The 72,089-nt window shown below is 38.6% G+C and overlaps 4 protein-coding genes and 1 long non-coding RNA gene across 7 annotated transcripts; 3 read left to right on the top strand and 2 right to left on the bottom strand.

Moving 5' to 3' along the window:
• The first annotated feature begins 19,431 nt into the window (after positions 1 to 19,431).
• On the top strand, positions 19,432 to 19,842 carry LOC133817402 (classical arabinogalactan protein 1-like). The gene has a single exon (XM_062249915.1). The coding sequence runs from the start codon at positions 19,432 to 19,434 to the stop codon at positions 19,840 to 19,842; it is 411 nt and encodes a 136-aa protein (XP_062105899.1).
• A 2,513-nt stretch (positions 19,843 to 22,355) lies between these two features.
• Positions 22,356 to 22,818, bottom strand: LOC133812985 (uncharacterized). The gene is made up of 2 exons (XR_009884050.1): positions 22,761 to 22,818; positions 22,356 to 22,651 (listed from the first exon to the last, which is right to left on the bottom strand). It is a non-coding gene; the product is annotated as an uncharacterized LOC133812985 (long non-coding RNA).
• A 1,505-nt stretch (positions 22,819 to 24,323) lies between these two features.
• LOC133817384 (zinc finger BED domain-containing protein DAYSLEEPER-like) lies at positions 24,324 to 25,142 on the bottom strand. The gene has a single exon (XM_062249891.1). It carries the CDS (start codon positions 25,140 to 25,142, stop codon positions 24,324 to 24,326), a length of 819 nt encoding a protein of 272 aa, XP_062105875.1.
• Positions 25,143 to 42,150: 17,008 nt separating this feature from the next.
• LOC133795256 (serine/arginine-rich-splicing factor SR34-like) lies at positions 42,151 to 46,815 on the top strand. Of its 3 annotated transcripts, none has more exons than XR_009875365.1 (14): positions 42,151 to 42,306; positions 42,602 to 42,693; positions 42,919 to 42,984; positions 43,060 to 43,134; positions 43,258 to 43,387; positions 43,466 to 43,512; positions 43,707 to 43,764; positions 44,056 to 44,105; positions 44,273 to 44,329; positions 44,451 to 44,578; positions 44,657 to 44,746; positions 45,134 to 45,200; positions 45,291 to 45,785; positions 46,154 to 46,242. XR_009875365.1 is itself a non-coding variant. In XM_062232715.1 (14 exons), exons 2-14 carry the CDS (start codon positions 42,607 to 42,609, stop codon positions 46,560 to 46,562), a joined length of 933 nt encoding a protein of 310 aa, XP_062088699.1. In that variant the 5' UTR covers positions 42,151 to 42,306; positions 42,602 to 42,606; the 3' UTR covers positions 46,563 to 46,815. The 3 variants fall into 3 exon arrangements, 1 of the variants encoding a protein (XP_062088699.1); XR_009875364.1 differs by having other exon boundaries at positions 45,118 to 45,200; XM_062232715.1 differs by lacking the exon at positions 45,134 to 45,200 and adding an exon at positions 46,559 to 46,815 and having other exon boundaries at positions 45,752 to 45,785; positions 46,154 to 46,260.
• A 15,174-nt stretch (positions 46,816 to 61,989) lies between these two features.
• On the top strand, positions 61,990 to 63,499 carry LOC133795250 (phytochrome A-associated F-box protein). The gene has a single exon (XM_062232706.1). It carries the CDS (start codon positions 62,360 to 62,362, stop codon positions 63,338 to 63,340), a length of 981 nt encoding a protein of 326 aa, XP_062088690.1. The 5' UTR covers positions 61,990 to 62,359; the 3' UTR covers positions 63,341 to 63,499.
• The last annotated feature ends 8,590 nt before the right edge of the window (positions 63,500 to 72,089 follow it).

The following is a 72,089-nucleotide window of genomic DNA, read 5'->3' as shown; positions in this document are numbered from 1 at the left end:
GAACCCCCAAGCCTTACCAATTCTTGAAACCACTCTAAGGCAAAAATCCCTAGGCAAGTCGCGACCTGGCCTAATGGGTCGCGACTTGCCCCCAAGTCAGAGAGGAGAACCCCAAGCCAAAGGGGAGGCAGGTCGCGACTTGGCTTACTGGGTTGCAGCGCACCCCCATCTCAGAGAGCATTCCAGAGCCAATTGGCCACACGCGTCATGGCACTCTAGAATTGGGTCGCGGCACGCCCCTTCGAGCCTAGAAATTCTGGGTTTTTCACATGCTTCTCCCAGCCAATTTTCCCCAGAAACTTCATCTTAACTAATCTCCCAATCCAGACTAAACTCAACTATGAACTCAAGGCTTAACTCACATACTTTAAACACACAATTCTTAACAATTATACTGAAACTATTGCCCCAAGTCAGCAAAAATTCATCCCTCAAAACCAGTCTAACTCTTCCCTAACAATCAAAATCCTTCAGCAAGTTCAATGATGAGAGCTTACCTCAATTAGCTGCTAAATCCTTAGACTTCCCAGCCAAGAGTCAGCCTAGGTCTCAGTTGATTTTCCTTTCATCAAGAACCATTCAAACTCAAGAGAGTAGAAGAAGAAATCATATATGAGGAGAGGGAGAGAGAGAGAGAGTCTAGAGCCTTCCTAGTAAGTTCAGTGAGTTATGAGTACCCTTAGTACCTAGCCAACCTTACTCCTAATCCACACAATGACCAAAATGCCCTCCCTTGTAATACTAACCATTTAATTGCTTTAGGGGTAAAATGGTTATTTCGTCCCCAGTTCCCGCTAATTCCTCAAGTGTTCCTACTATTTACCCCTTAACCCCGTCATGTCTAACTAATTACCAATTACTTATTCAATATCAAATAAATCCCAAAACATTCTCTAAACTCCCAAAAATACCTCTAGGCTCCCTCGAGCCGGGTATTAAACCCCGTTGTGACTATTTCGCTAATCCGCTCACTAGGACCGTCTCGAGCCATATACTGCAAATATATCCACATAATAATGTGGTCTCAACAATTTATCACATATAATTACATTTATGCCCTCAATGGGCCAAAATTACAAATATGCCCTAATAAGCTATAAAGGGCCCACATGCATATCTAATACTCATAAACATGCATATAATATATTCATATAGTCATACTAATCATGCATGCCACATAATCATGCATTTAACCATTTAAACATATATATAAACCAATTATGCCCTCCCGACACGCTAATCAAGGTCCTAAGCCTTATTAGCAATTTTGGGTCGTTACACTTATAGTTTTTCAAAATAAAAACTATATAGTTAAATAATTAATTAATTCATAATTAATCAATTACCCATAACTATCACATAATAATATCCTTTTCACTAGAAAATTAATTACTTTGCAATTAAGTCATTCTCTCTACAAATCTTTCTTTTGACATCCTTACCCTTAACAGTGTAGGACAGAGGTGAACTAAGGACCATGGACCTATTATACGAATCTCCAATAAACCAGATTGTTAATTAAACTCTTTAATCAAATAATCTTATTTATTAATTCCATGATTACTCCACTATAAATATGAGTTAGATTTGACATTCTCATTCCCACCAAACCAAACCCTATACCAAACACCCCCTAAGTATTTATAGAATTATATTTACAAAGTTTTCTCTTATAGTCCATTGATATAATCAATAAATGTAGTTTTGTCCTCCATTTATTAGTTCGTTAATTAGAGCTGGTCAAAATTATAGTTTTACCCTTATGACTACCTTTTGATCCTTAAGTACTATTAATTCACTAGCGAATAATTAATCTATAATAAAATTATAGATTTGAGCTCAATAACTATTTAGTTACAGAATTAACCCTTAAAGGAACCAAAATTAGATCTGTTAGGAAAGTATTGATTCCATTATTATAATTCATGTTCTCAGCCATTCATGATATTGAATCTCCAAAATAAAAGTCATTAGCCTCATTATACTAAGAAACATTAACGAGTGAATCAAAAAATCCAATAAACACAAACAAAAGTTCATGAATACTCAGGATTTAGACTGATCTATAAATGATCATCTATTATGATAAGAATCAAATCTTTATGTCAAACAGCAAGTTTATAAAAATAATTAATTCTTATCGGTCATGTCATATTGTGACACTCAGAATCCCGTGATCCGTAAGGGGAAAGACCGGGTAAGTTGTGCCATCCCACACCGCCTGGGGAAGGTCAAGTGTGATGATTCTAAGACTGTGTAGGTATGGGACTACACAGTTGAAGAGGGCTTAAATGGATTGATGGGTACTACCTATATCAACAAAATGCATCTTCTTTTCGGTAGCCCATCACTTGAGAACTCCAAAGTTAAGCGTGCTTGACCTAGGGTAATCTAGGGATGGGTGACCTCATGGGAAGTTTTCCTAGGAAGCATGTGAGTGAGGACAAAGCACGCTGAAAAGACTCGTGTTGCTTTGTAGGGCCAGTCGTCATTCAAGAAAGCAGCCATAGTGACGTGGGGCGTCACACATATATAATCTTTATTATATACATCACATTTACTAAGATGTCTATCCACATCAGTAATCCGAATCTAGATCACTTGCATCCCATATGCTTAGTAAACAACACTAGTAACCATTCACAAACATCATCTTAATTCTCTCGTACTAATACAAGATCATGTTATCATGAATTAATAAGACCATCTCCAATGCAAGATGTAAATTTTGTGCCAAATTTAGCACAAAAAATGAGTTAATGCTATATTTGGCCCAATATTTATAATTGTGCTTCAATGCACAAGATGCAAATTAACATAGAAAAAGTCAATAATTCATTTAATATTTATTGACAACATACAAAAATTAATTTTTTTTATTATTTTTTATTATCCAAATTATGTACTCCAAGAAATTTTTCATTAAAAAAATAAATAAAAATGATATATGGTTGGTTATTAATTATCAACTACTCAATTATAATAATTAGTAACAATATGGTAAATGAAAAAGTAGCATTTGTTGATGTGCCAAATTTGGCCCATGCTATATTTTGTGCCAAATTTGGCACAATTTTTAGCATGTTCCAAATTTGGCACACTTTTTGGAACACCATTAGAGTTATACTTTTTTAATATGTGCTAAATATAGCATTGTACCAGCTTTTTGACACTTCATTAGAGATGCTCTAAGGAATTTTCTTGATATTATCATATAATTAATTCAAACAATAATGATAACATTCAAATATAATAAAATTATACTTTTATTTAAATCAATAAAATATCTTTACATGCTTTTAAGACATTAATCCTAACAACATGCCTAAAAAGTTTGGGAGCACTTTGGAGGTGTTTAAAGTCACTTTTGAGAAGTTTGAGCTGCTCTTCTTACATTGTGTCATCTCCTTGTAGGTGATGTAATGCAGCAGGCGATGCATCACCTGGCAGGCGACATGACGTCTATGGACAGGTAATGCGTCGCCTGTCTGGTTAGTACAATATAGTTTTTTAAGCTCCCAATAATGTGTTTAAAATCTCCAATCCTATTTGTTAGACTTAATGATGACACATACACTATAAAAGAGGTCTTTTAGAGTTATGAAGTCTTGATCACACTTTTCAACTCTTTCTCTAACCCATCTCTCTCTCTCTAGCTTTCTGACAACACCCATTTTCTCCAAGAAACTCACTGAGAATTACTTGACTTGTGTGAGTTTCAAATGCTTGTTTAACCTTACTTCTCATTCTATCTTGGTGAAGCTTCAAGCAACTTTGGAAAGACTTGGAATAGAGATTTTGGACAGGAATACTCCTCATGTGTAAGCCTTTTGATATTCCATCAAGTTTGAAAAATCAATAGTTCAATTCAAAGGTTGCATCTCTCTAAAACCCTAACTATCTAAGATAAGCTATTTTGATTTCGTTTTTGAGTTTCCCATTATATTTTGTGTTTTTACCTTTAATAGTTCTATTGTATTTTATGTGAGGATTCCATTTATAAATAATTTCACTCTCCAGTTTACATAATTGTCTAGATCCTGCTTCAATCTTTGAATTTTAAGGATTTGCCTTTATACTATGTATGTGATTCTTGATTAGTCTCTACGGTTTGTGTTATTGAGTAAATTCCTATTATTCATTGTTAATTCATAGTGTGTAAGCCATAAATTCCCAACACCTTTCATCAACATTTCTTGGCAGTCGTAGGTACCTAGATGTTAAGTGTCAGGTAATTGCCTATGTGGCTGCCTCTAATTGATTTAGGTGGATATATTTTTTTATTTATAAAATTAATTTAAATATTTAAATAATTTTTTTTTAAATCTAATAAAAAATTAAAATTAAAAAATCATTAATTAACATCCCTAAAACGAAAATCTAATTAAAAATAAAACAAAAATCTAATTAAAATTAAAAAAATCCTTAACCATTTCTTTTTCCAAAGAATAAAAATATGTTCAAAAAATTAAAAATAAAATCAACCCTAAACCATTCTTCTTCCCATTTTCTTCTTCTTCTTCTTCTTCTTCTTCTCTTTATTCTAAGGCGACGAGGCCTTCCTGCTTCAGATCTACAACATGGCCTGGACGGGCAGGAGAAAACAAACTCCGACTGGGACACATGGATAAGATTGAGCTAGGCTTGGATGGGGTCGGAGAAGATAGATTGACAAAGAAGGTCTTATGGTTGAATTGGGCTCACACTTGGGTTGCGAGGAGGTTTAGGCGAAGCTTACTATTGTGTCGATTGGGACAGAGCCAGGATGGACTGACGAGGCACTGAGTTTGTGCATCTAGATTTTGCTATGATGAATTTGTTTTGTAATTTTTGGTTTGCAAATAACTTTTCTTAAGATTGATGGGTGTAATAATAAGTGACCTGTCTAATCTTCACACATTATCACAAATTGAATGCAATATCACATAGGTGCAATAATTTGAAGAAAAACTTTAGGTTTTGTTTAAATCAAGATTTGGGTTATTTTTTAGTTTGTGTATGTGTGTGCGTTTGCGTGTGTATGTTAATTTGAATGCAGAGCTGATAGGGGTGGAGTTTTATTTTCTTCTTCTGATGGCTCTATACTTAGAACTGTGAACAAAGCTTGCTGGGTCAATGGAGGTGTCGCGAACGAGAGTTGATCTATCAATGGGAGCTTGCAGACATTCTAGATCTGATTTTTTTTCTCTTTTATCATCAATCGAAGTTTTTATTCAATGTTTTTTCCCATTATTCTAGGTTTGTTTTTTCATTGTTCATACCCATTTCTCTGGATTTTTTATCATCATTCATACCCATTGTTTCTAGTTTGTTAAACTTGGATGATGAAAATTTTAAAATTTCAATTTTTTAATTATATTGTATTGTAATTTAAATATGATAAATCTAAGTTTGTTGGATTTGTTTTCTCATTAAGATGATAGTATAATTTGGATTTAGATTTCATCTGCTTTTGATAAAGTTGTTTAAGAAATCAAGCACACAAATTAATTTAATGGTTAAAGAGTTGAGTTTATTTTTATTTTAATTTAGTTTTTTTTTAATTTTCAAAGAGAAAATAAAAATTAGTTACCTAGATCAATCAAAGGTTACCACATAGGCACCAATTGGTAGTGATACCCTTATTCTTTAGCCATGTCTTTTTAGGCCTGGCAATATAGGTCATAACATGATAACACGACTCGAAAACGACATGAAATTAGTGAGTTTAGATTTATTATAAACAAGTACAAGTCAAAATAGGTTACACCCAATTAGACACGACTAAAATTCATGTTAAAACCAAGATAACCCGCTAAACCTGAAATTGGCATGTTTAACATAATAAATTACTAAATAGTTCATAAATAGGTTAACCTGAACTTAACCTATTTATTAATATATTTATGATATGTTTACTGCATTCATTTAAAAATTAAAATAATTCTTTATTTTGGAGATTTTATGACTATATAATATTTTATTTTAGTGTATGATTACTTATATTTTGAATATTAGATTTATGCTTTAATTTTGAGTTTTTCATTATTTAACCTATTTTGAATATTAGATTTATGCTTTAATTTTGAATATAAATAGGTGTTATATGGGTTAAAATGACTTGTTTGAACTTGTTTATCATTTTTATTTTATTCATGTGGGTCAAATAGGTTATAAATATGTTCAAAATATAAACGTATCATGTAAGGTTAATATGATATGAATATGACATGTTTAAATACCGTGTTAAATGTGTCGTGTCACATGTTAACCTGTTTATAAACATGTGATGTTCAAGTTTACATTTTATGACATGTTATTTAATCGTGTCGTGTCGAAATCATGTTGACCTGAAAAATGACACGATAACACAAATTGATAACCCTCTATCTTTTAACTTAACCCAGTTGAACATATCCCACTGACAAATATAAAAAGAAAGTAGCATCACCTCTTACATGCTTCTTGTTCCCAAAAGGATGACACCACCTTCCTCCATGGTATTTTTCCACAATGAATAAATCACTTTATGCACGTGCAAAGTTAAAGGCATAGTTTAAAATATTTTACCAATAGAAAAAGAAAAAAATTATAACCCATATGAGCCCCAATATTTTCCACATGGGTAATAATATGTGCACCCAAAATATGTACCTAAATATTACGTACAGAGACGTAACAATTTTTGTCAACCATTCCTATTTATCTAAACTGGGACCCGCTGATTTAAAAAGAAGTACCATCTCCAATGGAGTGCTATAAAAGTGGTGTATATATACTTTTTAGCACATCTTCATAAAATGTAACTCCAATGGTGATCTAAAATGTGTGCCAAATTTGGTCCACAATAAATATCACATTTTTTAATTACTCATTTGACACTCATTAATACAATTTATTAAATAAAAAAGCTTTTTAATTTTTAATTTATCTTTTAATAAAAAAAATTAATCATTTTGTATATTTTCAACAAGCATTAAAAGGTGTATTGATTTTTGGGATTTTTATACAATTCATTACAATATTATTTTTAATTACTATATTAATACCAATTAATATAATTTCATTTATATATACAGATCTTAACCAATTTTTCATTTTAATTACTAAGATTGTCTTTATTATTTCTTATACCAATATTAGCCAATAAATTGTAATGCGTGATACAAAGGAATGTATTTAAAATCTTTTCACTTTTTGTTTTATTTAAAAAAAATTCAGAATCTCTGCCATAAAGCACCTTTTATATACATACTCCCAAACAATGCATATTTTCCCAAATTAAAAATCAAACCCCCAAACCTCTGCCTCTCTCCATTCCAACTGAAAACTCATAGACCCAAACCCATTTCTATTCTTCATCTTCCAAACCGATGATCTCAACGAGCAGCGCCAATGATACTCTCTACGTAGAGGCACCGAAGAAGGAAGAAGAGATGGCGGTTAAGTCTGAATCTGAGGAGAGCGACGATGAAAGAGAGTTACCCCCGAGTGTGAAGATGCATGCTTCTCATACGAAGAAGAAAACTAAATCGTCGCCCTCTGTTCAACGTTGAACTGACAAGAAGATGAAAATGGTTGATAAGGCGGAGGTTGTTCTAGACATGGCGTCTGTTCCGACCCAATCCCTGATTTATCAAAAGGCAAACATTTTTGTTAAATATTTTATAATAATAACAATTTATATTGCAAAGCGTTGTCATGTTTATTTTAAGGATTTTTTTTTGTATAGCTAATAAAATAAACATAACCTGATTGTTTTGTCTTGAACATTCCCCCACGCTTTGTGTGATTTGTAGTTGGGTGTTGTTGAAATTTACCAGGAAAGGGTATATTGTTTCATCACAATGCTTCTTATGTAGTTCTATGAAAAACTTTACCGAGTCATCATCATCTATTATCATTGGTGATAAAACTGGATTTGGTTGAAACTTAATTTCTACAACAGTATTTTTACTTTGTACCTTCATCTTATTAGTGATCATTGTACTCAATTGATGAAAAGTACAGTCACTTGGAATTAAGAGGCTAGTCACCTCAAAATCTTTATAAGTACAACAATTTTCCCAAATACCATTATAATAAATGTACACAGTTGTCATATTTGTGTATCATGTTTTCATAAAATGAACAATAAGCTATATGTTATATAATAACCCTTTTATTATTGACATTTTTCATTTTTTTCCCATGATATCAAAAAATAAACAAAAGTATTTAACTTACACAGATGTGTTAAAATTTTACATATTTAAAAAAAAACATTTCTAAATAAATAAGAATACATAACAATAGCAGGTTATAGTTATATAAAAGTTTTTGTTCAAAGAGTTATTTTATATAAAATAATTTTATGTTAAGATTTACAAAAGCATTGTTTATTTTCTTCCTTTATAAGAGTTATATACATAATTGTCATATTTATATATCTTGTTTTCAAAAAATAAACATTAAGATATATGTTAAATAATAACTCTTGTATTATTGACCGTTTTCATTTTTTTCCTCATGATATCGAAAATAAACAAAAGTATTTAATTTACACAGATGTGTTTTAATTTTACCTATTCCTTTTTTTTTAAAAAAAAGCATCTCTAAATAAATAAATAAAAAAGAAAACATAACAATAACAAGTGTAAAATCCTTATTGGCATATTTGACAATATTGACAAAATTAATTAAAGAAGATTTTTCGAAATGGGTAGTTTCCTGTTTTGTTTGTGATATATTTTTTATAATCATATTATTATATATATGTTAATAAAATAAATATATAATTTCATCTAAAAGAATATCTTTTCTTGAAATGGAAATTATTGGTATTTATTTTTATTTTTTTGATCTGATTTATTTAGGAAAACTGGGTTTAAAAACTGTCCAGGTTCAGTGAATCTATTTGAACGGATTGCCAGTCTGTTTGAGCAGATTCTGACTTTCCTGTTTTGGAAGATTTTCCATTTATTGGCTTATTGGTTTCTGATTTGTTTTCCACGACCTAAAGGAATTCTAAAAAGTATATAATCATCCTTAGGTCGTTGGTTTTTTATCATCTCTCTTGGTGTATTATTTTTCAAATATTTTTCAAGTTTTAGAGAGACTTTTTATTATGTGAAGAACTTGAGTCCAGCAAGTTCTTAGTGGTTTATTACAATGTACTTCCGTATTGTTTTCTTTGTGTTAATTGTGCAGGTTGAACACACTTGGACATTGTTCATCAAGCTTCGGGAGAAGTCTTGTTCGTGAGTCACTTTTCGGGAGGAAAAGTGCAAGTGTTATGATTTGAAGGGAGTTCAAGATCTTAGCACTTCAGAAATTTGATTAGGAGTTTAGATTACAACAGTTGCGAAAAATGCAAGAGGGAGTCTTTATTTGTATAAGTCAATTTGGTTTTGTAATCGTTTAGATATTCTTCTAATAAATTTCATTCTCTGGGTGTGGCCCCGTGGACTAGTAGCAATCTGCAAAGATTGCTGATACCATGTATAATTTCGTGTGTTCTTTACCTTATGTTCGTTTTTATCTTCAGGTGATAAACTGTTTAAACATATCTGGTTTCTGTTCAAACAGTCTCTGTGTCCGTTTAAAACATTTCTGCAACAGTTCAACAATTAATTATTTAATTTGAATAATTAAGTTGGTAATCATAAAAAAATGAAATTTCAATTGGTATCAGGGCAGTTCACTAAACTCTTAGTGAGATCTTGTGGTTATTTTCCGTTTGATTTGTTTTGTGTGAAATATCTTTCTTTGCAGAAGGTAGTTCGATGTCTCGACCTCCATTGCTTAATGACTCAAACTATCCATATTGGAAAGTTAGGATGAGAGCTTTCATAAAAGCTCAAGATGGGAAAGCATGGAGAGCAATTTTGTCTGGATGGTCACCTCCTGCCGAAAAAGGTGAAGATGGAGGCACAAAGGTAAAATCTGAACTTGTTTGGGATACAGAAGAAGAAAAATTATCCAGTTATAATAATAAAGCTCTTCACGCCATTTTCAATGGTGTTGGAGAAAGTTTTATTAAACTTGTTTCCACATGTGTCTCAGCTAAAGATGCTTGGATAATTCTTCAAACTCAATTTGAAGGAACTGTAGATGTCAAAAGATCTAGATTTATTATGTTACAAACTAGGTTTGATGACCTTAGGATGTCTGATTCTGAAACACTTTCTGAATTTTATGAGAGATTATCTGATATTTCTAATGAGTATTTTGCACTTGGTGAGAAACTTGATGATTCTGTTCTTGTTAGAAAAATCGTTTGAGTTCTTCCTGACAGGTTCAATGTTAAGCTCACTGCTATGGAAGAGGCAAAAAACTTCAGTACTATGAAAGTAGAAGAATTGATGGGGTCACTTTGTACCTTTGAGTTAAATCAAAAGATTCGTCAAAAAGACAAGCCCAGTACTTCCAAAGAGAAAGAGAAGACCGTAGCTTTCAAAAGTACTGAAAAAGAAGCATCAGATGATGAAGATGGTGATAATGAAATGGCAATGCTTGCAAAGAATTTTCAAAAATATATGAAAAAGATAGGAAATAAGAAGTTCAATGGCAAGCCGTCAAAAGGTAATCATTCTTCTCTTAATCATTTTCAAACTAATAAAAAGGGTATTAGTGCAGGGAATGTGAAGGATTTGGCTACATCTAGTCTGAATGTGCAAACACCTTGAAAAAGAACAAAAAAGGTATGATTACTACTTGGAGTGATAATGACTCAGAAAGTAGTGAAGATGAGGAAGGTAATGTCGCTTGCACTTCTATTTTACCTGTTTCTAAATCTGAAAATGAAAAAATTATTTGCATGAATAATGTTTCAAAAGATGAAGAAAATTCTGATAGTGATGAATCTGAATTGAATGATGAGTCTTTGAGTGAATCTTATAAAAAGATGTATGGTTCATGGGTGAAAGTGTGTTCTGAAAATCGGTCATTGGTAAGCAAAAATAAAGAATTATCCTTTGAAATTAAACAACTTACTAACTTAAATGAAAATTTTGAAAAAGAAATAATTTCAAAAAATGCTGAAATTAATAAGTTGTCTAAAGATTTGGATACTCTTGAGAAAAATGTTAGAATGCTTAACCCTGGTTCAACTATTTTTGAGAATATACAGAATGCAGGTCAAAGAAGTCATGTGGGACTTGGTGCTTCAAGTTCTCAAAAATCAAAGAAAACTGTCTTTATCTCGGCTGGGATGCTATCGTCTGATGTTCCCGTGTCATCCTCACTGAAATCTGTTGTATCCAGTACTCGGATTGTTCCAACAGAAAGGACACAGTCAGCAGGTAAATCCAATGGTAAGTTCGAAAAATTCATTCCAATCTGTCATTTTTGTGGTAGGGAGAGTCATATTCGACCTAAGTGTTTTACTCTTATGAATTTTGCCAAAAATGAATATTTTGATAAATTCAATTATTTTGATAATTTCAAAAGAGTAAAAAAGAAAAATATTCAATCAAGGAAAATATGGATAAAAAAGAATAATTGTTTTGCTGGTTTTACTAGTAAATATGATAGATCTGCTTCTTCATATTTTTGGTATTTTGACAGTGGTTGTTCAAGACATATGACAAGTGACAGGTCTATTCTTACAAACATAAAACCTATGCATTGTGGATCTATTACTTTTGGGAATGGAATTGAAGGTAATGTTCTTGGAATGGGTACTCTTAACTTTGAAGGGTTACCTAAAATCAAAAGAGTGTTACTTGTGGAAGGACTTAAAGCTAACTTGCTTAGCATAAGTCAAATTTGTGATCAAGGTTATACTGTTAACTTTGATAAAGAGAATTGTTTTGTTTTAAACAAGAATGGTGAGAATGTTCTTGAAGGTTTTAGATCTAATGACAATTGCTATACTCTTTTGCCTTCTATTATGTGTCAATCTGTTGTGAGAAATAACACTGATGTGTGGCATGCTAAACTTGGTCACATAAATTTCAAAGCCTTGAAAAAATTATCACATGCAGGGATTGTTCGTGGTTTACCTAAGCTAGGTAAAGAATTTGATGGTAAGTGCAAGAGTTGTCAACTTGGCAAGCAATTAATAATTACACATAAAAGTGTTTCTGACATAAACACTTCGAAAGTTTTAGAATTGCTTCACATGGATCATATGGGTCCAATTCAAATTGAGAGTTTAAATGGGAAAAGGTATATTTTTGTTTGTGTGGATGATTTTTCTAGATATACTTGGGTGGATTTCTTGAAAGAAAAATCTGATACTTTTGATGCATTTAAAACTCTTTGCTTGAAATTAAAAGTTGAAAAAGAATGCAACATTGGAAAATTTGTTCCTATAAGAAGTGATCATGATAAAGAGTTTGAGAATTCTGTCTATGATGATTTTTGTAAGTCTGCAGGTATTTCTCATGAGTTTTCAGCTCCCAAAACTCCTCAACAGAATGGAGTTGTAGAAAGGAAAAACCGCACTCTTCAAGAAATGGCTAGAGTGATGCTAAATAGCAAAAAATTGACCAAACGGTTATAAGCAGAAGTAATTAACACTGCTTGCTATATCATAAACCGTGTTTTTCTCCGTCCAGGTACATCTAAAACGTCTTATGAAATTTGGAAAGGTAAGAAACCAAGTGTGGCTTATTTTCATGTTTTTGGATGTGTTTGTTACATTTTGAGAGATAGAGAAAATCTTGGTAAGTTTGATGCTAAGAGTGATGAAGGTGTTTTTGTTGGATACTCCACTAACAGTAGGGCTTATCGTGTGTATAACATGAGAACCCAAAATGTAATGGAGTCGGCTAACGTTGTTATTGATGATGCCAGGGATTTTTCTGAGTTTTCTACTAAGGAAGAAATTGATAGGTTTGTTGATGAACCTACTGAAAAACACGAAGAAGCTTCTGTCAGTGATACTACTGAAAAACACGAAGAAGCTTTTGTCAGTGATACTACTGTTGCAACGTATGGTCCATCTGTTCCAACATAGCATGAATCTAATGAAACATAATCTGGACAGACAGAAAAGAAATTTCCAGATATTATTTCGGATGAAGTCCAAAAGGAGCCATCAACCAGAGTTAAATTAAATCATCCAGCAGATTTAATTCTTGGAAATCCAAAAGACAGTATGGTCACAAGAAGAGGGTTTAGTAATGTTGTTCAATTTGTTTGTTTCTTATCTTTACTTGAGCCTAAAAATGTGAAAGAAGCTTTAACTGATGAAAATTGGATTAAAGCTATGCAGGAGGAATTTGAACAATTTTTTAGAAACAAAGTGTGGATTCTTGTGCCAAGACCGTTGCATACTAATATTATTGGTACAAAATGGATTTTCAAGAATAAATCTGATGAAGTTGGTACAATTGTGCGAAATAAAGCAAGATTAGTGGCACAAGGGTACACACAAGTGGAAGGAATAGACTTTGATGAAACATTTGCACCTGTTGCAAGACTTGAATCAATTAGATTATTATTGTCTATTGCTTGTTTGATTGGTTTCAAGTTGTTCCAAATGGATGTCAAATCTGCATTTCTCAATGGGATCTTGAATGAAGAGGTATATGTTGACCAACCCAAAGGGTTTGAAGATCCCCATGCACCTGATCATGTTTACAAATTGGAGAAAGCTCTTTATGGTTTGAAGCAAGCCCCTCGGGCTTGGTATGAGAGACTCACTCAATTTCTTGTTTCTCATGGATACAAAAGGGGTGGAGATAAAACTTTATTTATCAAAAACATTAAATCTAACGTAATTATTGCTCAGATTTATGTTGATGATATTGTGTTTGGTTCTACTTCTGACAATGAGGTGCAGATATTTGTGAAACAAATGAAAGAGGAATTTGAAATGAGCATGGTGGGAGAATTGACCTATTTCTTAGGTTTGCAAGTCAAGCAGTTAGATGAAGGCACATTTATTTCTCAAAGCAAATATGCTAAGAACTTGGTGAAAAAGTTTGGACTTGAAAGTTCAAAGATTGCCAAAACACCAATGGGAATGACTGTGAAGCTATCCAAAGATGAAAATGGTGTCAAAGTTGATCCTACACTGTATAGGAGCATGATTGGTAGTCTTCTTTATCTCACTGCTAGTTGACCTGATTTGAGTTATAGTGTTGGTGTGTGTGCCAGGTACCAAGGAAATCCCATGGAGTCTCATGTTGCAGCTGTCAAAAGAATCATTCGATATGTTCATGGGACTGTTGATTATGGTATTTGGTATTCAAAAGAAACTAACCCTAATCTAGTGTGTTTTAGTGATGCTGATTGGGCAGGTAACACTGATGACAGAAAAAGCACTAGTGAAGGATGTTTCTTCTTGGGAAATAATCTAGTCTCATGGCACAGCAAGAAACAGAATTCTATTTCTCTCTCAACAGCTGAGGCCGAATACATTGCAGCAGGAAATTGTTGTGCTCAACTGTTGTGGATGAAGCAAATGATGATGGATTATGGGTTTGATCTTGACATTTTAACTATTTTTTGTGATAATACAAGTGCAATTAATATTTCAAAAAATCCTGTGCAACATTCCCGTACTAAACATATTGATATTCGTCATCATTTCATAAGAGAATTAGTTGAAAATAAAGTTCTTGTCTTGGAATATATTGAAACACATAAACAGATTGCTGATATTTTCACTAAAGCTCTTGATTCGGTTCGCCTTGATTTCCTCCGAAAATCTTTGGGGGTTTGTTCTCTTTAAATTTCCTTGTTATTGTGTTGTCCTCTTGATCAAATGTGTGTTATTTAAGTTTAAGAAAATTGTCAATTAATTTGAAAATTTGTTGTGTGTCAAGCTGGATAATCTAACTTGTGTTTATGAGCTTTTAGTTGTATATTCTTGAGAGAAAAATAATCAATTCCTCCTAGGCATATTCGGGTCAATCAATCAATAGTTAAATGTTTGAGCTTCCTTTTGTGTAGCATTGTTTCAATCTCCTGTGCAAGAATAGAGCTACCTACATCAGTGTGTGAAAGCCATCTTTTGAGTAAGTTGGAACTTTGTAATTCGGAGTTATAAAGAGGATACGCTACCATAGAATAAGGCTACCACTGGTGTAGTGTGACAGCGTCTTCATGGGTTACAATTATTTATAATTTCGAAAAAGACTTATTTGTCATTGGGCAATGTTCCCTTGCATACACTGTCACACACTTATGCTTGAACCTATGCAAGAAAAATTGTACACAGTTTATAATAAAAAATGTGTGTAAGACTCATACATGTTGATTGATTCACTTAAGAATATGTGCTTGTGACTGAACTGTGCTTTATTTCTCTCGAATATTCTTTTTAATTTTTTATTTTCACAAGTGTTCTTATCCATGGTGTACACTAACACTTATTTTCAGTTGCTTGATTTTATTCTTATCAGGATGTCTCACATTGATCAAAGCAAATATTTTTGGTTGTGTTTTATTTTTGTGCATTTTTATATATATAAACAAAAAATTTGATTGACAAGGAAATTCATGGTGGACCGAATCTTTGGGGTAATTATGTGAAGTTATGCATTTATTTTGTGTGATTTAATATATTCTTTGTCTCCAAGGAATTTATTTTGTCATCTTTCTCTATTTGGAATACCATAATTTGTCTCTTTATTGTTTTGTACTTTGTTTAGCATTTTTGTAAATAAAAAAAAACAAATAAAAAAAAGGGTAAGGTTGTTTTTTTTATCGTGTGTATTAAGGTTTGTTTCCTTTTATTTTTTAAATAAAAAAAAAAGGAAACCTCTTTTTGTCGTGGGTGTCTTCAATGGAAAGTTCTTGTCCTTAAAAAGCTTGTCACCTTCCCACGATCCCTCTAAGTCTTCTTCTTATTTTTTTCTCTCATTGTTTTTGTAAGTGTTTGCTACTTTTCAGAGAAGGAACAATTGTGAAAACTCGTGGAGCTTCCTCTAAGAAGACTCCTGCTACTCAATCTCTGAAGTTTGCCTCAGATGACATTCCTCCTGAATTCTCATCTGTTCCCACAGATTCAGGAACTGTCGCTACAGAAATAGCTGCTGTTCGAGCCTCTGTTGATTCTTTGGTTGCTCGAGTGGTGTCGATTGAAGGACTCCAACGTTCTGTGTTGGATGCTGTTCAAACTCTAACCAAGGATCCAGTCGTTTCGTTTTTCTTATTTTTATGTCTATTGTTCTAAGAACATTTATACACTCTTTTTTTTTTTTTTTATGGTTCTTTGGATTCTTTGACAGACACAAAGGGGGAGAGTAGATACTTCCAAAAACCTGTTTGTTTGTTGTTGTCTTTAAACTCTGGACCTTCTTATTTTGAGGGGAGTTAAGTCTAGTTTCTTTATATGTTTGTTATAAGTTACTGCATGTTTGCAGGGGGAGTTGTTTCTCTTTACTTGTAACTAACATTTGTGTTGCAGGTTTTTTGAATTAATTTTGTCTATCAAATTGCCAAAGGGGGAGATTGTAAAATCCTTATTGGCATATTTGACAATATTGACAAAATTAATTAAAGAAGATTTTTCAAAATGGGTAGTTTCCTGTTTTGTTTGTGATATGTTTTCTATAATCAGATTATTATATATATGTTAATAAAATAAATATATAATTTCCTCTAAAAGAATATCTTTTCTTGAAATGGAAATTATTGGTATTTATTTTTATTTTTTTGATTTGATTTATTTGTCCAGAAATCATGTACAACTTGCAGAGATAAAGTATATATTGTTTCCTTATTTATTTAGGGAAACTGGGTTTAAAAACTATCCAGGTTCAGTGAATCTGTTTGAACGGATTGCCAGTCTGTTTGAGCAGATTCTGACTTTCCTGTTTTGGAAGATTTTCCATTTATTGGCTTATTGGTTTCTGATTTGTTTTCCACGACCTAAATGGATTCTAAAAAGTATATAATCATCCTTAGGTCGTTGGTTTTTGATCATCTCTCTTGGTGTATTATTTTTCAAGTTTTAGAGAGACTTTTTATTATGTGAAGAACTTAAGTCCAGCAAGTTCTTAGTGGTTTATTACAATGTACTTCTGTATTGTTTTCTTTGTGTTAATTGTGCAGGTTGAACACACTTGGACATTGTTCATCAAGCTTCGGGAGAAGTCTTGTTCGTGAGTCACTTTTCGGGAGGAAAAGTGCAAGTGTTATGATTTGAAGGGAGTTCAAGATCTTAGCACTTCATAAATTTGATTAGGAGTTTAGATTACAACAGTTGCCACAAATTCAAGAGAGAGTATTTATTTGTATAAGTCAATTTGGTTTTATAATCGTTTAGATATTCTTCTAATAAATTTCATTCTCTGGGCGTGACCCCGTGGACTAGTAGCAATCTGCAAAGATTGCTGATACCACGTATAATTTCATGTGTTCTTTACCTTATGTTCGTTTTTATCTTCAGGTGATAAACTGTTTAAACATATCTGGTTTCTGTTCAAACAGTCTCTGTGTCTGTTTTAACATTTCTGTAACAGTTCAGCAATTAATTATTTAATTTGAATAATTAAGTTAGTAATCATAAAAAAACGGAATTTCAACAAGTTATAGTTATAGTTATATAAAAGTAAAAGTTTTTGTCAATTTTTTGTTCAAAGAGTCCTTTTATATTCAATAATTTTATGTTAAGATTTATAATAGCATTGTTTATTTTCTTTCTATATCAAAGTTTATTTTCTTTTGTGTTTTGTTTAAATCGTTATTTAAGTTCATATAATTATTCATAACAATGCAACAAAACACACAATTAATTGTTCATGTGAACTCTTAGAAAATAAGCATATCAGTTTATTTTTTCAAACGAATTAAATTGATAAATGTATCTAAATGTGCTGATCAGACCCATTATTATTCAAAGTTTTCAGTTTTAAACTTATTCAATTTTACTTCAAAAGTACATAAACATATGTTATGCACATCATAATGTTAAATCAAACATATATATATCTACTTTAAAACAAAAATGAGATATAAATCATGTCAAAAGCTTACCTTGCCGAAAAAAAAGGTGTCTCAAAATGGCAGCATCAAAAGTAAATACTACATTAATTTTCTAAGAAGTATACTTCAGATTATTTGTAGATATATATTAAAAAAAATGAAAATGGCACCGGGTTGTTTTTTATGATATTATTTGTGTGTATTATATATTAATTGTTTGATTTGTTCATTTAGTTCAAAAAAGATATTTCTGTGTTTGCTTTCTATTTATGGGAAGTTACAAATTTTAAAATAAAACAGATAAGGAAAATGGTCGAAGTAATAGGATTGCATTTTTATAATTTTATATATTAAAATGATATAGATTGTATATATTTTTGTAAATAGTATAAGTGATATTATTATAGTAATTTTTTTACTTTTGTTGTATATAGATAAAAATTGCCCTTGATTTTTTATCTAGTTTACACATTGTGCATTGGAGTACAAATGCAAAAAGTGGGTCAAATATAACATTGACACATATTTATGGCCAAATTTGGTACAAAATAGGCACCATCAATTAAAGATAATCTAAGTGTAATGTTTGAGTGCATATTTTGAGTGTACATATCATTACTCTTTCCACATAACCTGCCCAGCACAACAAAACAAAATACAAGACATGACATGACCATCGCTAAAAAAAATGCATAACAATCAATATGAATTCTACTATACAAGATAGAACTACTTAAAAAAAATATTTTTTATTTAAAAAAATTGTGCATTTCTTTAACTTTTTTCAATACCGCATGCTAGAGACATAATTCAATGTTGAATCTACCTCATTTACCAAATTCTTAATTACTATTAAATAATATCCTATGTGTTATAAATAACACGCTATAAATAACACATTGCCTCACAAACAATTAAAAATCTCATATTATGTACACTAGACCATCTTCAACCTTCTGATCATAAACTTAGAAGACAAACATATGTTACTTACCATAGTGGGAGTTGAATCTCCCATTGATCGTGAAGATGCCATCTTCAACCTTTAGAGTTTCTCTCGACAAACACTAACTTTGAATCTCTTAGATACATTTTGCTCTAAAGTTTAGCTTCCGATTTTCCTACAACGATATATAAGGCACTGCTTAGGTAAGGGCATCCATTTTTCCCCTACACGTGAGGGCATTTTTATAGTCGTTGATCTATAATCTGACGGATGCGATTTATATGGTTATGGTGGTCTTGGCTGTATTTGAGTCTTTCCGTATCTTTTTTTAGTTTAAAAGAGTCATGTGCACCATTTAATGTTTGCTTTATTTTTTTTCTAATTCTAGCCTTTTCTTATTTTTAAATTGTTCTTGATAAATGGCACATCTTAATGTTGAATATGGCATTCGACCTCTATTTCTCCTAATAGATTTGATAAATGTGAGTGTGATCTTAAATACAAAACTGGATATAGTAAGAAATTATTTCAATTGATATCTTAAACAAGCCTATTCTTCTCTTCTCTCTGCTCAAGATATTCAGACTCAAGACAGACTAATTTTCTCTTTCTAAACCCTCGCATTCGATCTCTTTCTAGAAATGGCGGTGAGCTTTGCTTTGGTAGTAGCAATTGCAGCATTGCTAGTGGTCTCCACCCATGCCCAGTCCCTTGCTCCTTCTCCATATGAACAAACTCCCAGGACAATCTCTCCTACTCCGGCTCAGTCACCTATGATAACTGCTACTCCTGCTTTGACGGTGACTGCCATAACTTTGACGGCTGCTTCCACGACATCTACCAATGTTACATCTTCACCATCTTCTTCACCTGTTGTCACTGATGTTCTAGCTTCATCTCCATCATCAATCTCTAGATCTTCTTCTAGCTCTCCAACAGGGAGTGGATCGATATGTTGGAAATGCAGTATAGCTATACAGACGTATTTGTGTGATCATGTGTTTCAAGCCTACAAAACTACCTTACATGTGCCACGGGACCGACAAACATGAATGGTAACTCAACCAACCAACATAACATAGATTTCAGACGCCATATATGCTAGCCATTATCATGTTCCAAGCACAATCTACAGATTTAGAACAATAAAAATGGAGATTTTCTTAACGGAAGGGATGATATTGGATTTAGGGATTGCTTCATAAAGAAAGATGTACGTACAAAATAAAATTTTATTTAGTAAAATATTCACTATTCTGAAAAGAAAAACGTAATCTAAGGAAAGCAAAAAACAAATATTTAAAATTATACTTAATTGGTTCACAGAACATTATAAGGGCGTGCACCCTCCAAATCCAACCAATAACAAGTAAAAAAATGCCCCCATGTGTAAGAACAAAATGAGTGCCCCTACTTAATAAAAATCTTGTACATATTTTGAAGAGTAATGGGTCTTGAACATGTGTTTTGTGTTTTAATAAATGTTTTTGACAAAGATTTGATTATATTAATAAGCTTTAGGTTTTATTAGTTAGTTTTAGATTTTAATTAATATTTATTTTGACTTATGTAAAATTTCATTTGGCTTTAGATTAAATATGACTAGAAAATAATTTAAAAATCGACAACTGCATACAAGAGTATTGTTACATCCATACTAAAAATATAAGTAGTTCCTCTTTTGTTTGATTGGGACATTATTAGTAACTATTTCAAATGATTAGGGAGTTTACCCATTAATTAAAATACTTATATCATAAACATAAATAACAAATGATAAAATTAATCATTTATTGTTGTAGTACATTGGTAATTGTAGTATAATAAACTAGCACTAAATATAAAATCAATTATATGATTTTACAATCTTTATAAGTTAAAGTGTTGGGTATAACTTATAATGCCATCTTTATTCTCATCTAGATTTTTCAAAATTTTAACTAAGATACTCGATGTCTAATCAAAGGGACATCCCTTTAGTTAGAGATAGGGCTGCACATGGGTTGGGTTGGCCGGGTTGAGGACATTTGAATGAGCCAACCCAATTACATCGGGTTAGAGAATCATAACCCATTCAAAATATTTTTATTGTATAACCCAACCCTACTATTTACATTGTGGGTTGGTTTGGTTGGGTTATACATAATTTTTAAATATTAAAAGTTTAAAATTCCTATGAAGTTTAATTTTCAAAATAAATAATTCTTATCAGAATTTTGAAAAAAGATGATCAAATTAAAACATAAAAACAAGAAAATGAAGTCTTGGTGGTTAAAATCTAACCATCCAAGCCAAAACATTACAATCGTCCAAACATAAGTCCTAAAGTTATTACAATCATCCATAAGATAAGTCCAAAAAAGTTCAACCAAAATAAAAAAAATTGAATACATCAATCAACAATAACAGTCTTGGTCTTCTCCTTTGATGTTGCCTTGGCCTTGGGTTTGTTTTCTTCTACAATTAAAAAACAGAAGTTAAATAATTTATTGAAAAATAAATAAGCATAAAACAAAGAACACTATTATCAAATCAATCTATTTAGTTTATTTACCTTCTTCAAGAAACACATAAGATTGTATTTCATCCAAATACTCCATTGATTGAATTCCTTTATGACTCTCCTTCAACCAACTTTGAGTGCATACTAGTGCCTCCACCATTTTTGGACTTAAAGAACTCCTAAATGAGTCCAAAATACATCCACTAGTACTAAACGTAGATTCATAAGCCATAGTAGACACAGGGATAGCAAGAACATCTTTAGCAATCATAGATAAAATCTTATACCTATTAGAATTATCCTTCCACCAAAGTAGGATATCAAATGAGGAAGTCATTGGATTGACTGGTTCTTCAGCCAAGTATCTATCAACATCATTCATTTTCTCAGTCACAAACATTTGTTGTTGTTGCAAATAATTTTCCAATAATCTCCTCCTATGAGTTTTTTCCCATCACTCTTTGGTGGTGAGTCACTTTTGATAACCTGAAAAAGAAATACAAAACAACAACTCAACAAACAATAAAACCAATGAAAATAAATTAAAAAAATCAGCAACTAACCTTATCACCATCACTATCACCCTCAACATTATAACAATTGTACAATCGTTAAAGTATTTGTTCCACCTCGACAACATTCTTAGCAACAGTTTCAGCATCATAAACAGTCTCAAAACAATATTTCAAATACTTCAACTTATACCTTGGATTAGGGGTGAGCATCGGTCAGTTTGGGCGGTTTTTTCACAACAAAAAATCCAGAATTCGGTTTTCGGTCCGGATTGGTGCAATCCAAAAACCGACCGAACCAAACCAATTTTAAAAAAAAACGACCGTTTTGGACCGCGGTTTGGTCGGTTAAACCGACCAAACCGAATTGATTATTGTTTTTTTTTTTGGAAGTTTTAGTTAAAAAATTAAAAAATTTGGATTGTTGGAATCCATTTTTGTGCGTTTTTAAAACATAAATATATAGAACATAATTACATTTACAAATTTTAAAGTTTGAAACATAATTAAAAGTCCATAAGAGCATAACATAATCTCAAATCACAACACATCATCAAAAGTCTAATACTCCAATATCTATTAGTTCAATCCAAGACACAACCCAATTAAAATTTAAAACCAAAAGACTACAACCACAAATCTCAACACATGATTAAAGTTTAAACTTAAAGTCCAAAGTCCATAGTCCATAGTCCATTACAACACAAATTAAATCTAAGTCTAATCGACTACAACAACACAAATCAAGTTCAAATTTCAAAAGAATAGATAGAAAACAAAGTCCAATCCAAAATCCAGCATTCATTCATTTCATGGCCTGCATCAAGCAACCATGACCACCTGCTCCTAAGACAAAAGAAAGAATAAAATTATAATGTATATATAACACAAGCTACATGGTACTTTTGAGAGAAATAAAGCTACTAAACTACAATCTTAGAATTCAACTAGTTACCTTGAGATTTCAATTGTTCTTATTGGTCCCACTCCCAGACCCACTACCAAGATTCTCAGGTACATAGGTAATACACGAGCCATCACCTGACAAATATTCAATTAATACAAATAAGCTATAATATATATATATAATATTTCAATTAGAATAAGCTATTAAGTAAATAAATACCTAGAAAAACTTGTTCACTTGCCTCTAAACCATCAATCTCATCCATGTATTGTCGAAGCACAACAGGCTCTTCAGACTCACAAGTATACCAATTTTTGGAACAAATCAAAGCCTCCACCATCCTCGGGGATAAGGAACTCCTAAATGAATCTAAGATTCTTCCCCCAGTAGAAAAAGCCGATTCAGATGCTACTGTAGACATCTGAACAGCCAATACATCTTTTGCCATGCGTGCAACTATTGGATACTTGAATCCATTCTGTTTCCACCATCGTAGAATATCAAAGGTAGGATCAAGTTTCTCACGACGATCACTCAAGTAGTATTCAAGATCATCTTCTTCAATGTCATCACTAAGTTGTAGTTGCCCTTGAAGAAATGATTCTGTAGTGGAATTGATAACAGGCTGAGATGGCTGAGACTGAGATTGAGATGGTTGAGCTTGAGATGACTGAGATGGTTGTTGTTGTTTATAAAAAGCATATAGCTGTGCCAAAGTATTTGTCACCAACTTTATCATTTTTTCAGCCTCACTTGAAGTGTACACAAATTTGAAACCACGATTCACAACCTCTAATTTATACCTTGGATCAAGGATATTGGCAATAAATGTCAACATATTCAGCTTCTCAATCCTTCCCCAGTACTTGTCATACTTTTGTTTCATACTAACTGCCATAGCCCCTAACAAAGTATCAGGATTAGAAGCCATAGTAGTTAAATCAGCTTGAACCTTCAAAATATCTAGAAGGAATAGATTGGATGTGACATATAATGACCCACTAAATCGATTAGTAAGATCATAGAATCTCCTCAAAAAGTCGCAAATACAACTGCTTTTTCCCAGTCTAGGTTGGTTGGTGGGCCATCCATTCTTTCTTCATCAAAGTACTTTGTGTAGTTCGCATCTGCTTCCAAATTCTCAAAAGCCTTCTTGAATTTTATAGCAGATTCTAACATCAAGTAGGTGGAGTTCCACCTAGTAACCACATCCAAGCATAACAAGGCTTTTGATTCAATGTTTGCATCCTTGCAACTTTCTTTAAATCTTTTCAGTCTAGTTGGAGATGACCGAACATATCTCACCGCATTTCAAATGCTTGAAATTGCGTCATTCAACTCTTTCAACCCATCAGTTACTATCAAATTCAAAATATGAGCTGAACACCTCATATGAAACATTTCGCCATTCAATGGAATGGTATTGTCTTTGTCCAACAAGTGCCCCTTCAATTTTCTAAGAGCAACGTCATTTGAGGAGGCATTGTCAACTGTCACTGCAAAAACTGAGGAGATACCCCACTCATTAAGACAATTTATCAACTCTTTCCCCACCAAGTCCCCTTTATGGCTAGGAACTTGGATAAAGTGGATAATTCTCTTCTGCATTTTTCAATTATCATCAACCCAATGTGCAGTCAAATACAAATAACTAATATTCTGGATTGATGTCCAACAATCGGTGGTCAACGACACTCTGTGCTTCACCAAAATCGACTTCAACTCTTTCTTCTGATCTAGAAACACATTGTAAATATCTCTCACAACAGTAAATCTTGATGGGAACTGAAATGTGGGAAAGAAATGTTTAATGAGCTTTTGAAATCCTTTTCCTTCCACGTGCCTAGAGGATAACTCATCCATAATGATATATTCGGCGATCACTTTCCGAACAGCATTTTGATTAAACCTTAGCGGCAGACCACTTGAAGCAACTTCTTCTTCATTGCAGGTTGTTGTCTTTTTAGTAAATCTATCCATAGTTGATTGTGGCTTCTTACTTTGCTCAACCCAATCACTGAAAGGACACTTCTTACATTTTCTCTCCACATGTGCCCATAGTGTGCTAGTCCCATTCAACTTTGTATTAGCCGCATAATCGGTGCCACAATAATTGCAAGCAGCTCTTGGCTTCTTAGGATCACAATCAGGCAACATAGTGTAATGACCCCACACGCTCAATGTTTTCTTTCCAGCCCTTTGCTTCTTTTCTGGTCGTTCAACCTCTTTCTCCTTTTCTTTTTCATTATCCTCTTTCTCAGTCTCTTTGTCTTTTTCCTTATCTTGATTTTGTCGATCATTCCTCTTCTTTCGTACGTTCTCTTTTTTCCTTTCCTTCGCTTGTTCTTCTCCATCAGAACTTGACAAATTAGTTTCAACATACTCCAACCACTCCCCCATCATCCCTTCTAAATTTTCCTCGCTATCCATATTAACGATCTATTTACATATTTATAAACACAATTTCAGCAACAAATATAAAACATAATATGAATGTGCCCATAAATGAAAGTTGTGTTTCTTCTTGCTAGTTTAACTTGTAAAACATAATAAATATAAAACATAATAACAAGACATGATGATTATGATCATTATCTAGTCAATATAAATATAAATACTTCTAACAACAACACTTATCATATTATTAATTTAATTACTCTAAAGAAAAATTATCATATTGGAAACACCTTTTGCATAGTATGAATAATGGTGGGTTTAGTATTCCATAATTTAGGGAAAAGTTGAGTAAAAAAATAACTAGAGCCAAACCGAAATTAACAATACTCGTCATCAAGTCCCCTGATTCAAAGATATCTAAGACCACAACTCTCACTCAAGTGATAATAATTATAATAATTAAAACAATTTGCATAGAAAATTCAAAAGACAAAAAGATAAAAATATAGATGGACACAGAGGGCAGAGACAAAGACAGCGCATGGGTTTTGTCAATATCAGCTGGGCATTGGAGTCAACATGTACTAGATAGATGCTAGTATAGTCTAATTAATTAATATTCAAGTTGTAAGATTAAGATACATTACATTAGTCAATGCCACCATTCCTAAGGAGGTATCCGTTGAATGTGTGTGAAATTCTACATGTTGAATATTATGTTTTTGTTGGCAACATGATCCTTCAAACATGAGATTTCCTTTGAGTGACCATATGGCAACTGGGCCGTACATATACATATGTATTCATACTATGTGTTGTGTGTCTTTTTTTTTTTTAAATGACTTGCATTATCAAACTAAATCAACTCCTCCATGCGAATGCAACAAGATAAGAATCAGTCTAAAAATGCTCAACAAAGTTCATACTTGTGTTCCAAGACGTTCTCTTTTTTCAGTTTTCCATAATAAAAGCATCATTTTTAAATTTCAAACAGAATAGTTCAGCCATGAAAGTGAATAGCAGATTCGCAACTATTTATTTTACTACAAGTGTGTATCATTGACAAAGATAAATCCATATGGAATAAAAAAATTTAACTACACCTAATTATTATATATACACAACCTATTTGTATACTGAAGAAATTAGACATATTACACTGTACACATCGTAATCATTTATTATGATTATTTAAATCTGGTCCTTTAACACAATTGAGATATCAATATATTTAAGAGCATATAAAACTGATAATTAATAGTGTTTTCCAATATATATTCATAATGATATATATATGTCTCAATCTGTTTTAACGAAGCTGCATACCTCGAGTCACTGTGTCCGTGAGTGAAGCAGTCGCCGGAGTGGGAAGGCACTGTGTCCGTGAAGCAGTCGCCGGAGTGGGCTGGGCAGTGCTGCCACCGAGTCGCGTTTGCTCGGTGTCGGTCCGTTCCGTTCGTTTCATTTGGGCAGAGGGATAAGCGAAACAGAGAGGAAGAGGAGGAGATGAGGAGATGATGAGAGAGACAGAGAGGAAGAGGCTAGGCCGTTCCATTCCGTTCGTTTGGGCAATCGCCGGAGGGAGGAGAAAGAGAGGAAGGAAGGAGGCGACACCGTAGGGGCTGAGCTGCTGAGAGGAGTATATGCGATGAGATAGAGATAGAGAGACCGAGAGAAGAGATGCCCTAGTAAAAAAACATATCAGATTTTATTTATTTTTTAATTAATAATTATATAATATTATATTATTATATATAATAGTGCTCGGTCGGTTTCGGTTCCGTTCGGTCGGTCCGGACAATATTTCCAAACCGACCAAACAGTGGCGGTTTTTTCGGTGTTCGGTTTAATCGGTTTCGATTTTTTCGGTGTTCAGATGGTCGGTTTATCCGGTTTTTTCTGTTTTTCGGATTTTATGCTCAGCCCTACCTTGGATCAAGCACAACAGCCAAAAACAACAAATGATTGATGCTCTCTGAATTGCCCCAATATTTGTCATATTTCTTTTTCATACTAGTAGTCATGGTCGATAACAAAGGATCACTACTAGCAGCCAAAACACTTAATTGAGTGTGAATCTCACAAATCTCATGGTAAAAGGTGTTGGAAGTTACATGAAAGGTGCCACTAAATTTTAGAGTAACTTCATAAAAAGTGGAAAGAAATTTAACAAAAATCATAGCACTCTCCCAATCACTAGAACTAGGTGGCCCAATCATTTTCTTCCCATTTTCATTTTCTGTGAAAAAACTTAAAAATTTATCATCTTCCTCCTCATACCTTGCAAAAGCTTTTTCAAATTTAAGAGCCACATTTAACATCATGAAAGTAGAATTCCACCTTGAAGGGACATCTAAAACCAACCACTCCTTATAATCAATTCTGTCCCTTTCCACACAAGCTTTAAATTTTTGCAATCTTGCAGGAGATGACCGAATATATCTCACATAATTACGAATGGCAGCAATTGAATCATGCATGTCTTTCAACCCCTCATTCGCAATTAGATTTATTATGTGTGCACCACACCTCAAATGCATAAACTCACCATCAAGAACAGACGCATTCCATGCCTTAACCCTCCTCTTTACATAACCAACAGCTACATCATTAGCTGATGCATTATCAACAGCCACAACAAAGATCTTTTCTACTCCTCAACCAAGCAAACAAGCTTCTATCACCTTACCAATAGTTTCACCCTTGTGATTAGAAATTTGACAAAAATTTATAATTTTTTTTTGCAAATGTCAATCACTATCAACATAGTGTGCAGTGAGACACATATAAGCCATTTGGGTGGAAGATGTCCAAGAATCAGTTGTTAAACATAACATTTGCCCAACCTTGGTTAACTCCTTCTTCAACTTAACCCTCTCATCACAAAACAACTGATATATATCCCTAGTAACAGTCATTCTACTAGGGACAAGAAACTTGGGTTGCAACTCCTGAACAAACTCCCTAAAACATTTACCTTCTACAACATTAAAGGCTTGCTCATCCTTCACCACAAACCGAGCTAATGCTTTTCGACATCTCTCCTTATGAAATGTCACAGCCAACAAGTTTCCCTCTCCATCATTAGCACTTTGAAATGAAAGCAATTTTTGTTTTTTATCAGCTACCCTATATGGATACTTCTTGCATTGGTTGTTTAGATGGACCCACAAACTACTTGTCCCAACTCTCCTACTATCACAAGAATAATCTTTCCCACAATAATTACAAGTGCATCTAAGGTCTTTAGGATTCCCATCCTTCACTTTTGTAAAGTGATCCCAAACAGTAGAGTTCCTAGTTGGATTTTTCCTAGATTTAGTTGGTTCATCATTGCCTTCTTTTTTGGGTGACTTGAGCTCAAAAGGAGTTGTGTTTGTGGTGGTGTTTGGGGTAGTGTTTGTGGTATCAAGCACTTCACCTTGTTGACCCTCGATTGGGCCAACGACACGAAGTCAGAATTACGACAAGAAATGAGATAATAGTCAAGAATTGAATCAAATGGTAAAGAAATGACACAAGCGATTTATAGTGGTTCGACCCCAACAATGTGGTAACAACCTACGTCCACTTAGTGTTATTATTGATGTTGAATCTCAATGTCATGATCAAAGAACTAGGGTTCTTAAGTTTCACAAGCCTTAGGAGAATTACAACAATCCGGTGGATAATCACACTTACGTTCTTATTATGAGTATTTAGAGAAAAGAATCGAAAAGTCTCTTCCTTGAGCCCTCTCCTGCATATTTATAGGCTCAAGGGGGGTTACATGGGCCAATGGGCCTTAATTATCCTTAATATCAGCGTATCAAGGCAATAAAGAGGAAATAATAAATGTAATTATTACAAGATTGCGTATCTTAAAGGAAATAAACTGAAGCATCCGACCAGTCTGGTCGCATCTAATCGTGAGGTTTGATGAAGCAATAAGGGACTGGTCGATAGTTGAACAACACCTCTTCACTTTGACGTTGCCACGTGCCAACCACGTGTGAGAAATTCTTGCCACGTCCCATTTTTGGGTAAACATTTGCCCCCCAAGTTTATTTTACTACGACTAGCATAAAGTAAACTTAGGTGTCTGACCTTTTGCATGCCCCATAAAACCTGTCAGAGTCATCCATGCCTCTTCAAAAAAGGTAACCAATCAGGTCTTTTCGGTTTCCCAAAAAATTGTCTAACGGCTATTGCGTTTCCCTATGCTTTGAAAAAAGTAATTCCATGATTACCTCTTTTACAGTGCCACGATCAATATAAATAATCTCCCAAGATCATTTTTTACCTTTTACTTTTTACTTATTCCTCAAGAACATTGAAGAACAGAGCCAAATAAACCTAGAAACTTTCGTCGCTGATCCAAGGTACTTATACTCAGTCGTTCGAGACGCACGTGTTCGTACTTCAATTTTTATTCAAGTAAGTTTTCCAAACCTTTCAGTTATTTTAGATGCCATGCAACACCTGTTTCATCTTCGTTTTGTATTCTAAGTTTTTGAGCATTCTCGACTATTCTTGAAAAATTGCTTCGGGGTAGACGATTACACTGATCTGTGTTTGATATGGTAGTGAAATAATGTTTTATAGGGGTTAAGAATTAGTTTGGTAGTTAGGATATTTAACTTAGGGCGTGAAATCGAAGTAAAAATTCGATTTCTGAGCATGTAGAAAAAACTGGGTTTTTCCCGCCCTTTCAAAATCGAAAAGTTTTTCCTGAAAAACTTTTCACTTCTACTTTTTAATCCATTTCCCAAACTGCTCGCTTGAAAAGTAGTGTTTTTTGTTAGAATGCTGCTGGTTGTATAAAAACTTAACTTTTATACACGAGCAACGTTATTCCAACTTTTAAACACCAGTTTTTAGGCCGTAGATTCTCATCTCCCCTTTTCTGTTCGCATATTTTCATGCAAGATCCATGGGAAAGTGAGAGGCCTATCGACGACGATTTGCTGGCCCAATTGCTTGAGGACGAGGAGCAACCGTCGCTGTTGATCCCAAAGATCCCTTTTCTCATGTCATCCCAAACAATCCATCGACCCCACCTCAAAACATGGGTCGAGTAAAGTCCAAAGCCCAGAAAAGAAACCTTCCACTCCTCCTTCAAATCAGCCTACTCCTTAGGCTAACATTCCTTCGACCAGTGGTCGAGAAGAAAATACCTGCGACCCAGAAATCCAAAGTCAAGCCCAACTTCGAAACGTCATTCGACCAGACGTCGAATGGTACGTCGCTCCCCCTAGACAAATTTCGGTTAGGATGATAGCCAACTATCTTAGGAAGTACGGACTTCCTGGGATAGCCTTAGTTCGACTGACCAGAGACTAATGGGCAAACCTTCCCGGAGGTGCCTTCAGCGCCTGGTCAAGGTACCATATTGAGGCAAGAGCGATCCTGCCTCTCCATCCTTTCTTCCAAGGAGTGGTCAACTATTTTGGGGTCGATCCTTTCCAAATAACCCCAAATGGGTATAGAATGCTCTTCGCACTCTATATCCTTTATAGTCATAAGAAATGGCATGTTCCTACGCCACACGAGGTCAACTACCTGTTCGACCGAAAATCCAACCCCAACCAAGAAAATATGGGGTTCTTTCATTTTTGCCACCAGGAAACGACCTGCACTTTCCTAAGTGATACCACTTTTAAATCCAATGTGGGGAAGTACCATCTAGAGTACTTTTTGACTACTGACATGGTTGCCAACAACCTGGCCTTCACTCAAGGAGGTAATATCTTTGTTCTCCTGGTTGTTTATTTTCCTTTAATTTTTCTTGCATTCCCCTTAGAGATTTAGCGTATTTCAGGTCCATGGCTGCGACCGGCTCCCACTCCAAACATGGAAGTCCAAGCAGCACTCTTGGCCAGCATGACTGACGTAGAGAAGAGCGTCAAATAGCTGGTCACTAAAGCTAACCTGAGATTGGTCGGGCATTTGGCACCTCACCAGGATGTGAGGGAGTCAACGGCGGGGAGTGCCACCGGTGAGGAGATTCCCGAGTAGCACCCAGATGTGTCGCAACCTCAAAGGAGGAGGACGACTGGAGAGACAATCAGGGCACCCTCCAGCACCCCGCGAGCAGCTGCTCCCCCTGCCCCTACGGGAAAGGGAAAAAAGAAAGTTTTTGAACCTCCTGCACCCATCGATGAGTCCTCAGATGAGAACAGTGTTGTTTTCTCATTCTTAGATAGTTTGCCAATTCCCTGTCACTTATTTGACGGGGGCAGCAACTTTAAGTATACTCCAAACTTAGATTCAGATTTCTTCCAGGCAGTAAGTGAGGGTAGCAGTAGTTCAGTAAGTAATGTAGCGACCAGTAGTTATAGCACAGGTACTTTACTTATAATTTCCTTGCTTTCCTTTTTAGCTCCATCTATATATATTGTCTCACTGCTCGCAATGTTTCCTTACATGTAGATATGTTGACTGAAGACGTGTTCGATCACTACACCGCCACTGCTACTCCCTCGAGCAGGAAGAAAGACAACAAGAGGGTTCGCAAAGAAAGCAGCAAAACTGCTTCAAAGAAGGCCCGGACTGAGGGTCCTTCAGCAGCTGCTCCTTCGAAGGAAGCCACGCCGCCTCCCACAAAGGAAACAACGCCACCTCTTTCTCCACTCGACCAGCCGTCTTTAAATGCACTGGTCAACCAACACTCTACTCCTTCAGCGCCTACCGACCAGTCACACCACACAGCCCGAAGACACTCTGGCCAGCACCGTGGTCAGTTCTGCCAGGGAGAGAATATACAAACTCTCCAAGCATAAACGCAGTCAGGAGGCCATCATCGACACCAGCTCCATGGAAGCCGACCAAATATTAAACCGAGGGCTGAACGCGATAGCCAGTGTAAGTTGTTTTTTATTGTTGAGTCATTTTACTCTGTTAATTTCTACCATCATCTTATTTCTTTTATCTGATTGCACGGATTGCTGACTATCACTGCTGGTTGGCGTCGCACGGGTACTTTGGTCACCCAGACCAAAGACTTTGACATCAGGCACACTGAGGCAGTGAAGGTGCTCGAGGGGAAGAATGCTGACCTGCTCGAGAAAAACGCAGAGCTGACCAAACAGAATGATGAACTGCACGAGAGCCGGGCTGCCCTGAACAAATCTAATGAAGACAAAGAAAGATTCAGGGAGAGTGCCAAACTCAACTACCAAGAAGCCAAACAGCTTGAGCTCGATCTGATTGCCAGCAGAAAGGAGACGGAGGAGCTGGAGGGGCGTGTTAAGGAGCTCGAAGAGGCTAATGTCAAAAACATGGAGAAGTATAGGAAAGCCACCCACCTTTGCTTCTACGAGTTTTGGAAGCATAATCAAAAGGCCGACTTCAGCTATCTGTCTGAGCGCCTGAGACGAACTTTAATGACTCGATGCATCATTCGCCTAGAGGAAAAAGAAAGAGCCAAAACTCCTGCTTCCCCAGAAATTTCCTTAGCAACGAGGATTGATGGCGCAGACAACGAAGCTGACGCTACTGTCGACCAGAACACTCCTCAAGATCCTCCAGCCTCGTAGTCTTTTATTTTTCTTTTTATTTTATTATCTTTTGAATACGCAACCTATGGGTCGTGATGTAAAGACAGTTTCTTTTTTAATTTTTATTGCTGCATGGGCAACTTTTACTTTTAACAAACAATTACAACTAAGTAGTTACTGCTCCCGGTGTAAAGGGATTCCTTTTGATATTATAATATTTGCATTTTATTATAACATCTGTTCGCATGACCGAACCTAGCATAGTGCTTTGGTTTGATTTAACAAAATACAAAATTTTGAAAAATACTCTAAGTGCCCTAGCATGCTTTCACTTATTTTGCTCATGTGTTTACATACCTTTCGATATGCTTTGCTTACTAGATGCCTTATATGCCCCCCAAGTGATTGAGGAGCTTTAGGTCCTTAGTCACTTGCCTTGACCAAAACCTGTTCGAACATTACTGCTCGTAGCAAAGAATTTAAAATGATAATATATCAAACAACACACGTAATGAGCAAATACTTGTAATAAATACAATAATTGGCAAGAATGACTGGCTGTGGACAATCCCTTATATTTCTCGTAATACATGGATAAATCATGTTTGTACGAGTGATCACCGAAATGATCTTACACTTATAAGTGATCAGTCACATAAAATGACCAACCCTTTTTCATAACTTGTAAAAAGTAAAATTAATACAAGTCAATTCTTTAAGAAGAATTGTTTATTGATAGTACTTGCACAGGTGTTCTCCATTCCAATAGTGAGGAATGAGATCTCTATTTAAGCGAGCAAGTTTATAGGTGCCTGGTTGAAGGACTTCTTCAATCTGGTATGGTCATTCCCAATTAGGTCCGAGCACTCCAGCAGCCTGGTCATGGGTGTTGAGGAAAATCCTTCGAAGTACTAGATCCCCGACATTGAATTTCCTTTCGTGTACTTTAGAATTGAAATATCAGGTGACCTTTTGCTAGTAAGCTGCTACTCGGAGTTGGGCTTGCTCACACTTTTCAGCGATCAGATCCAGGGACTCCATCAATAGCTGGCTATTAAAGCCTTGATCGTACGTCATTCTATGATGTGATGGTGGATCTAACTCAACAGGCAACATAGCCTCATATCCATAAGCTAAGGAAAATGGAGTATGGCCCGTTGCTATTCGATGGGAAGTTCTATACGACCAAAGGACTTCAGGCAATTGCTCCGGCCATGCCCCCTTTGCTTCCTCAAGTCTTTTCTTCAGAGTATCCTTTAGCATTTTATTGACTGCTTCGACTTGTTCATTTTCTTGAGGATGAGCGACTGAAGAGAAGCTCTTGATAATTCCATGTCATTCGCAAAAATCTGTGAACAGATCACTATCAAACTGGGTGTCGTTGTCTGAGACAATCTTCTTTGGCAATCCTTAGAGACACACGGTGTTTTTGACCACAAAATCCAGCACTTTCTTGGTCGTTATGGTTGCAAGTGGCTCAGCTTCAGCCCATTTTGTGAAGTAATCAACGGCCACCACAACATACTTGACGCCGCCCTTTCCTGTGGGTAGAGATTCGATTAAATCTATACCCCAGATTGCGAATGGCCACGAACTTTGCATCTGTTTTAGCTCATTAGGCGCTGCTCGTGGAATTTTTGAGAACCTCTGGCATTTGTCACATCTCCGCACGAATTCCATCGAGTCTTCATTCATTGATGGCTAGAAGTATCCTTGCCTTAGGATCTTTTTCGATAAGCTCTGCCCCCCAGCATGGTCCCCATAAAAGCCTTCGTGGACCTCTTTCATCAATTCTTTGGCCTTCTCTTTCAAAATACATCTAAGGAGTGGCATTGAGTATCCCCTTCGGTACAAGATTCCATCGACCAGGATATACCTGGCAGCCTATCGCTGAAGGGTCCTAGCTTTGTTTCTGTCCGTCGACAACATGCCTTGCGTCAGGTACTCTATGTAAGGTGCCATCCATGTATCTGCCGCTTGGATCACCAAAGAGGTCTTCTATGTTTGGATGCTTGGTGTAGATAGTCGCTCAACTGGCACTATGTTCAGAGTGTCAGCATCCTTCGCACTTGCTAATTTGGCCAAAGCATCAGCGTTTGAATTCTGGTCGTGAGGTACTTGCTGGAGGGTGTACTTATCAAACTACGCCAATAGATCCTTCACTTTATTTAAGTAAGCAACCATTTTTAAGCCTCGGGCCTGGTACTCCCCCATGATCTGATTGTCTACTAGCTGAGAATCACTGTAGATGTCAAGTGCCTTTATGTTCATGCTTCTGGCTAACCGTAATCCAGCGAGCAGTGCTTCATACTCGACTTCATTGTTAGAAGCAGTGAAGTCAAACCTGATTGCGCAGTGAAATCGATGCCCTTCAGGCATTATCAAAATCACTCCTACACCTACGTGATGTTCATTAGAAGAGCCGTCCGTGAACAACTTCCATGAGGGAGTTTGGTTTTGAGGCTCAGGCTCTTCAGGTGCTTCTTGCTACTCACTATCTGGAGGCCCGGTGAGTTCTACGACGAAGTCTGCCAAGGCTTGCCCTTTTATCGCTGCTCGTGGTAAGTAGGAGATATCAAATTGCCCAAGTTCGACCGCCCATTTCAATTTATGGAACTTGCTGTAGAGGTTGGTCGATCAAAACTGTGATTGGGTGAGCTTGGATGTAGAGCCGCAGCTTCCTGGAGGCTAAAATTAAGCAATAGCCTAATTTTTCAATAGGTGGATATTGCAGCTCCACTTCTATTAGCCTCTTGCTTACATAATAAACAGCCTTTTGCACGCCTTCCTCTTCTCTTACTAGGACAGCACTAGCAGCATATTCAGTGATCGCCAAATAGATGAACAAAGTCTCTTTATCAATCAGTTTTGATAGAATCGGAGGTTGTGACATGTGAGTCTTTAAGGCTTGAAAGCTTGTTCGCACTCCTCCGTCCATTCAAATTTCTTGTTGCCTCTAAGTAGATTAAAAAATGGGACGCATTTGTCCATCGATTTGGAAATAAATCTACTGAGAGCAGCAATTCTTCCGGTCAAGCTTTGAACATCCTTGATCTTTGCTGGCGATTTCATATCGACCAGGGCTTTGATCTTCTCGAGATTGGCCTCAATTCCTTGTGAGTTTACTATGAATCCCAAGAACTTCCCTCATCCTACTCCGAAGGAGCACTTGAGGGGATTTAGCTTCATCTGATATTTGTTCAAGACATTGAAGCATTCTTGCAAGTCCCCTATATGCCCTTCTACCTTTTTCGACTTAACCAGCATGTCATCGACATATACCTCCATGTTTGTGCCGATCAGCTCCTTAAACATGTGGTTGACCAGTCGCTGGTAAGTCGCACCAGCGTTTTTCAAATCGAAGGGCATTACTTTGTAACAGTAAAGCCCTGTATAAGTCTGAAAGCTAGTGTGATTCTCATTAGGAGGATGCATACTAATATGATTATATTCGGAGTATGCATCCATGATGAGAGAATCTCGTGCCCTGTAGTGGCATCGACCAGTTGGTCGATTCTAGGGAGTGGGAAACAATCTTTAGGGCAGGCTTTATTAAGGTCTGTGAAATCCACGCATGTTCGCCACTTGCCATTCGGCTTGGGAACAAGCACGGGATTAGAGACCCATGATGGATAAAACACTACCCTGATGAATCCATTCTCCTTAAGCTTCTCGACTTCTTCCTTTAGAGCCTTCGATCTATCTTTGTTGAGCAGCCTCATTTTCTGTTGCACTGGTGGAAAACTCTTGTCTATGTTCAGGACATGGCTAATGACTGCAGGGTCTATTCCCACCATGTCTTTGTGCGACTAGGCAAAGACTTCCTGGTTTTTCCTAAAAAATTCCACCAGTACTTGCTTCGTTGTTGTCTCTAAGTTTTTACCGACTTTCACAACCCTGGTCAGAATTTATTCATTGAGTTGGACCTCTTCAAGGTTCTCGATGGGTCTTATCTCTTCATAAAAATCCCCAAAGCGAGGATCTAAATCTCTGTCCTCACTTTGGGCAGCGTCCTATTTGGTGACATCATCACCTGATTGGGCTTGTACATCAGTCGCCATTTGCAACTCTTTTCCGGCAACTTCCCTCAATACACCTTTCTTCACCTTAGATATCGAGGCGTTGTAGCATTTCCTCGCTTCCCGCTGATTTCCCAACACGCATCCTATCCCTACGTCGATTGGGAATTTCATGGCCAGGTGCCATATCGAGGTAACGGCTCGCAGGTCGACCAAAATTGGCCTCCCAATTACAACATTATACGCTGAAGGACAATCAACTACTATGAAAGTAGTGAGTAATGTCCTGTTTATAGGTGCACCTGCTGTAACTGGGAGCCTAATCGACCCAGTTGGGGCGAGCCCTTCGCCAGAAAAACCATAAATGGTTTGGCTGCATGGTTCCAGGTCCTTGACGGACAATTTCATTCTTTCCAGTGAAGACTTGTATAGGATATTGACTGAGCTTCGTGTGTCAACCAACACCCTCTTAACCATCATGTTGGCGATTTGAACGTCAACGACCAGTGGATCGGAGTATGGGAATCATACGTGTTGGGCATCGTCATCAGAGAAGGTTATTAATTCCTCCTCTGTTCGAGCCTTCTTTGGTGCTCGATCCTCCACACTCATCATCTCGATGTCCTGGTCATGGTGTAGGGTTCAAGCGTATCGTTCCCTTGCCTTCCCACTATCCCCTGCAAGGTGTGGGCCACCACAAATGGTGAGTAATATGCCTGCCACATGAGCTGGCTGTAAAGGTGGCGAGCATTGGCGTACAAGCGCCTGCTCGTTGCCACCTTGAGCCTCTCACTGAGACCCTCCTGCGGCTCACACAGATCTCCTTAGATGTCCCTGCCTGATCAGGAACTTAATCTCGTCCTTCAACTGGTTGCACTCATTAGTGTCATGTCCGTAGTCATTGTGAAAATGACAAAATTTTGTTGTATCTCTCTTGGAGATATCCTTCCTTATAGGTGTGGGTCACTTATAAGGAACATTAGAGCTGGTCGCCTGGTAGACCTCCGCTCGACTTTCGACAAGGGCCGTATAGTTGGTGAATCTCGGCTCATATCTATTGCCCTTGGGGCATTTATTCTCAGATGCTGACGGCTCATTGCTCGCCTTTTTTCCACCATTTCTGCCATTTCCGTTCCCGTTACCCTTGTCGTTGCCATTGGGTTTATCTGACCCATTGGCGGCCTTGGCGGGTTCTTCCTTCGGTCCCTTGTCTCTCATGGGCGATTTCCCTTCGTTGGCAATCGCGTCCTCGAGCTTGATGTATCGATCAGCTCGATCCAACAACTCCTGGGTACTCTTTACCCCATTTTTCCTCAAACTGCTCCAGAGAGGGGAATGGCGCCTAACCCCAGCAGTTAGGGCCATCATCTTGCCTTCGTCGCCCACTATTTTGGCTCCAGCCGCTGCTCGCATAAAGCACTGGACATACTTCTTCAAGGGCTCTCCCTCCTTCTGGCGTATCTCGACCAGCTGGTTGGCCTAAGTGGGGTGTAGCGACCCGCATAGAATTGTCTGTAAAATTCCTTCACGAACATCTCCCAAGATACTGTGCTAGCAGGAGGGAACTTAAAGAACCACTCCTGGGCGGTGTCAGATAGTGTTGTGGGGAAGATCCTGCAGCAGGCATCGTTTGACACTTTCTGTATATCCATTTGTATCTCAAATTTGTTGACATGAGATACTGGGTCTCCGTACCCATCAAAGTTTGGCAGTACTGGCATTTTGAATTTACTGGGGGTTTCTGCCACAACAATTCTTTGCACAAACGGAGGGCCTCTCCTCCGATCGTACTCTATGTGGGATGTTCGACTCCCAACCAGTTGATGTACTGCTTAGTTCAGGGCATCAATTTGTGCCTGAACCGTGTCTGGGATCGTTGGAGTGACCGGCGCCGGGGGAGCGTACTCATCGTGCCTCTCATGACGGTCGTTGATCACATCCCTCAAATCATCCTCTCTGTGCCTTTACTCGCTAACTCCTAGCCGATCAAAGACGTTATTTTGTTGGGGTTGCCCCCCAGCGTTATGGCTTGTCGGCCTATTTTCTCTAGGTGGGGGGTTTCTGTCTCCACCGCTTTCTTCATTCCTCCGACTAGAATTCCCCCTGCCAGAATTAGCCTCGTTATAGTCATGGCCATCTCTAAACTGTGGTCGACCATGGTGCGATCGGCTGTTCATGCTATTTCCTCCTCGGGCTGGCATCTCTCGAGCGTCAGGAGGAGGCCTGTGCTGGTCGTTGGGTCCCCGTGCATTATTATGTCGTGGGGGGCCCCTGACCGCAGAGCCTGACTCATTGTTACTTCTGTTGGCAGAAGGATGCTGCCCCCTGCTCGGTGGATTTGGCTCTTCGTCCCCTGGGCGTCTAGGGCTGGGGAGCGGCTGCCCGACCCTATTCTGCCTCTGGCGCTGGGGATTGCCTCGACCAGCTTGAGATGGAGGTTGCTGCCCAGGATCCCGAATTGGGACATCATCCTGAGCCACAGGTGGCTACTCCGACCTTTGAGGGCTTGCTGGCTGGAGCGGAGGACTTGGATTAGGAGCCCGCTGTGCTGGCGCACTCGGTGGCTGATCCGGTTGAGAGGCCGGCACAACCCGTCCTCGCGCCAACTGAATGGCTGCTTCAAGAGCGGCCATGGCATCCCTCTGCCGACGGTCCATGTCCGCCTGCCACTCATTCAGCTCCTGGCACTGACGCTCAATCTCTCTCTGCTGCAACGCCATGGTCTCCGCTGCGTTCTCCTGATTGGCCCTCAAATTGGCCAACTCATCCTGAAACACCCCCAGTGTTGCCCTCAACGTTTCCGTATCCAACTCCTCCTCTTCAAACTCTAAATGTGGTTCATTCTCTGCCACATTTGGAGGAGGAGGTTGAGATGATGCAGCGCCAGTGACCTGTCCAGCTCTCTTGGATGTCTTTGCCATTTGATTTTCTTAAAGCTTCTTGATCAAACTCTCAATGAAAGCACCAGAATGTTGATCCTCGATTTGGCCAATGACACAGAGTCAAAATTACGATAAGAAATGAGATAATAGTCAAGAATGGAATCAAATGGTAAATAAATGACACAAACGATTTATAGTGGTTTGGCCTCAACAATGTGGTAACAACCTACGTCCACTTAGTGTTATTATTGATGTTGAATCCCAATGTCGTGATCAAAGAAATAGGGTTCTTGAGTTTCACAAGTCTTAGGAGAATTACAACAATCCGATGGATAATCACACTTACGTTCTTATTATGAGTATTCAGAGAAAAGATTCAAAAAGTCCATTCCTTGAGCCCTCTCCTGCATATTTATAGGCTCAAGGGGGGTTACATGGGCCAATGCGCCTTAATTATCCTTAATATCAACGTATCAAGGCAATAAAGAAGAAATAATAAATGTAATTATTACAAGATTGCGTATCTTAAAGGAAATAAACCAAAGCATGCGACTAGTCTAGTCGCATCTAATCGTGAGGTTTGATGAAGCAATAAGGGACTGGTCGATAGTCGAACAACACCTCTTCACTTTGACACTGCCACGTGTGAGAAATTCTTGCCACGTTATCAGAAGCCATTTTTGGATAAACACACCTAATTGAGTGGAAGTTGGGGTAATAAACTTATCCATCATTCCTATACATGTAAAAATTGGCAATCTAATACATATTATATATCCAAATAATATAATTATCTCAACCAAATTTATAATTTATCTCATAAAATATATATATATATATAAACTAATTGAAATGTCAAAAGGGAAGCCATTGCAACAATAAGCATAGATGAGAAATCAAGAAGCCTATATTGGTAAGCATAGATGAGAAATCTAATACACACGTGTCACATCAGTAAGCAAGTCAAAGCAAGCATATCATGCAACTGAAGCAAAAATATTGGAAATAGAGTATTTTACAAGGAAAAGATTATAAAAGCTTTCCCACTAGATTAACTATAAGCTTTGAAACCAGGAAACAAATCTAGCTTCACGAAGATCATAGCATTTGAAGCATAGAAAGGTGAAATCAAAGGCCTTAGGGATTTGACATCAAAGCAATTACCTTTCTAAAAAAGGACTAAAAAAGGACATGGTTGAGATAAATACGACTAGAACGATGCTTCTAATAATCTACTCTCTAATTTAACACAATTTTCACTAATCAATAAACACCTATCTTAATTAATCAAAAAAAAAAAACACCCAACTTAAATGGTCTATATACATATATACATATATATACTCACACGATTTTTACATATATTATATATATATATATATACTAACAACTACATATATACTAACAAATATATATATACATATATATACAAATACCTGCGACTGTATGACTGTGCTCCGACCGACTGGTGTGGTGGAGTGGAGTGTGACTGTGTGAGTGAGCTGTTGACGTGCACCGTAGAGAAACAAAGAGCCTCTTGGTCTGTGCGTGCAGCTGGCTGAGAAAGGAGAAGACTGTGTGCACCGTAGAGACCAAGAACTTTGACCAAGAACACCGTAGAGACCAAGAACTCCCTCACGAGACCAAGAGTTGGAGTCTAGAGAGAGACTGAGTTTGAGAGAGACAGTCAGTGAGAGAGAATGGAGAGAGGAGAGGAAGGAGACTCCTTTGGTGGTGGTGTTGTATGTGCGTGCGGCGGCTGGCTGAGAGAGAAAGGAGAAGACTCTTTTGTGTTTAGGGTTTTAGTGTATAAAAAAATAATATATATATATATTATATAGGGGTGAGGGGACGGCTATAATGGGTTGGGATGGGTTAGTATATCACTGGCCCGTTTTCGAACCATTGCCTATCGGCCTGGAATTTTTGCTACCGAATGGGCTTCGGTCTGGTAAGACTTGGTCCATTTCGGCCCATTTTCGGTGTGGGTTGGGTTGGGTTGTCGACCCACTACTATTTCTGGGCAGCCCTAATTAGAGACTTCAAAACAACTAAAACCTCATTTTAACAGTATTTTAAGAAGATTTTTATATGTATTTATTTTTATGATACAAGTATTTGATCACTTTTTAAGTAAAAATACTTATTCTTTTGGTGGGACTAGAATGAGCTTGAGATATTGGTCTATCAGTCACAACTTTATTCTCTAATTCACTATCATTGACCTTAGCTATAAATAGTATTATTGTGTGTCATAATGTATCTAACTCGGGAGAATATATTTCTCATATTAGTTATAACTTTAATGTTGTAGCCTATGAATTGGCCTTATGATAGATGATGAACTTTCTTGAATGTACTAAATGCTTCCACCCATGCTCATTTGCAATCTTAATCTAATATATTATCTTTTGACAAAAAAAACATGTTTTATGTTTTATTTTTTTGAAAAAGTAATAAAACATGTGTTTTAGAAGATGAAAGTTTCAGTAACCTATAATTAATAAAAAAAAATAGGCGGTGGTATTTTTAGAAAGATGGTAAAGATTTTTTTTTATTATTTTGAAAGAAAAGATGGTAATAGTTTAAAAATTGTTTTTGTAATTCAAGAAAAAATTTCGGGGCCAAACTAATATTATGTAGTAATTGAGAGACAAATTTACAAATTGTTTAAAAAGAAAAAAATCTTTACTAACGCGAAATATCTTTTGGGCCGTCGGCTGTCAAAATTGCGGCATCCACCTTTTAAGAAATTTAAAACCCTAATCGTTGTAGCGTTCGCGTCCGAGTTTCAGTGCGATCCCTAATTTTGTCCGTGGTAAGTGTTCATGCGCCATCTTCGAACCCTAGAAAGTTAGAATTCCCATTGTTTTCCCTGTTTGGTTGAGAAGAAAGTTTAAAGTTTTCATTTATTTTGTATCGCCTTGGTGTTGTATACTTACTGAACTAGTTCACTCATTTTCGGTAGTCAATTTTGGTTTTGGGGTTTTTAATCATGCAAGCTACGAGATTTTATAGTTCTTTTACTTTTTCTCGCACATGTTTCTCCTAGGGCGTTTTCCTTTTGTTCTGAAATCGAAGTCTATGGTTCACAATTTTATTTGTTTTCTCAGATAAAATGAGTAGCCGTGCGAGCAGAACCCTTTACGTTGGGAATCTCCCAGGTGATATTCGTGAGAGGGAAGTGGAAGATTTGTTTTACAAGGTAATTCCATTTTTAAATTTTTTTTATTTATATGTTGTTAGTTAACACTAACCTAAGTGGGTGTCTTTGTTAGAATGTTTACTTTACGGGTTCTTCGTTCTTTTTTGTGGGAGTTGTGTGGTGAAGTTTATTTACAGTTTGTAGGGGTTGATAGTCATAGTTGATCGAGTTTTAAAAAAAAAATATCAAGATTTACACATTTGTGTTGCAAATTTCCCTTTGCAGTACGGACGCATAGCCCACATTGACTTGAAGGTCCCTCCAAGGCCTCCTGGTTATGCATTTGTTGAGGTGTGTTATTAACTAGTCAAATTATTTGTAAACATTTTTATTTCATTCTTTTTACGTCTTTTTTTTTTGTTACAGTTTGAGGATGCCAGAGATGCTGAAGATGCAATTCGTGGTCGTGATGGCTATGATTTTGATGGGCATCGCTTGCGGGTTGGAAACCTTTTAATGTTTCAGTTTAGTTTATTCTTGTTTACTTTTTAATGCTTTCACGTATATGTATGGTTGTGCCTATGGAATAAGTTTGTATGCTCTATGCTTCTTGTTCTCTTGTAGGTTGAACTTGCGCATGGTGGACGTGGACATTCATCCTCAACTGATCGTTATAGTAGCCACAGTGCAGGGGGTGGTGGTGGTGGTGGAGGCCGAGGGGGACGTGGCGTATCAAGGCGCTCTGAGTATCGTGGTTTGTATATTATCTCATACATTTTTACTCAGTTTGATGCAGTTCACTGTTCTTATATTATTCATGCTCTGTCTATAGTGATGGTATCTGGATTACCTTCATCAGCTTCATGGCAAGATCTTAAGGTGTGATATTTTTATTTTAGTATTCCCTTACTCTCAGCTCTTATTTACTTGCACAGGCAGTCTCTCTCTCTGTCTCGCGGCCACACACACACATGCACCCACCCATTTTGTGCAACTTTATTGTAATGATTTATTTGTGGTGTTTTTTTCCTTCCTTTAATATAAACAATTGCAAATGGTATATTCTTGTTCAGGATCACATGCGGCGTGCTGGGGATGTTTGTTTCTCTCAAGTGTTCCGTGGTAGTAGTGGTAAGAAAAATGTTGCCAGTTTATCTTTAATAGGGCTGTCGTTATAAGTATCGTCTTGTTTCTTTCTGAAGTTTGTTATCTCTAACATGTAGAATGATAAGTATAAATTCTAGCATTTGTGTTAGTGTAATCTCAAAACTTGTCGATAGTTGGATGCTGCGAGATATATATATATATATATATATAAGCATGATGTGTTTTACCATTTTTTAATTAGAACCTGTGGTTCTTAGGAGCTTAGATGTGTGAAACCGTGTTTGTCTTTTCTTGATTTATTTGGTTTCTGTATAGGCACAACAGGAATTGTGGACTACACCAACTATGAAGACATGAAGTATGCAGTGAGTGACTGTTCTTTTAAATTTCAGAATTGATTTTTTTTTTTCATGAAATTCATCTGTTTCTAGTGGTTTTGATTAATGTTCTTGAACTAATACTGTATCGGAAATTTGTGATGTGTATCTTTTTTGTGATTACATTTTGTATTAATATTTAATATTCTCTGTAGATAAAAAAGCTTGATGATTCTGAGTTCCGGAATGCATTTTCTCGGGCATATGTTCGTGTAAGGATCTATCCCCCTGCACCCCTACCTCTAAATGATTTATTCTATTATTATAATTTTAGCAAAAGGTGGTTGTCTCTCTTTTATTTAACTAACTCTGCTTACTTTTAATATCTCATAGGTTAGGGAATATGATTCAAAGAGAGACTCATCTAGGAGCCCTAGCCCTAGTCGCGGTCGTTCTCATTCAAAGGGCAGGAGTGGCAGCCGTAGTCGGAGCCGAAGTTACAGTAGGAGCAGAAGCAGGAGGTTATACTGTTTTTTCTTACTAAACTTGGGATTTTTCTGAAACTGTTTCTGTATTCTGATATTAGATTTGTAATGCAGCAAATCTCCAAAAGCCAAAAGTTCACGTCGCTCACCTGCTAAATCAGGATCAAGGTCTAGATCTCGATCACGCTCTCGCTCCTTGTCTGGGTATGTGTTAAATGTCATAGATTTATTTCTCTTTTATGTGCTTATTGATTGTATATTTATAAAACGGTTGGTTCCCTGCTTACTTTGGTTTTCAGTATCTTATTTCAGTTTAGGATAATATTTGTGTTAAATTATCATTTTCTTTCAAATTTACTGTGTCACGATCCTTTTAGCTGCAGTGGGTTTTTCCACAGGAGACTTTCTATTAGTTCTGTGGAGGCACATGTTTGAATTCTAGTATCATTGGGTTGGCTTGTTTATTTTGCATCTCTTGTTGAGCAACTGGGGTCTGAAATTATGTTTGTCGCCACATAAAATTATAATTTTTTTTCTCCTTTTGTCGTGTGGAATTACCTTTTCTGTTGTCATAGATTTGGATTTATGCAGCGAACTGGGGATTGGATATTAGGATCTTGATTGGATATGGTTCAATTGCACTCTTTTGGTTGTGGAGGTATGCTTTTCTTAGATATAGGAAGTTTGGAAGCCTTCATGGTTCCTCTGTTCTAATGCTTTTAGCATTGCAAATGTCCATGGGTGCTAGATTGGGAACAAAGGAGGTCATGGATTGCTATAGTAGAGCTGGATAACTGTGTACTAATTGCAATGGGATTTGGAAGTCACCATCAATTTGCAGTAGAGACATTACACTATGATTACCTGCTTCAACACTTGCCAAGCTAATAGGACGACAATTTGTGGATTCCCTGGATTTTGGTGGTACAGTAGGGAAGAATACTCCTTTCCTGTCCACTAGTGTCTTGAAAACAATTAATGCTGTTTTCTTTAAGATATTTATTTTTATAATCTTAGGTCATTTGTAGGTGGGAGTAATATGCATTAGCCTGTTTTTTCTTCTGTTGAACTGCTAAACTTTTTATATCTTTCCTCTTATCCATATTGGTTCTGGTATCTCTGACGTGGAAGAGGCATCAAGGATCTTGGATCAAATTTGGTAAAAGGAACTTGTGGAATTTAAATTGGTTGTTTCTGGAACTTTTGCAGATCTCGGTCAAGATCTAGATCTCCATTACCATTGGTAAGTGATTTGTTTTTCTTGTATTAAAAGTGATAGAAAAGGGAAATCTGCTAGTAATTTTATTTTCGTTTTTTTGAGGTGGTTATTTGATATACAAAGGAAAAGAGAGAACATGCGGATCTCAGATCTGCTATTTTGTATTATATTGCTACTATAGTAAGTTGGCCTTGTTACTATAGTAAGTATGGCCTTGTTGTTACTATAGCAAGTAAAGCAAGGCCTAGTCGTAGTTGTCGTTTTAGTTGGGCAGTCGACATTGTGGTCAGCTTCTCTGGATGGTTTAGTACATTCGGCATAGGTGATCCGCTGCTTGGATTTCTTTTTATGGCTGTCTGCCCACTCATCATTTGTTTATGTTGCACTATCAGAAACGTACAAGTGAAAGCCCCAAAAAGCGCAGCATCAGTAGAAGTCCCAGCAGAAGCAGAAGTAGGAGCCGTAGCAGGAGCAGGAGCCATAGCAAGAGCTTATCCCGGTTTCTCTCTTGAGCCTTATATACTTTTTCCCGTTCATTTGTGCTTTTCCCCCTAAATCAACATATCCCTTTTTGTTTTCTTATCAACACTCAATTCTTGAACAAGACTTTTTTTATTAAGAGAAACCCAATTGGTTTTTAACTAATCTGGCATTAAAAGTAAAAAGTTACAGTTTCACTAGTCAACATATTGAATATTAAATCTCATAAAATTGCCAATTTGTTTAACTTTTACATAGCAGTTCACTTTTTCTGGGCTGCTATTTTCCTTATCCTGATTGCCTTCATGTTTTGACAGGTGATTTCTGATCGTGGTTTACCCTCAAAATCTGAAAGCTATCATGCGAAGAAGCTTGTCAGTTGTAAGCTTGTCTTTGGCCAAGCAGTCTAACGGAGTCTTTTATTTAAAAGACCAGACTTGTTAGGTTTAAGCGTTTGGATGGGATTTAAACATCAAATAATTTCTATTAATTTCCATTGGGATTCTCCCCATTAAACTTGAAAACATAGAATATACTATCTTCTCATCTTGTAATGCATTTCAATTTCGTAGCATCTTCCTATGAGCCATGACTGTGTCGAACTGGGTTTCATTCCAATATTCAACTGTTTTGGAATTCAACATTCACGATAAGACTGCCACTTAATACCCAAGTAGGTACTGTGGATCTTTGGAGAAATTTGAATAGAAAATTAAGAATGAGGTATCGAATTTTTGAGGCAATTATTACGTGGTTCAGAATCCTTAACGGCTTTTTTAAATTAAGTTTTCTTGTACAATACCAAAATAGTGTACTATTTTGCTTAGTGGGCTACTCGTGTGGTGCATATTTCACTAGCTGCTTAGCTGTGAAACACTTTCAAATAGTAGCAGTAGGAGCTGTTGTTGTCATCGTCGTCCTTATCGTCCACCTTAAGAAGAGGCAAAGGTGACAAGAGATGTGTGCGTCAAGTGTCGGATTGGTGTGGCCCTACTTTAATTTGTGGTCATTCATTTGTGCATCGATTGGGAAAGCCTACCTGTATTGCTTTGTGGCCTTAAATCAAAATATGTTGAAAAGATCTTGTCTGGTCTGCCCCCTCTAATTTTGGAATTCCGCTATCACTTACTTTTTTACCTTAAATATACCCTAATTAGTTTTTAAATAGCAATATTTGCAATTTGCATACTATATATTCTTGAATATTATTTCCAACACCAAGTCCAGAGGTGGCTGGATATAGGTTATAATTAATCGAGCAGTGTGAGCGATCTTTGAACCATTTAGCTTGCTAACATGTCAACATGACAAGAGAAAAAAATATAAAATTAAGTAAAAAAATTCAACGTTCCAAATACAATCAACAATATCACATTAGTCAACACCTCCACATCCGGCACTTCATTCTTCGTATATCAATGTCTCAATTCATTCAAAAGTATCACTTATTACTACTAACTAATTTATAGATTTTTAATATATTTTATATTCTTCAAAGTTAGAATCATAAACACCTAATAAATAATAAAATCACTCAACTACATTAACATTATAGACAAAGAAGACGAGTTTCACATAAATGTTGGAAAACTAGAAGGTCAAATTATAAAAAACATATGATTAGGAGTGTTGCAAGACAGATATTACAAATCTAAACCATAAGAAAATGACAAATTTCAAAGTGTTTTTTTTTCCTAATAAGAAAATGGCAAACAGTGTTGAAAGTAAAACACGCCATTTTTTATTTTATATAGATAAAACACATATTATTCAATATGGATCTAGATTAGATTGATTTAGCTTTAACTAATTTTTTTTTTTATAAAAATTCACTGTCAAAATTAGGTGAGATTTTGAGCACCCTTACCAAGAAAGATAGGAAATGGATGGTATGATTGTTCATTGTGACTTGTGAGTGTTAGATAAAAATAACAATAACCTTTTTCCATAGGGTAAATAACATTGGGTCACAAATTTTAACAAGTCCATCAGTTAGGTGTACAATTTTTTTTTTTTTTTTTGTTTTGTAATTAGATCTCCAAAACATTACATTTTTTTCTCATACAAATATCCAATGTCATATATTATTAAATAAATCCTAAAGTTAATCCTAAAAGTTAGGGCAAAATAAGAATTTAACATAAATAAATAAAATAGCACCCATTTTTTTACACCAATTTTAATTAATTATTTATTACCAAATGTATTATTTTGGTAAATTGACATAAATATTTTCATTAAATAAGAACAAATAAAAAATATTCTATTATACTTTTAAAATATTTAATATATCACTTATATATTAATTAATTTATCATTTTTAATAAAATAAAAATATATTCAAGTGTCGTGTCATTGCCCATCGCGAGCTCAGAGAATATTCAATGTTACACATTCTCGAGGTCGTTGTTTTACTTCAGAGAGGTTTAACGGTTGGAACATACGATGTCTGCATATATTTCAAGCTCACACCTAACGAGCCCAGCTTTCGGGGTCATACTTCTTATCTCGAAATATGGGTGTAATATTTTGCCCCCTCAAAAGTATCAGTTCGAATCCCGTGAGAAGGAAACTTTTGAACTGCCCTTCTTGGAAATTGTACCATCAATTGTACTCGAGTGTAGACACGCGTCAGCCAGGTACTGGATGGTCAGAGTACTTGAGTGCTTTTTATACCGCACGCACGTCCATCCGCCTGCCACCTTCATGGCGCCACTCTTCCCTTTGTCCCCGGTCATTTGATCAAATATTGAAATTGGCCAATGGTCCAGATCACTTCGTCGTTTGGTAACCTCTGGGGCCTATAAATATGCTCTCATCTTCCTCATTTCTCCTTTACTTTTCAGAAAAGAGAGAAGAACTAAGAAAACCAGAACCCAAAAACTTCTGTCCTTGCATGCTCTCCAAGCCGAGGAAGAAAAATACCATTGGTCTGTTTGACTCTGTGAAATCGTTTTTACAACCAATCCTTTGGTCTTCGATTTCTTTGTTTCCACCATCTACATTGTGTAAGTGTTTATTCTTGATCCCCATATGTTCGTGTATATACTTTGTTTTTCCATGCATGTTTATTGTTGCAGTAGCATTTAGGCACATTTACTAGTTTTATACTAGAATGCTTCAATCAATACCGTGTAGATTTTAGGCTCTTTTGTTGTTAAGATTTTTCAAACCCAGATTTTTGCATTTTATTGGGTTATCTTGATTTCAACTTATCGTATCGTGTAGACCAAGAAACTGGGTACAGGATTAGGGTTTTCAAATTGCATGTTTCCCAAAAATATCACTTTTTGAGTAACTGTCAACTTTTTCCTTGAAAATCTGGGATTCTAAAAAATAAATCCAATTTTCCCCTTTATGTGGAATACACGCTCCGAGCCTAATCTCGCTCTTTTGACTGAGCTCGTTCCATAGTCTCGAGCATTCGAGCTCAGACTATCTTGATTTTTATTCTTAATATTCTTGTTCGTCTGGCCCTTACTCTTTTTTTTCTTGCTAGATGCCGCAGAATTTGGAAAGGCGGTGGGGGTCAAAACTCACGATTCCTTACTCACCGGCAACTCCGAGCCCAGAGTCACCTTTTACTAGGAATCAGCGCTTAATTCGGGAGCACGAACTAAGGTGTGAGCAAGAAGACACCCGAGCTCACTTTCAACGTCAAATCGATGAGGTCGAAGAGAGAAAAGGGAAGAGACTTAGGGTCGCCATCTACCCAGATCCAGACCCCGAGCCTAGACCAATCCCCTTCGATCCCACTCTTAAAGTGACAATCGCATTCAAACCAGGCGATCTCCAATTTTCACTGATGGAAGAACCATCAAACCCCTCGTCTACTTTGCAGCCAACCACCATTCCCACCTCGAGGGGAGAATTTTTTGAGGCTGAGCATTATTCGAGCTCAATTTCTTCACTAGGGAAGATCTCTGACATCTTGGCCCTCCACGGAATTGGACTATCAGGCTCGCTGAGGTGTCGAGCTCCAACCTCCCACAAGCGAAGCTGTCACGCCCCAGGAGATGGTAATCTTGACAGTAAGTTAAAATATGCGGCTTGGAGCCATGAGCACATGAGGGCAGGGGCCTTATTGCCCTTGAAGTCCTTTTTCAAGGACTTTTTGGTTTTCATCGGGCTCACTCCCTTCCAACTCAATACCAACTCATACAGGGTTTTGTCAGCCCTGAGGTCGCTTTACCACGAGCTAAAGTGGGAAGGACCTTCACCAAAGGAGATTCTGTATCTCTTTTGCTTGAAAAGCAATCATTTCCAAGCACGGGGAGGAGACGAATTCTACTATCTCTCGAGCTATCCCAAGGAGAAGAAAATCTTTGAGGATCTGCTGAACCATCCCTCCAACTTCAAGCTGGCTTTCTTTTGGACAGATGGCCTGGCTCCCTCCAGATACTATTCGTTCAGATGAATCCGTAAGTATACGAGACCCCCCCCCCCCCCCCCTTTTTTTTTTCTTTTTGCGCTCGAATTTTTTGATTAGGCTCGAATCACTCATACTATGTTCACTTCTTCAGCCAATTATCATCGACCTACTCCCATCGATAAGATGAAGGAGCACAAGGAGACCTTACTTCAACTTACTTATGGTAGGCACTCCCTTTCCTATCTTCTTCATGAAGATAGGCTTCGAGCTTGTGGTCTCCTGGAGAAGGTTCAGTCCACAAACGACTGGTCCAACAAGAAGTACACCAAGTGGGAGTCTGTGCCTCTCCCAACCAGCAGCCTTCCTCCGAGGCGAATCACTAAGGCACGATCCCCAGCTCGACGTCGCAGGAGTCCGCGCTCGGGGAACGAGGCCAATGATGAGGCTTCGAGCTCGAGTGACAGAGGTACGGTCATCCTTAGCTCGGATTTATGGTCTCTTTCGCTACTTAAGCATAAGACCGATACTTTAATCTTGTGTGAAGATGATAGGTACCACTTTTATGTATGGTCCTGGGTAGATGAGAGGGTTCATAGGTTTGATAGTTGGTTAGGGAAGTACGATACTATGTATAGTCTGAATAAGGTCTGGGATGGAATAGCTATCCAATACGGGACGAATGATTATAGGGACCTTTCGAGGTTGACTTCCACATATAGGGAAGGGACTCCCCCTGCCTCTTCCGAAGATGGGGGAATTACGTGGTCGCCGAGCACGAGCTCGGGGGAGAGTTCCAGTTAGGTTCCTCATTACTTGTCCTTTTATTCCTTGACTGACTGCATTATGCTAGCTTTTTGTGTCTTGAAATTTCTTATAATGTGGTATGATTGTGCAGGTACTATGGACTCCGATCTCGACACCGTGCTCGCTAGTGGCGAGGGGGCTAAGAGGAGTAAGTGCCCAAGAGCCTCGCAGAAGTCTGATCGGCCTGCCAAGGTCTCTAAGAGGACTGAGAAGACCCCTCCTCCCCCAGTTCCCATTGCTACGAGCCTGTCTGCGGATCTTGCCTCCCAGGTCGAAGCTTCCACCATAGGTGTCCCCCCTGTGCCTCCTGCCATTATGATCCGCTCAACGCTCAGCCCACTTTCGAAGAAGCCCACGGCCTCCAAAACACGCCAATTGTCGATTTCTACTCATGTTGATGAGTATGTAGTCGACAATGCTGCCAAGACCCATGGGGCTACACTTGGCTCGGACGTCCTATCTCTGGTAGGCCAGAGCATTAGCAGCTTTGAGGCTCCCCAGTGGCAGTTCTTGAACAATGCTCGGGACTGCACCACCCTTCATGACAAGAGTGTCGAGCTCGCTGCTGCGGCAACTTCTCTTACCTTATTATCGTTGTTGTTGTGCTTAGTGCATATCCTAACTTGATTTGTTCGTGTGTCAGTCTCTTACTGTGTTTGCTCAGCTAAATTATAAGCTGAACAACGAGATCCACTCGAGCATGTCATATGCTCAAGAGGCAAAGGATCTCCAGCTCAAGCTTGCAGACGAGTTTAAGACCGAAAAATCAAAACTAGAGGCTGAGGCTGAGCAGATGAAGTCCATGATAGCAGAGCTCGAGAAGCTGAATGCCAGGCTTGAGGAGCTTGAGAAGATCAATGCCAAGCTTGAGGAAGAGAAAAATGCCACCTTCGAGATATTGGAGGGCGAAAAGGCTCGTCTTCTCGAAGAGTTCAAGGAGAAGAAGGATCAGGCGGTTGACCTGGCCATGTACAGGATCTGGGCCAATAACGCCGATCTCGACACCAGCTTCCTAGGCTCTTTTGAGGAAGATCTCGTGGCCAAATGGCAAGCTCCGCTTGATGCGAAGGAGGCATAGAAGGCTAAGGAGGGCGCTCCTTCCTCATAAATCTCGGTCCGGGGCTGCGTCCATTTGAAACTTTTGTAATAGTTTTTATCTTTTGCTTTTCACGCCCTCGGGGCTAAGACAATTTATAGCTCGTAAAAGAGCAATTTTCTTGTGATATTCATAATACCATATTTGACTTTACTTTAATATTTTTGCTTTACATCTCTTAAATCGAAATATTTTAAGCAATTTATATTAAATTTTGTCCTTATATCTGTTTATTCATACAAACACACGGTGGATTTAAGCTCGAGTTTCAATGCATTTATGCACAGTTTACTCGATGTATCCGTGTCCGATCTTGTTACTTGTCAAGATCGGAACTTACTTTTACCATGCACTCGAAAGTACTTATATGGCGCGTAAGGTAGGAAGTTTAGTTATATCCTGCTTTTCTAGTTACTTTTTTTCATCCTTGGGTAGCTCCCCAAGGTTATGAGGTCGAAACTATCCTTTTGTAAGATATTCCAGCCTCGATCTCGACTTAATTTGAGGTGGATTTATCTATGTCCCATCTTTTGTCGATTAGTTTTAGCCGGTTTGTTCCAAACCTATTTAGGTCGTGTTTTTAGTTCGTAATCCATACACTTATATATTTTTGATCTAGTTATATCTAGATCGCGCATTTGGTTATTTCCAAATTACCTTGGCTTGCGCATTTGGTTATATCCGAATACTTTTTTTTTAATGTCCAAATTATTTTAGCTCTCGCATTTGGTTATATCCAAATAGTTTACTTTTAATAATCTGGTTATTTTAGCTCGCACATTTGGTTATATCCAAACACTTCTTTAATATTTTGGTAATGTCCAAACTATCTTAGCTCGCGTATTTGGTTAAATCCAAACACTTCTATTCTTTAATAATTTAGTTATGTCCAAACTATCTTAGCTCGCGTATTTGGTTGTATCCAAACACTTTTATTCTTTTCGTATATTCTATTATTTATTTTTTCAAGCTTACGGTATATATACCACTAATGCCCTTAATATCCTATGAGTGTGACCATAGGTTATTAAATTAAGAGAGATTACAAAAAATACAGCATATTGAAACGAAAATGAACTTTATTCCGAGCTGAACAATTTATTAACAGAAGCATAGTAAAGATAAACAAGCATGGTTACAGGTGACATCATTCCTACACTATTGATATTCTCCATTCCATGCTCGTGGTACCAATTCCCCGTTTAATCTTGCCAATTTGTAGACGCCAGGTCGGATAACTGATTCGATTTGATAAGGTCCTTCCCAATTAGGCCCGAGCACGCCAGCAGCTGGGTCCCGCGTAGCTAGGAACACACACCTTAGCACCAAGTCTCCCAATTTGAATTTTTTGTCTCAAACCTTTTTATTGAAATACCGGGTAGCTCGCTGCTGATATGCTGCATTTTTTAGTTGAGCCTCGTCCTGTCTTTCTTCAATCAGGTCCAGACTTACTTCAAGCTGAGATTGGTTCGAGGCTTGATCATAAGTGGCTACGAATGGTGGGTATTTTGACCTCGATTGGTAGCATAGCCTCGCATCCATATGCCAGAGAAAAAAGGGTATGTCCTGTTGAAGTACGAGCTGTGGTTCGATATGCCCACAAGACTTGGGGCAACTCTTCGGGCCATTTTCCCTTAGCTTCTTCCAATTTCTTCATAGAACTCTTCAGAGTTTTATTCACAACTTCGACTTGGCCATTCGCTTGGGGATGGGCCATAGAGGAGAAGCTCTTTATTATCCCATTTTTCTCACAAAAAATGGAACAATTCACTATCGAACTGAATACCGTTATCCGATACTATCTTCCTTGACATTCCATATCGGCAAATTATATTTTTTTACCACAAAGTACAAGACTTTCTTTGGGGTAATTGTTGCCAGAGGTTTGGCCTCGGTCCACTTCGTAAAGTAATCTACCGCGACTACTGCGTACTTAACTCCGCCTTTGCCAGTTGGCAATGAGCCTATGGGGTCAATTCCCCAGACTGCAAATGGCCATGGGGAGGTCATCATAGTTAGCTCGGAAGGTGGAGCTCGTGGGATTGTAGCGAACCGTTGACACTTATCGCATCTCTTGACGTAATCAAATGAGTCTGCTCTCATAGTGGGCCAGAAGTATCCTTGGCTTATAATTTTCTTTGACAAGCTATGCCCCCTAGTGTGGTCCCCACATAATCCTTCATGTATCTCTTCTAGGATCTTATTGGCCTCGGGTGGAGTCACACATCGGAGTAGCGGCATAAAGTATCCTCTCCGATATAGCCTTCCTTCCACAATAGTGTATCTGGGAATTTGATACATCAGCTTTCGAGCCTTGTTCCGTTCTGCTGGGAGAATGCCAGTTTCAAGGTACTCAACTATTGGGGTCATCCAGGTTGGCTCGGAGTTAATCATGTAGACATCTTCTTGTTCAGGCTCGCTTATACTGGGTGTCGACAGATGCTCGATTGGTACAACGTTCAGTTCGTCGACCTCAGTGGATGTGGCGAGCCTGGCTAGGGCGTCTGCATTTGAATTTTTTTCTCGGGGAACCTGCTCTATTGTGTAGAACTTGAAATGTTCGAGAGCTATTTTTGCTTTTTCTAAATATGCGGCCATTCTTGTCCCACGAGCCTGGTATTCCCCTAAAATTTGGTTGACCACCAACTGGGAGTCACTGTAGAAATGTATCGCCTTAGCCTTGAGTTCCTTGGCTATTCGAAGTCCTGCTAGTAGAGCTTCGTATTCAGCCTCGTTGTTAGACGCTATGAAGTCAAATCTCAAAGCGGAGTGAAATCGACTCCCAGTTGGGGTGGTCAGTATGATTCCTACCCCCGATCCATTTTCGTTGGAAGACCCATCGACATAAAGTTTCCACAGCTCGCGGGCTGGGGTTATAACTTCGTCGTCAGTCATTCTAGTGCATTCCACTATGAATTCTGCCAAGGCCTGTCCTCTTATGGTTGTCCTCAGATGATAAGTGATCTTGAATTGCCCGAGCTCAACAACCCATTTTAGTAATCAACCTGAGGCTTCTGGCTTTGATAAGACTTGTCGTAGTGGTTGGTCGGTCAGCACATGGATGGGGTGCGCTTGGAAGTAAGGTCGGAGCTTTCAAGATGAGTGAATTAGGCTAAGAGCCAACTTCTCCATTAAGGGGCATCTCAATTCTACCCCCAGTAACCTTTTGCTAACATAGTATACTGGCTTTTGCACCTTCTGTTCTTCTCGGACGAGCACGATGCTAATGGCGTGCTCGGTTGTAGCGAGATATAGGTACAAAATTTCTCCTGTGATGGGTTTCGACAAGATAGGAGGCTCCACGAGGTGCTTCTTGAGCTCCTGAAATGCTAGCTCGCATTCCTCTGTCCACTCAATTTTTTTGCCCCCTCTCAAAAGGTTGAAAAATGGAAGACAACAGTCTATAGATTTCGAGATAAACCTACTTAATGCCGCCATCCGTCCAGTCAAACTCTGGACATCCTTATGCATTTGAGGTGAGTGCATGTCAATTAACGCTTGGATCTTGTCAGGATTAGCCTCTATTCCCCGAGCATTCACAATGAAACCTAGGAACTTCCCCGAAGATACTCCAAAAGAGCATTTCTGGGGGTTGAGCTTCATGTTGTACTTCCGTAGCACAGTAAAGCATTCTTCAAGGTCGTCCACATGGTTATTGTTATGTTTAGATTTAACTAACATATCATCAACATAAACTTCCATGTTATTACCTATCTGTTCGAAGAACATCATGTTTACGAGTCGTTGGTATGTGGCTCCAGCATTCTTGAGCTCGAACGGCATGACATTGTAGCAGTACAGTCCTTATCTGTCACAAAACTCATATGCTCTTGGTCTGGGGCATGCATGGCAATCTGGTTATATCCAGAATAAGCGTCCATGAACGACATAAGTCCATGCCCGACTGTGGCATCTACGAGCTGGTCGATCCGAGGTAAGGGAAAGCAGTCCTTAGGACATACTTTATTGAGGTCTGAGTAATCAATACAGGTTCGCCATGTTCCGTTAGGTTTCAGAACTAGTACCGGTTAGCGACCCAATTCGGGTAGAAGGCATCTCGTATGAATCGATTTGCCTTCAACCTGTCGACCTCTTCCTTCAGGGCCTTCTTCCTGCTGTCGTCCAGGAGTCTTCATTTTTGCTGCTTCGAGGGGAAGCTCTTGTCAATGTTAAGGGCATGGCTTATCACATTCGGGCTTATCCCCGGCATGTTCGAATGTGACCATGCGAAGACGTCCTGGTTCTTCCTCAGGAAGCAGATTAATTACTACTTTGTTTCCTCCGTCAGGTTTTTCCCTACCTTTATAGTTTTCGGGGGATCGACCTCTTCGAGCTTGATCTCTTCGAGCTCTTCTAGCGGTCGAGATCAGTCCTTTCTTCTACTCTTAGATCGATCTCTTCGTCTATTTTGAAGGCTGTCCCATCCTTATTCTGAATTACAACAAGTGTTTTTGCACTTGTCTGTTTCTTTCCTCTAACGGAAATGCTATAGCATTCCCTCCTTGTGAGCTGGTCCCCTTTCAGAGTCCCGATGCCACTAGAAATCAGGAACTTGATGGCCATATGCCTTACAGACGAAACTGCCCCCAGCCCTACTAAGGCGGGTCTCCCGAGCAGTACGTTGTAGGCCGATGGAAGATCCACTACTACGAATTCCATCATCTTGGTTGTCGAGACTGGGAAGTCTCCCAAGGTTACGGGGAGTTCGATGGATCCCATACAGGCAATCCCTTCTCCCGAAAAGCCGTACAACATCGTTGCATAAGCCTTAAGGTCACGAAGCGCGAGTCCCATATTTTAAAAGGTGGCCTTGTAGAGGATATTTACTGAGCTCCCATTATCAACCAGGACTCGGTGTACCCTCTTGTTCGCGAGCTGAAGGGTGATGACCAGCGGGTCGTTGTGAGGAAACTATACATGAGACGCATCGTCCTCAGTAAAAGTTATGGGTTGAGATTCAACCCTTTGTTGTTTTGGAGCTCTGGGTTTGAGTTCGTAGGGAGACTCGTCACCAGTTTTCAGCACATTCACATATCTTTTCTGGGCATTCCTGCCCGATCCTGCAATATGTGGTCCCCCCGAAATGGTTATGACATCTTCTCCATCAATCGGAGGGGGTCGTTTGTCCTCCCTTGCTCGAGAGTTGTTATTCTGGGCAGGTGGAGCTGTTACTGTCCTCTGGCTGGTGGAAGCCTGATTGGGGTTTTGATTCCTGACATATTGCCTGAAATATCCTCTCGAGATCAGGCCTTCGATCTCATCTTTTAATTTCCTGCATTCATCGGTTGTGTGCCCGATATATCTATGGAATCTGTAGTACTTGCTGGAATCTCTTTTCGCTTTTTGGTTTTTCATGGGGTCAGGCCGTTTGAAAGGGACCTGTTTTTTATTAGGCAGGTAGATATTCTCTTGAGACTCATTGAGCTTGGTATACACCTTGTATACGGAGAAATATCTTTCCCCTTTCTTCTTCTTTCCCCATTTCGCCTCAGGATTATTCCCTTCATTCTTCTTCCTTTTAGAAGGGTTGTCCCCAGGAGGTTTTGAGGTCATAGGATCTGCCGAGGTCGAGGCAGAGTTTGTGTTTGTTGTTGTAGTTATGTGCTGGGAGGTCATATTTAGCGCTGACCTTGCCTCTTCTACATTAACAAACCTCTGAGCTCGCCGATTGAACTCGGTTAGGGACCTTACAGGCTTCCTCTGCATATCTTCCCAAAGCAGACTTCCAGGCATTACACCAGCTCAGACAACCATTAAATGGCCACTGTCGTCGATGTCACGAGCTCGGGAAACTTCCAAATTAAACCTCGTGAGATAAATTTTTAGTGACTCATTCAGCTGTTGCCGGACATTGGTCAAGGAAAATGCCTCGGGCCTAATGCCAACCATGGCTTTGAATTGCTTCTTGAAATCTCTTGATAATTGATCCCAAGAAGTAATCGAATGTCTCTTATGCTTCTTAAACCAGTTCTTTGCTAGTCCCGTGAGCGAGGCTGGGAACAGCATACATCTGAGCTCGTAGCCCACATTATTGGCTCACATGATTGTGTTGAACGTGCTGAAATGACTGTACGAATTCAAATTCCCATCAAATGGTGGGACATGAGGAATTCTGAACCCCTGAGGAAACGGGGTGCTGGAAATATGGGGGGCAAAGGGTTCGAGTTCTTCATCGAACTCTTCGTCCCGTTCCCGGCCTTGTTCATTTTGTAAGAGCTTGAATGCTCTTTCCAATTGTTCAATCCTTTCTTGGACTGGATCCACGGGGAGTATGACTTGAAGCAGCGGGAACTGGTTATCATTGATTACAACTCCAATTTCGCGCCTCGGTACGGGGTTCTTGCACCCATTGAGATGATCCCTCAGATCTAGGTTTGATGGATTATCATTACCCCAGTTATGGTTCAGGTATTCTCGTAAATCTGGGTGATCCCTTCGATTCCCAGTATTTCTACGTTCCTGGTCATACATACTGACCGATCTAGTGTCTCCCGAGCCCTCACTAACATGGCTCGTTGCACGGTTGTTTTGAGATGGGTTCCTTGCCGGTTGCCTCGTCTCAATAGTGTGAGACCGAGACATTTGGCTTCTCTTGGGTTGGGTACCTCTATGCTCCCCAGCAGTCTCCCCATTTCCACGCCTTCGCCCAGCTCGCCTTTCCCTATCACCCTGGGTCGATTGTGTGTTTCTCCGAGTTGGTGAGGGATACCTTATTGGCGATGGTGGGTGCCTTATAGGTGATGGTGATTGCCATCCATTACGGGGCCTAAAAGGCCCTGAGTTTGCTCGATTTGGTTCAGGAACGTTTTGCATGTTACCAGGATTTTGGGTCCAAGCCTCCATGGGGGCTCTGTTATTCCCTACTCTGGCTGGTACCTCCGCAGGTGAGTTGGCAGGAGCTCCAACCTGGTTACTTCTCTGGGGCCTTGACAGAGCAGGCTGTTCTGCTAGTGGCGGAGGTTGCTCCGTTCTTCGGGTGGCAGCGTTTTTACGCGGTCGCCCTTGAGGCCTACGTGGTGGAACATGAACGTCCCGCAGAGGTGGAGCCTGGGCCTCTGGCGGAGGTGGGGCCTGAGTCGCTTGTGCCTCAGCAGCTAATCTGGCTAGCTCCTCGTTACGTTTCTTGGCTTCTGCCAAATGCTTACGCAGTTGACGATTTTCGAGATCCACTATCGGGACATATCGTTCAAGATTGTAATACATGTCCTCGTCGTCCCTGGGGGCTGGTGGTCCTCGAGAGTCGGATGATCCACTCCTCTCATCAGGTTCCGAATTCACCATAGGCTGCTTTCCAGGGCGTCGGGGGTAGTCAGCTTCATCTAAAATTTCCTCCTCAGGAACATTGGGATCATTCGCTGCCATTGTTGGTTCAGGGAGGCTTTTTTGACTGAACAGACTCACGCATGTACTGCTTAATGCCTCTCAATGAAAGCACCAAACTGTTGACACCGTTTTTTGTCAACTTAAATTGTAGAGCAATTAAACAATAAAACAATGAAGCAAATGAATAAAGAGGGCTGCCTAGTCCACGAGTCAATAGTATTAAGACTTGGGAATTTTCTTGAAACTTTTCAAAGAAGAGTTGCCCAGAGTTTTCTCTCAAGAAATCAGAAATCTGTCATTTACAAGTGGTGATTCATTCTCTATTTATAGAGAAGGTTGCAGAATTCATTCCCACATATTTCGGGAAGATATTCTATAAATCAATTGAAATAATGATATTAAATGCATTATCTCCTACATACACGGAAACGTCCCATGAAGATCGGGAACGAAAAACAGATTAAATGATATCCCTTAACTATTGGGATTGTACAACAATAAACACGTTCACACGTAATGGGTCATCCCAGATGATTCATCAAATCTTTGAGATTAGCAATTGGCTTTGAGTCTGTCAAGACTGAGTCAATCACGAGCTGACCGCCCATCTTCACGCTATGCTTGGGATAGGTAGGTGATGACGAGGCTGTCACATCCGAGCTTGCACTTCCCAAGCTCGTGCTATCTCGCCTGAAGACGATCGGTGAAAAATATATTCAAGTGTCGTGCCATTGCCCATCGCGAACTCAGAGAATATTCGAGGTTACACATTCTCGAGGTTGTTGTTTTACTTCAGAGAGGTTTAACGGTTGGACCATATGATGTCTGCATATATTTCGAGCTCACACCTGACGAGCCCAACTTTTGGGGTCATACTTCTTATCTCGAAATCTGGGTGTAACAATATCTTTAAATATATTTTATTAATTAAAGTAAAATAAAGTAATTGAAAAAGAAATAATAAATATATACTAAATGGGTGAGAGAAAACTTATAAAGAAAAATAATAATATTAACATATTATATAAATGATATGTAAATGTTATGTAAATATAGATATGAATTAATTGAAGTTTGTGCATAGCTATTATAAATATATGTATAAAAGAGCTGATGGAAGATGTTTTTGTGAGTTTTAATTAAATATTATAGAGAAAGTGTATTACAAAATACATCACTAAAACATAATTTTTTATAATTTACGTCAAACTTTTACATTATACCATATGCTTCTCTATTTTTTCTCTACATCATTTAAATATTATATTTTTTGAAAATATTTTATTCATTTTAAGAAATAAAATAATTAAATATAATAGTATCACACTTATATATATAAGAGTTTATAAAAAAATAATAAAGTATTTATAGTTTGATGAATAGTATTTAGAAATACTATTCATTTAGGTAAAAAAAATATAAGTTTACATCACCTAGAAGATCATTTAATCATTTTTTTTTTCTATATTATAAAGAATAAGATATTTTACCTATTTCATTGGGAGCTCTTAGTAAAATTTAAAGCTCCAAATATTATTTAATCTTTTCTATAAATAGACTTCTGATTATAATATCTTTTCAAAATGTAAGATACCTAAACTTTTTAGGTAACTTGCATGTAGACACCTTGGTATCCATATTAAGTAAATTTAAAGCTTCCCACAATAAGGCTTGGTTGAGTGAATTTTTGCTTTAACTTTCAGGTTAAACAAAAAGAAAAAAAAAGTATTTTTAAAACTTCAAAACCATTAAACCATAAAATGGCTTTTAAAAGCACAGCCAATTAGTATTATATAATAATCAGTCAAAAGTACACTCGAGTAATATTTTACTTGAAGGGGTTGCCACAATATAATAATAAAATAAAATTGTGCAAAATTGATGGTATACAGTGGAAGCTTGAGTTTTGGGTGGATTCTATGCCATACAATCAAGTTGGGAATCGACATCGCATACTGAGTGAGTGTTGAAGATTGTTGGCCGCCTTATGTCCAAGTAATGCTGGTCACTTAATCTGGCCCCATCCCATACCCATCTAATTCCTAATTGGTTGAGTCTCTCTATTGATAGAATTCGAAAATTAAAAATAAAAATGATGAAGGTGATTACTTTTTCTTTTTTCTAATAAGTACTTTATCTTCCATTCTATTTTTTTTCTCCTTCATCCCTTCTCTCGCAATTTCTCTTAATATTCTCTTTCCTCATTTTCTTTCACCAAGTTTGTTACTATTTTCTCTCTCTGTGATAAATAAATATTTTTAATACTTCGTTCTCACCAACTGCAACAAAACCAGAATCAAAGCCAGAAAGAAAAGCCTTCTTAGATATCACCGCCACCATATCTCTCGATATCTTGCATGTACATTAAGCAATACTCTCTCAACTCTATTTATCACTGCTTTCAAAAGCCTTATTCAAAGTTCATATATTGATCCCAAATTCGTAGCTATCTCGAACAACACACAACAAAAGAAAATCATTGAAATCCATTTTCGTTTTCAGTACGGACAACGCACTCACTGAATGGAAGAAACTACGTTCTCAAAGCTCTCTGACGACGTCGTTCTCAATATCTTCTCCAAGCTCGAAAGCGATCCGCGAAACTGGGCCCGCGTAGCCTGCGTTTGCACCAAGTTCTCGTCTCTGATTCGCAACGTTTGCTGGAAGAACAAATGCCTGAAGACTATTCCTTCCGTCGTCGCCGATCTCATGTCCGGCTCCGCTGAGCCGCTCGGAGGTTGGGCCGCGCTTCACAAGCTCACCGTTTGCTGCCCGGGCCTGGTCCACTCAGGGGTCCTTCTAGAAAATTCCGATTTCGGTCTTGAGCGAGAGATCGGACCCGATGAGAATTATAGCAAATTGGGTTCGCCTCTATCGGTGACGAAGCCCAAAAAAGGATCTTTTTTGAGCCAAATTGAGGCGAATCCGGAAGTGGGTACGTCTGTTTCCGATTGTTCTTGGTCTCTTTTCGATGATCTTTATAATGATACCGTTTACAATGTCTCCGATGCTGAAGATTGTGCCCAAGTCAGCGAAGAGGTTATTGAAAAGGGTGTTTTCAAAATGGACCCAGAATCACCTTTAGTGAAAAAGAGAAAGATTTGTCGATCGATGAGGTCGCATTTGGCTTCTGGGTTTTGGACTTTGAGCCGTGAACAGGGGAATAAGCTTCTCCATAGTCGGTTCCGTGGAGATTGCTTGTATATTTGTACTTTGCCTGGGTGTGCTCACTTCGAAGAGAAGCGGAATTACATGCTTTTCAGAGGGATTTTCAAGGATTTCAAAGGGTCGCAGGTGTGGAGAACGATCAAAGATAGTAGCCGGAACAAGATTGATCTCAAGTGTTCGTTCTGCCATTGTAATGAAACTTGGGATCTCCACTCTTCCTTCTGTTTAAGGCGAGTTTTTGGGTACCATGATGATGGTGAGCCAGTTGTTCGAGCTTATGTCTGCGAAAACGGACATGTCTCTGGTGCGTGGACCGATTTGCCATTGTACACTTAATATTTAATTTTATTTCTCCTTCGTTCTTCTTTCTATATGTAAGGGAATTTTGTTTTAGTCTTTTTATTTTATTTTGATTATCTTTTCTTTTCTAACTTATGTCTCTCTCTTAGTAGACGCTTTGCAAGTATTTCAATGTTACCATGGTTTTAGAAGTAACTCCCGTTTATTGTGTTGTGTCTCTATTGTTTTTGTTATTTTTTTATATTATTATATTTGAGTTTTTGTCTCACTCAATAAATAATGTGTGGTTTGATTAGGATTCTTTTATCTGTGAAGATGGTTTCTATGAGATTGTGAAGTTTCATTAAGAAAAACCTCCATGCCTATAAATTCAAGCCTTCATTTTTTTTTTGATTGTGTTTAAGACAAGGGCAAACATAGCCAAATTTAAAGCAAGTGGGCTAGGATATAACGATTTTGAAGGGAAAGTAACTGATAGTCAAACTGCTGATGCAATTTCTCTGTTGTTATAGTCAAACTTAGCTTTAGATAATGGAAACTGGAAAAGCTAAAGCTTGACATTTGTAAATGGACCGGTTGTTCTTTTGTATATGGTTGTGTGCGTGGCGTTTGATGAAAACGCTATGTGGGTCATTCGTTAGGTAATATATTCTGTTTGTTTGTGTGGCGTTGTTTCGTAATGATATTAAACAAGGCATGATTTGCCATTACCTTCCTTTACTTTTCTTCTTTGAAGAGAAGCTAGCGTGTTTATCTCTCCCAGCCCCCTGATTGGATTTTATGGTGGTATGGACTGTAGTCTGTAGACTGAGTCCATTTCATTGTACTAGGCCTAAATAAGTAGTATTCAATTGCAATATTCCCATAAATTATAATGATTTTCTTTTGTTTTGTTGTGAAATATTGCTCTCCATTGTAATATCTGGTTGGTTAACTCCAGTCCATTGGTAACATGAGCTGGTTTGTGATGGATTCTGGTTTTGGCCTTCTTTTATTTCAATTTAGTTTTGTTTTGTTTTTTTTATAATCTTTTTAGCTGTCTTAATTTTTATTTAAAAAAGCAGCAGCAGAAAGGAAGGAAAGGGTGGAAGTTGGGCTTCACACATATACAAGTAGTTTTAACTCATATTTCAAATATGACCGTTGCTTATTTTTTTAATGATTTTTTTTTTGTTTTTGTTATTTTAAAATATTTTAAAAATATTTTCTGAATTAATAAAACAAATTTTTTTTTTAATTAAAACTTTAAAATAATTTAAATAAACAAAAATAAAAAATTATATCCAACCCCTAAACTTAAACCAAAAAATTAAAAAATCAACACCCTAAACTTAAAAGACAAAATTTAAAATAAATTTAAACAAAAATAGTTTAATTAAAACTTAAAAAAATTAATAGATTTTTAATTTTGTTTAATTAATTTAGAAATATTGGTTTTATTTTTTTATGATTTATACTTGGAATTAAACATATTTATGTTTATTTAATTAATCTAAATAGTTTTATTAAAAAAATTTATTTTAAAATTAATTTATATTATTTTTTGTTTAAAAATTTACATTTAATTGATTCATTTTATAAAAAAATAGATTTTTGAATCATTTTAAAATAACAAAAAAAAAAAACTCATTAAGAAAGAGGGGCAACATGATCATATTCGAAATATAAGTTGACCACATTCCAGCAAAGAGTACCAAATTGGTACGAATTACAATGAGAGGGTACCGAATAATCATTATTATAAATGGTATCAAATGTGTATTTTGATAAAACACAATGTACCAAATGAGTATTTACCCTTAATTACTAATTTGATATGCATATTTTAATATACCCATATTATAATATTTATTAACTTAAATAACAAACAACTTGAGAAAATTACATGAAATATGAGATTTATTTTTGTAAAAATTTGATAAATGTGACCTTTTTTCCCTTAAGTATGACATAGTTTATTTGTTTACATTTTATGAGATTTTTTCTCCATATTTTTGTAATTTTATTAGAATACACCATATACTTAATATAAAACTTCAATATTAAATTTTTAATTACTTTTAGGGATATTTTTATTAATATATTTTTTAATTATATTTAGGTTAATAATATATATACAATTAATTGAATACATAAAATCATATAATTTCTTCCATCATATATATACATATATTATTGTTATTATTATTTTTATATGTATATATATATATAAAATTATAAAACAATACATATATATATATATATGAATATATTATTATTGTTATTATATTGTTTTCATATATACATTCAAATATGAGGTGATGAGATTAGCTTTCACTAATTGTGGTGGTGATGATGTCTGGATTACGTTCATTATACATATGTATGTTTTGGATCATTATTGGACATGCATATATGACATTTACTTTAATTTTAAATAATAACAGGTTATCACTATAAAAATAGTTTTGGATTTTTTAGTAATGTGGCTGTTATCCAGATTTCCGGATAGCGTTTAGATGGATATCCTCGGGGAAGCAAAATTATCAATGTCTTTCACGGTAGGTGACCAGAGCTCGCGGATGGACAGGAAGGCTTCGCCTCTCCCGTTTAATGTCCGGATTACTCTTTCAAGCAAACGCGACACGGAAGCTCGTCAACTCTCCCGGACTCCCGAAGGGGTATCCTTCAGGGAAGCTCGTTCCAGGAGAAGCTCTTCAAGTGATCTTCGCGGAAACAGTTCCGTGCCTCGCACGGAACAAGACCAGGCGGTCGAGTCGTGGAGGAGGCATATTTGGAATGATATCCACCTGACACAGGATCCCGCCTGACACGCCCGACAGGTCAAAGCCGCACACATCCCAGCACGCCTAAGGGTACCTTTTCGCCTACTGTTCCGCTGACAACTTGGAAAAGACGGCTGACTTTGTGTATTCCCCATACTTTCATATAAATATACCCACATAGAGTCGTGTAGCCATGCTACTACAGTAATTGTATCCCCTATTTATGGCTGGTGTAATTAAGACTCATGTACGTAGAGAAAAACCCTAGCTATAAAGACCCCCTCATTTTACAATAGGGGGGACGGCCAAAAAATCACATAGCAAGAACTCTACTAAAATCTCTCTAGCTTCATCTTCTTCAAGAGAACCCGAGAGAAACACTGTGAGTGTGTGAAGTTCTTGTACACCAGCCATCTTACTGTAATTCTTTACAAGTATAATTACATCGACTCGTGGACTAGGGCTTGTTAACGCCTGAACCACGTAAAAACACTGTTTGTTTAGTTACATTTCTGCACTTCTACAGTTCTTATCTTTTTATTATTCTGTTTGTATTCGTTTCCGAAAAACTCGGTAAACATTTTGGTGCTTTCATTGAGAGCTGTAGGAAGTTGTTAGTCAGCTCTTTTTCTGTGTACGTTTTTTGTATTCACTCTGTGCTAAAAAGATGGTGACTACGAGAAAATCCGCGGTTGACAAGAATGCTAGGGTCAACCCCGATACTATGATGGAATATGCGGTGCAAAACGAACCCTTGGACTACCAAGGTGAAGACCCGACATCCCGCCAGGATCGGGTCAGTACTGAAGATACGACATACTTAGAAGACGAAGAAGAGTATGTCCAAGACGGTTATTACAAGGACGTCTGCTACTATGAGAAGGACCCAGAACTGGTCCAAGTAGCCGAAGAACTGGAGGTCACCAAAGCCAAGCTTGCTGAGCAGGAGCGCCTCTCCGAAAAAATGCAGCGCATGATGGAGCGCCTCCAAAGCAAGTTCGGAGACCTAGGCGACTCGGACGAGGACGCCTCTGTTTTAGGTGGTGCTGATGCCACTATGCCGGATCCAGCCGCTGCTAGACCATCCAAAGCCGCCCCTAACAAGGGCAAAGAAAAAGTTGGAGAGCCTGTGCGCGCTGACGCCCCTGCACCTCCTAAAGGCGTGAATCACCAGGCCGACTGCCCCCCCCCCCCCCCCCCGCGCGCAGAAGGTCTCTGGCGCTCCTAAGCCCAGACGTCCTTCAGCCCCAAGGGGGCACTCCGTGCCTAAAGGGCCCGGTGCTAAGGCACCCAGGCCTAGGGGAAGGAACAACTGCCCCAGTGATTCCGTCAACCAGGATGGTCGGGCTGCGAACTCGCACTCTGAAGATAGCTGGTCCATGGTGGACCTAAGAAGAAGGTTGGAGGCCAAGTATGAAAAGGCCAAAGGAGAAAAGGCCCGGCCTCGCGGAGATGACCTCCGAAATCATATTAATGACAAGCTCCGGGGGCGTGACCTCCCGGAGAGTGAACAAAGAGGCTCGAGGAACAGATTGCTGCCTTGACCAAGCTGGTCCGGAAGCAAAGTGGGGCCCTGTCAGACTCTGAGGAGGAAGACCCGGAACCATGTATTCGGAGGATCGCGGAAACGTCCCTCCCGGATAACTTCAAAATGCCTCACATAGAATTATATGAGGGGAGGACAGACCCGCGTACCCACCTAGCTAAATACAACAAAATGATGCAAGTGGCGCGCGTCAGTGAGGACGCCAAATGCATGTGCTTCTCACTCACCCTTACCAAGTCCGCGGAGGATTGGTGGAAAAGATTAGCTCCCGGATCAATCCACAGTTGGAAGGAGCTACAGTCCGCATTCAGGAGGCAGTTCATTGCTGCTCGCGACCACGACATGGAAGTTGGTTCCTTAACCAACATCAAGCAGCAACCCAATGAGAACCTCAAAGCTTTCATTCAGAGAATGATGGAAGCTGCTGCAAAGACCAAGGTCAGCGATGACATGAAGCTGATCGCCCTTCAATCAGGCCTTACTGTCGGCTCCCTGCTATGGGGGGAAATGCAAAGGAGACGGGCAGAAACGCTGTCCGAATTCATGTCAAAAGCTCAGGGAATCATCAACCTTGAGGATGCCTACCAGCAGGCCTTTGGAGTTCCCCTAGCTCCAACGCCTTTCGTGACTGCGCCGAGCTTTGCTTCGCAAGCTCCCGCACTAGCCCTCACGCTTCCAGGAGCCCAATTCATTCCAAGTGTGTATGGGCCATCCGCGTCTGCTCAGACGCCGAGTCAAACCCATTTCTCTGGGTACGGAGCTGTACAAACCGGATGTAGTATCGCTCCTGGCCTGCCGCAGCCGCAAGCGGAAGGCCCAGAACGAAATTTGAGCCAATCGCGGAGCAAACGAAGCGGAAGAAACTCCAACCGGGGAGACCATTCAAAGAAACCCCGGAAGGACTATGAGCCCAAGTTCACGGAGTATACCAGTTTGATAGACTCGCGAGAGAATGTCTATCGGGCGACCTGTAATATGGTCAACTACAGGAAGCCCCCGAAAGTGTCTCACGGAGGAAGGCGTCCGCGAGACTCCAATAAGAGGTGTGAGTTCCACGGAGACGTGGGGCACACCACGAACGAGTGCCTTCAGCTGAAGGAAGAGATCGAGTCCCTGGCAAGAGCGGGACACCTCAGTCAGTGGGTGAGGATACCCATTATCTATCCCGGACAGGGAGTAGTTCCCGGAGCTGCATATTCCCCGGGACAGAGGGGGACCGCTAGCGCTCCTGGAGCCGGTCACCCCCAAGCTCCCGGGTCTCAATTCCCAGTGCTTCCTGCTCCAACCGCTCCGGCACCCATTGCCTTGTTGGCTCCAGGACCTGGCAACCCATATCCGCCCAGCCTTGCTCTGCCACCCGTAGACGGACACGTAGCCACCATTTCCGGAGGACCGCACCTTGCCGGAAGCACCCGCAACTCCCAGAAGAGGTACTTGAGGGAGTTAGAACACACCGGGGAAATGTGCGCCTTGGTTCAATCACCTGCTCAACGTCCCCGAATGATGGACCTTCCCATCACCTTCACGGAGGACGATGCCCGACATGTGCACTTCCCCCACAACGATCCCCTCGTGGTGGAAGCCCAGATTGCCAATAATAAGGTCTCACGGATCTTGGTCGATAACGGAAGCTCCGTAAACATCCTCTTCAAAGCGGCCTTCCACGCGATCGGATTAACCGAGACAGACCTGACCCCATGCCCCATCCAGCTTCAAGGGTTCAATGGGGATGCACTCATGCCACTAGGCAAAATTCAACTTCCAGTCACCCTCAGAGGAGAAAGCGACGCTTGTGTCTTCAAGCACAGCACATTCGTGGTGGTCGACTGCCCCACGGCATATAATGCCATCCTAGGCCGACCGGTCCTAATCGATTGTGGGGCCATAACCTCAATACGCCACTTATGCTTGAAGTTTCCATGCGACGATGGGCGTATCGGCACCCTTCGAGGAGACCAACGAAGCGCACGAAGCTGTTATAATGTCTCCGTCCGATCCGTCTACACGGTCCAGGAGACGGTTGCTGCCGTTCCTTTGGCGGAAGAATTACCAGAAACTGGGGGTGCTCAAGGGGCATACTTTGACGAACTCGACCCAAGAGTGGGAATCAAGAAAGCGATAGAGCCGATGGAGGAAGTCGAAGAGGTGATCCTCAACCCGGGAGATCCCACCAAAGTCATTCAGGTGGGGAAAAACCTGCCGTCGGCCATTCGAGATAAGATCGTGGCCACTGTGAAGAATAATCAGGATATCCTGGCATGGTGCCACGCTGATATGACGGGGATTAATCCTAATGTTGCGTGCCACGCACTCAACATAGACCCATCTGCAACTCCGGTTCGCCAAAAGAGGAGGCCGTTAGACCCAGTGAGGGCCGAAGCCGTCAAAGCTGAAGTGGACAAGCTGATGTCCATAAGCTTTCTCCAGGAGTCACACTATCCCGTGTGGTTGGCCAACCCAGTTCTGGTCCCGAAACCCGATGGGTCCTGGAGAATGTGCATTGACTTCACGGACCTAAACAAAGCCTGCCCGAAAGATTGTTTCCCTCTTCCGCGAATCGATCAGATGGTAGACGCTACTTCCGGGTACGAACTCTTATCCTTCATGGATGCGTACTCTGGATACAACCAGATCAAGATGCATGTCGCGGACCAGGAACACACCAGCTTCCTCACGGACAAGGGTGTCTACTGTTACGTGGTCATGCCTTTCGGTTTGAAGAATGCTGGGGCGACGTACCAGCGTCTAGTAAACAGGATGTTTAAAGACCAACTGGGGAGGAACATGGAGGTGTACGTAGACGACATGTTGGTAAAATCCAAGACCTCCGGGGACCACAGTGACGACCTTGAGGAAGCTTTCGCCGTGATCCGAAAGTATGGAATGAAACTGAATCCAAAGAAATGTACTTTCGGGGTCTCGTCTGGGAAGTTCCTCGGTTTCATTGTCAGCTCCCGCGGAGTGGAAGCCAACCCTGAGAAAATTAAGGCGTTCATAGATATGCCTTCCCCCCGGAAGCATAAGGATGTCCAGAGCATTACCGGAAGGATAGCTGCTCTCAGCCGCTTCGTATCCAAGGCCACTGACAAGTGTATCCCCTTCTTCAATGTGTTGCGAGGAAACAAGAAGTTCGAGTGGACCCCCGAATGCGAAGCAGCCTTCCAACACCTCAAGGAACATTTAACCCGAGCTCCCATTCTGTCCAAACCTGTCGAAGGAGAGGCGTTGTTCTTATACTTAGCTGTGACAGAGCACGCAGTGAGTGCCGCTCTCGTCCGGGAAGATGGCCGTATCCAGCTCCCTGTGTATTACGTAAGCAAGAGGTTACTGGACGCCGAGTCCAGATATTCAATGATCGAAAAACTCTCCCTCTGCTTGCTAATTGCTTCGCGGAAGCTAAGGCCATATTTCCAGGCGCACACCATCAAAGTACTCACAAACCACCCTCTCCGACAAGTCTTGCAGAAACCCGAGTCTTCTGGCAGATTGCTTAAGTGGGCCATGGAACTGAGCCAGTTCGACATCCACTACCAACCACGTGTTTCCATAAAAGGACAAGCTCTCGCGGACTTTGTTGTGGAATGCTCGGGGATGAATGACCTCCCGGAAGATCCTGTCCCGGAACTTCCCACGTGGAAGGTCTATGTAGACGGAGCCTCAAATGAAAAAGGAGCTGGAGCAGGGGTCATCCTAATATCTCCCCAAGGACATCAGCTCCAGAGCGCCATCCGTTTCGCGTTCCCAGCATCCAACAACGAGGCAGAACACGAAGCCATGTTAGCTGGATTACGACTGGCCAGAGAAGTCGGAGCCCAAAAAATCGAAGTATACAGCGACTCCCTACTTGTGGTAAACCAAATATCCGGGGAATACCAGACGAAAGGCAAAAAAATGGCTGCCTACGTGTCTCTCTCCCGCGGCCTACTGCAGCATTTCAAAGGCTACCAAATCCGCCAGGTCCCCCGGGACCAGAATTCACTCGCGGACATGCTGGCCAAGCTTGCAACAGACCCGGAGATCGAACAATATGGCCTGGTGCCCATCGGGCACTTAGAAGCACCCACTACCGAGACACAGAGGGTAAATTCCATCATCGACCATTCCCATTCCTGGATAGGACCCATCCTCAGATTTCTCACCACCGGAGAGCTCCCCACTGATAAAGCTGACGCAAGAAAGCTCCAGTATCAAGCTCCCCGATACGTGGTTATGGATGGAAAGCTTTACCGCAGGGGGTTGTCCATACCCTTCCTTAGGTGTGTTGCCGGAACCGAAGTCAGCGCCATCATCCATGAGGTTCACGGAGGCTTCTGTGGCGACCATACCTCCGGGATGAGCCTCTCCAAAAAGATCCTTCGACAAGGATACTTCTGGCCCACCATGAAGAAGGATTGTGTGGATTATGTCAGAAAATGTGAGCAGTGCCAGAGATACGCCAAGGTTCCGCGAGCGCCGCCTACAGAAATTACCTTAA

The sequence above is a fragment of the Humulus lupulus genome, chromosome 1, assembly GCF_963169125.1.
Source record: "Humulus lupulus chromosome 1, drHumLupu1.1, whole genome shotgun sequence".
NCBI classification, from domain to species: domain Eukaryota; kingdom Viridiplantae; phylum Streptophyta; class Magnoliopsida; order Rosales; family Cannabaceae; genus Humulus; species Humulus lupulus.
The sequence above is the reverse complement of the archived record's forward strand: the minus strand, read 5'-3'. Positions and strand labels throughout refer to the sequence as shown.

Coding starts and splice junctions, on each gene's coding strand:
- LOC133795250 (XM_062232706.1), top strand. CDS start 62,360: ATGGAAGAAACTACGTTCTCAAAGCTCTCTGACGACGTCGTTCTCAAT.
- LOC133817384 (XM_062249891.1), bottom strand. CDS start 25,142: ATGGATAGCGAGGAAAATTTAGAAGGGATGATGGGGGAGTGGTTGGAG.
- LOC133817402 (XM_062249915.1), top strand. CDS start 19,432: ATGGCGGTGAGCTTTGCTTTGGTAGTAGCAATTGCAGCATTGCTAGTG.
- LOC133795256 (XM_062232715.1), top strand. CDS start 42,607: ATGAGTAGCCGTGCGAGCAGAACCCTTTACGTTGGGAATCTCCCAGGT. Junction 42,985..43,059: donor CTGGTTATGCATTTGTTGAG/GTGTGTTATTAA, acceptor TTTTTGTTACAG/TTTGAGGATGCCAGAGATGC. Junction 45,786..46,153: donor CTAGATCTCCATTACCATTG/GTAAGTGATTTG, acceptor TTGCACTATCAG/AAACGTACAAGTGAAAGCCC.